Genomic DNA, 70273 nt, shown 5'->3' on the forward strand with positions numbered 1-70273 from the left:
AATAAGTGAAATTTTTGCCAAATACTGCTTTTGGCAAGTAATTTGAATTTAAAATGGAAGAAACATTTTATTTATTTATTTTACACTGCAAGAAAAAGACAAACAAAATATGATTTGTTCCGTTTTTAAATCCCGATCGAACCCTACCAAAGGTCCTTAACTTATGGAATGCTAGGGCCAAGACGGGAAAGAAAATGCAAAAGAAACAGGAGAAAAATTTACGGATATTCAAGTGGAAGTTTCGCGGTAATGCGCTGCATGTGCAGCTAGCTGTTGCTGCGAGGGACAGTTTGGGCGGCTGGGCTTCCGAGTTGTCACGGGGCCTGCGCGATCGCCGCCGCCCACCGGAACGCATCGCCGGGCGAGGCGAAGATAGCCAGATAGGTTGGCTGGTTAGTTCGGACACAAGTTTTTTTCTTCTTTTGCAAGTTGTTGCATCTTGCTTCATCGCCGGTGCCAACTCGTGACCGTGGGATAGCCACAATTACGCATCGTGGCGTTCGTGGAGTGTGCCCTGAATAACAACGATAATATATGTCTTTCGAGTTGCCGATGAATGATTGGTTTTTTTTAAGACGACAATGATCGCTTTTAGGACATGGTTGCGATGAATGATCGGTTTTTTTAAGACGACAATGATCGCTTTTAGGACATGGTTATGCTGATTCCGTCATCTTCATATAGGGGTAGGTCCAGAGTCCAAACTATGTTAACTCGTGCGGTTCACATCGACGCATGGTCATCTGACGTGGAAACAGCTCCATGCGTGCTAAAATGGGCGCACGCGCCGTTGGCATACAACAACACAAAATGATAGGCCGGGGATAACGAATGTCCGGGAGCTTCTTCTAAACAAATGGCCGATGCATTTGCTTTCCTTGCTGAAATTGGATTAACGAAATGTCACGTGCTACTTAAAAAAACACCAATTTGCGAATCTTTATCATGGTTAGTTCTTTAAAAACCGACAATAAGTAATATATCACTATTGATTAATGTCAAAAACTGATAATGATAATTTGTTGATGTAAAGAATAAAGGGGGTCTCCTGTCAAGAGAGCTCAGGCCGATAGGTGACAGCTAGCGGTTGATATTTCAAGACCATGGCTCCCCCTACGCAGTCAAACAGAGCTCACAAGACCAGTCCTTTGATCGCAGATGGAAATTCTGTGACTAATGAGGGCTGGACGCGAGGCAGGTACTCACATAATCAATCTAATCGTATTTAATTACACTCACTCATACATTTTCCTTCCCCAGTCACCCTTTCAACGAGCGCAGCCGTGGGCTGGTGAAGAGACAGTGTGACCCATCCTGTGGTATTTAATTCTACGAAATGACCTGACAGGCAGGTGTGCCAAGCGCGTAGCAGGTATTACGGTGGTTGGCGGATGGGATAGGACATGAAGAACGACCAGGCCAGGCCAGACGTGCCCACCACTCATATTGACAACCTAGGAGTAGTTGTCTTTATTAGGTATAGGGTAGCCACCGTGTTTTAGCAGTCTGCTTGTATGTGCACTTTGCCTTCTACTATATAAAAGAGGAGGATTGGGCCTATAAAAAAAGAGAAAGTTTATCATCCAACTCATAAAAAAATACACAAGACATAGAGTTATTATCCTGAGAAAGATCTAAACCTGAATAAATCTTGGTTCTTTAAAAACCGACAGTGGTAGCATATCATTATTGGTTCATGTCAAGAACTGACAATGATAATTGATAAAAAATAATCGATAGTGAAAAACCATTACTATTATCAATTCATATCAAGAACTGATATTGATACTATCATTGTCGATTCATGACATGAACCGATGATGATGATAATTTGTAGCTTATCTTCAAAAATTCATAACTTTTCTATACGGAGTTCAATGGAGATAAATTTTATATAAAAATTGTAGCTCTCGACGAGATCTACAAATTTAGAGTTGACACCTTTTTTATTGAAAGCCATCTAAATATCCAAGTATGGTCCAAAACTATTTCGCATTCATAACCTACGAGCTCGACTCTTTTTGTCATGGTTCATTCATGGGAATACCTAGCATTTCTAAACTAGATGGAAAAAAATAAAACTAGTAATAACATAGTGAAATTATAATATATGCAAGGCTTAACCACTAAAGTTGGATGAAATATAAAATAATATAAAAATATAACTTAGACAAACTACTATCTCTAGGATAGTAATTATATGGTGAAATAATAATATATACAATGCTTATATTAGTTTATGTTGAAGCAAGCGGAAAAAAAGCGTTGGTTTGCATGTTTTTAGTGAGATTTGAAAATTCATAAAATTTTCGTATGAAGTTGGATGAAAAAGTATTTATACAAAAATTGTAGCTATTGATAAGTTCTACAACTTTGTAATTGATAAACTTTTCATTTGAAGTCATTTTAATACCTAAATAGTTATAAAAAAAAATTAGACAACAATGATTCAAAAGAAAAATATCATGTTCCTCTTAGCAAGTAGTGATAGGTGAGATGGTAATAAGGTTTCGCGCGAGATGAGAGGTTACAAGTTTGATTGCCACAAACCGATATTTGCGCATCTTGTAAAAAAAATCGTGTGACATGTAATTTGCATACAGGAGTGGTGTGGGTAGGATTTTCTTTATTTTTCAGTGCCAAAAATATAGGATTTGAAGACCAATTATCATTATCGGTTCATGGTAGAAATCGGTAATGGTAATCATTGACTATTACTGCTGATTGTTTAGTGTTGGTTTAAAAACCGGTAATGATGTCAGTTATGAACCGGCAAAAATCATATTTTCTGTAGCAGTAACAGCTAGTGTAATGTGAAAATTACCATGCATTTGGTACTTACATGGGCGAGAAAGTTACAAGCAAACATATGCTCCAACTGATTGTCGAACTTGGAGTCCTAGTCCAGTCTTCGGTTATCGTGGAAGTGTGGCCGAATGTCGAGATTTAATCTCTGATAATGATTTCGGTGTGTATCGATCGATGAACGCATAAACGCTTACGGTGTGCGTGTATTTGTGATGAACTCAAGAACACATGGATTATCCAAGTTTAAGCCTCTCTAAAGATAACAATCCTACATCTTATGTATTTTGTTATCAGTGCTTATGAATTGGTTACAGATGAGTTTTCATGGCTCCTGCCTCTCTCCCTTTACAAACCGGGTCATCATCTCTTTATAGACTAGAAAGAATAAGAACTTACAAGTGAGTCCTATTTAGCAGACCCATATCTGACTATATATTCTACTCTTAAATCATTATCATGGAAAACCGGCTGAATCCAACTTGTCCTAAGAGCTCTGCATACCTGTCCCATCCATGGAACGCCGCCGCACCTGCCTCCCTCAGTCGCCTGGCCTGTCCCATCGTCGTGCGCTGCAGGTTCGTATGTCAAGCCATCTCGTCCCTGTGCTCTGTTAGTCTACCTACAAAATCATCCACTTGTTTGATCGTTCTGCAGATCCTATCCTATCTGTCGTGTGGCGCAAGTCGGTCCGCAACGTTCCACTCCGTAGCAATTAATGTTACGGGATAGGGCGCTACCCACCTACACCGATTACGACTTTATTCGCTGGAGGAGATGCTTTGAAAAGAAAAATACTTTGATAGATACTAATAAATACGATTAAATAGGTTAAATATAGAAGTCAGAAGGATGATCATATGAGCCTGCACCGGTCGCTGGATGAACTAAGGTTCAGAAAAATTCCCGCCAGTCCCCACATCTCGTAAGTCACGTTACGTAGAAAACCGCTTATTCAATACTCCGATACCGAATCACATGATGGTACGGGCAGAGAGGCCATGATTTTATTTTTTGACGAATGAAAGAGGGCAAGGAGCCCACCCAAACGTTTCCATTAGAAGTCACTTCTTGCGAACCAAGGGAGGCAAGCGTCTGTTTGCCAGACAAGCACGACGCTCGGTACAGAGGGAGGAGACTAAGGTCCTGTTTGTTTCAGCTTCGGATTGTGGAATCCGAAGCTGAAACAAACAGACAACTTTTGGTTATAGCTTTTTAAAATCTGCTGGTTGGATTGTGGGAATCTGAGAAGCTGGTTTTTCTCAGCTTTTGATAGATTGTGAAAGTCCATTTTACTAAACTGTCCATAATTTTTTTTAATCTACAACCTAAAAACTTTTTATAATCCAGTTTTTTACAGTCTAGCTTTTATAAGCTGCTTTTCAGAATCTCTAGCTGAAACAAACAGGTCCTAAGACGGCTGCTAATTTACATGCGAAAAGGGTGTCACGCCAAGTCAACAATCGACTGGGAGTCATGCAGCAAGGCGCGGGTGTCGAGCTGGACATGATCGAAGACCATGCGGTTGCCGTTGTCGGCGATTATTAAAATCGATTAGGTAAATAAATATGGATATATGTTTATCAATTATACATATAAAAAAGAGTATAATAATCTTATATCCTATCTTGGTTAATCTTAAGGACAAGATAATCAGAATGTGATATGTCTATATCTATTTATGAATCACGATAATTTCTCTAATATTTTAAATCTTAAAGCTCTTGTCGTTTGAATTTACTGTAAATTTTAATGGGTTGTTTCTGGTTTTATCCGATCTCATAGTGTTTCTGTTTAGCTCCGTATCGCTTATTCCACCCTCTCTTTAGTACTCTCTTCTCTTTTTATAAAATTGGATCGGGGAGACATAATATATTTAGAGTTTTAAGCGAAACATTTTTAGATTATGTTATCTAAATAATTCTTTCTCGATACGAGGATAATTTTCATGTAAAATAAGATGGATCATTAAAAAACCAGCATATGCTAACCTACTGTATAAGGTAACCTATACTTTTACCATGGTATTGGTTGACGACCGAAATTAATATATTGTGAAGAATTTCGGTTATAAAAATTTCTAGTTGACCGGTAAACAGTACCTATAATAAGTATGTAGAACTCCACCAGTGTGCAGTACTCCGACTAGATGAACAGTACCCTCCAACTAGTAAACAATGATTTCAGCCCAGTGAATAGTGATTTTAGAGTAGTGAACACGATCAATGGTCATGACCAATGATCAGGCGACCAGTGATCATTGTTTGTTCATGCAGTTGGTCTCCGGACAGATAGAAGAGTTAATCAAATCTAAGAAAGTCGAACTACATTAAAGCGTATTTGAGTAGATATATGGGAGTTTTATATGTTTAAATAGGAAATATATGTTTGTTATAGAAAGTTTGGAGATCAGGTAGGCATAGCCAACTTATATCTGTAAGTCTTGTTCGGTTTGAATTAGGAGTTCTGATCTCTTACGACTATGACCTGTTGCCCTTTAAATATGGGAGGATCATAGTCGATTGAGAAAATCAATCGATCGATCAAACACAATTTACAATATCTTTCGTCTTTTGCCTAGCTCTCGTAGTCCCGTTCTTTTTTTCCATCTATATTGCTTCCTATTCTTGATCTCGACGATCAAGGACAAGCCACTGATCACCCGCACTCTGACAGGGTTCCTTCCGAGCGTGGGTGATGACGAAGGTCTGATAACGGAGCTCCACGACCAGAGCATCCTAGGTGCTGCTCGTCAGATATTACACACGAGGTGCTCGGTGTGTTTGGAGTGACAACTTTTCGCGTCAACACACTTTTTGATCTCGACGACCCTTTTTTATCTCGATGAGCAGCTCCTATAGTCCTGTTCCTTCTCCTGCTGCTACTCGTTCTTGATCTCGACGACCAAGGACAAGCCGCTGGCTAACCGTACTCTGACGGGGTCCCTCTCAGGTGCGATTTGCTGATGAAGATCTGTCGCCGTAGTATCAAACTAGACTTCCTACATGCTGCTCGTTGGGTTAGTTATCTTTTACCGATTTACTCGTAAATCAGCCGCTCGTTACCGCGAAAACACAATAGTTACCCGCTGTTGTATGCTCTACGTGTGCTGCTGCAGATTGCACACGAGATGCTTGTGTGTTGATACGAGGATCCATATTTTTATACTAACAATACTCCATCATCATCAGGATATACCGACAACAGCCGGTGCGTAGGCCTCCAAACCGATGCAGGAAGGAGCGGGTCCTGTCTTCTCGTAGCGGAGCACCTAGAAGAAGACATTCTTCGTGGGCGCCAAGCTACGGCCATCAGCGGCTCACCGACTAGCGCCATGAGCTTGGTGTAGACGAAGCCGACCTTGAACGCCTCAGACCGCGACCCGGCGAGGGAGCGGATGTCTGGGCCAGCCGGCCAGGGACTATACTGACTGAGGGGAGGACTTCGCCGAGGAGAAGCAGCTCAGCGCCGACAGCCGCGAGAGGCGGGGACGCCAACTGATGCCATGTGCCCCGGCTGGCAGGGCCTCGCGGGCGAAGGCATGGTTTAGGCTTGTTGACACCTGGCAGATGCTCTCTCATCCTCTAAACTTGAGCACGAGCGTCCTATATAAAAGGATTGCTGTGTGAAACGACTCCTTAAAGGTTCATCTTTCTTAACATGATTCACGAAACTGTTACTGGAAAGTATGGTTTTGGGATAAATTTGATAAAGTTGGCGTAGTTTATGGAATGCGCTCCAAATTTAGGATGCTATTGCACCACCCCGAGCACCGCAAGTCCGCCCAATGTGTACGCATGGAAAAGACCAGGGATTAACTTGGATGAAATTTTGTAATTTCCGAGAATTTTAAAGAAAAACAAAATATTTAATTTTGAAGTTTTCTTTCGCTAACCTATGGAACCCACATAGGATAAGAATTTCATCGATCGAAAAAAAATTATAAAACTAAATTGAAATGTCTGGAAAAGACCATTCCCTTCAATCTGCCACGCCATCAATCCTTGTCGATCCGTCCGTTCTTCTCGAGTCCTCACGAGATGCCTATATAAGCAGGGTCCGATTAGCCAAACCGCTGTCCCTCGAATCCTCCTCCTTCCCACGGCAGATTTCTGGCCACCTCCTATACATAGCCCAGCTAGCCTCCCACCCTTACCCGTTCCCCGACCCAGCCCAGAGCCGCGCGCGGAGGCGTTCGCACACCTCGCCGCGCTATATCTCCGGGCGCGCCCGTCCTCTCGCCGCGCGTCCTTCGCTCCCCGCACCACCACCCCTTCCGTTGCGCTCGTCAACGGTCACGGAGGCTGCACGCTCCGGGGAGAGAAGGAGAGAAGGGAGAGGACAGGACAGGACAGGATGCTGGGGTTCAGGCAGCATATGCCGTGGTCGTCGGCGGCGCCGGCGGAGCCGCTGTGCGACAAGGCGGCGGCCGTCGTGGCGGCGCGGCGCGGGATGGAGAGGCCGCTGACGGCGGTGGCGGAGGCGTTCGAGGAGCTGGCGCGGGGGATGGAGGCCGACGGCGGGGAGCTCCGCCTCGCGCCCTTCGGCGACACCTGCGCCCTCGTCTCCGTGCTCTTCAGCTCCCTCGGCATGGCGTTCAAGTTCGCCGAGATCGAGTACGTCACCAAGGTGAGCGCCCGGCGACCCGTCCCACGATCCGCTTCGCGGTTGCTCTGGGCAATTCGTTGTTGTTGTTTTTTTGCTTGGTTCGTGAGGTTCTTTCGATCTCTGGGACAAAGATCCAAGATTCGACACGGCGACGAGATGAAATCGGGCGAGCGACGCGTGGATTCGATTGCCATTTTTCTCTCTGACTTTCATCAGATCTTTCAGCGTCCACCGCCCTTGCTCTGAATTGGATTATTCTATCTTTTCCTTTCTTTTACAAAAAGAAAAGTAACCCCCCGCGCCCCCAAAAAAATTGGAATTTTGCATTCTTTTCCTTCAAGAAAGCACGAGAAAGAACATTGCCGCGCTGGTTTGACCTGTAGCCGGTCGCGTGCAGACTCTTTTCGAGATTCAATGGCTCACGTTACGTGCTCTTGGTTTCCCATTGTCAATAGTCGCGTCAAGAAATGTAACCGCGCTTTACCGTGTGAATACTCAATCATCCATTCGTCCAGGTGAACGACCTCATCGGTGCGGGCAAGTCGTACGGCACGCTGAACGACATCCTCGACAAGGACTTAGAGAACGACTCCGTGAAGAAGCAGGGCAGCCACTCCCGGAACCTGCGCAGGGTCCGCCTCGGCCTCGGCCTCATCAAGGTCCTCTTCGAGCAGTTCCTCGCCACCGAGTACGTCTCCTCGTTTCTTTCACCCAAGCATAACATCTCGTTACCAAAGTGTGAAACATTTCAGGCCAGCTAGCCGCTTGTCTGAATCTTTACGCGTCAGTTTGTCCTGTACTATGTGATGACAAACGCTTTGATCCAGAAACGGTTGCTTTACTCATAAGCTATTGTGTAGTATAATTATCGAGTGCTACGATTGACAGGTAGTTCTTCCGCTTAAAAAAGATGATTTTTTTTTTTTTGCGAGGAGCTTAAAAAAGATGATTGATAGGTAGTTCTGTTCTCTTGCACTTGGTTTTTCAGGGGTTCATTGTATGATGCTGCCACCACTGCATACGGGCAGGTCTGCGCGCCGTTTCATAGCTGGGCAATCAGAAAAGCTGTTGGTGCTGGGATGTACACTCTCCCAAGCAGGGAGCAGTTGATAGTGAGGCTGAACGAAACTGGTAAGCAAACAAGAACGCCCATCGTAATTTGAAGAGCAAGAGAGCTTCCCAATCTGAGTACCTTGAGTTTCGGGTTCGCGAAAAGAAAGTACCTTGAATTTTCAGGGATCGATCAACGTTTTTGCAGATGATAGTGAAGAGCAATAGCTGGACTGTTTCAGATTCTAGATTTTCTTCCTCTTAACATGCCCTCTATTGTTTCTTCAGATTGCTCCGTGCAGAAGGAGATGAGGAGATACATTGACGCTTCTAGTCCTATTATAGAATACATCGATAACCTTTTCCTCTCGAGGAACATTAACCTAGATTGGTGAACTGAACCGAAGATCATGTTTGTAGCTTGTTCTCAAGCTGTTCTTGATGCCATTGATACAACTGCATGATAATTCTAGTACGACCATGGATACACTTTTCTTCTCCCAGATATGCATATTGAATTGTATGGACAATGCGATGGAAGCTATTCGGATCGCCAACCAATAATTCTGTTCTAAATCGACTAGAACTCAATTTTGATTTGTTTGGAAAGTAGGAATTTCACATAAAACAGTTTAATTACCATAGAATTCTAGAAAAATTCTAGCACTCGAAACAGGGCCTAAAAATCTGATATTTAAATAGTGGAATCTTCTCTTTTTATGTTTTTTGGTAGAATCTTTTTTATTTTTTGAAAGACCCAGAACCCGGCATTATTGTATTAATAGAAGTTAATAGAAGAGCAGTTTACAAAGAGGGTGTGCCAGAAACAATCCATAGGACAAAATATATGAATCCCTATAAAACTTGTCAAAAATCAGCTCTCGATAATATGTCTGAAATAGCGATGTGGTTAAGATCTATTACAATAGAGAATATTAGATCTAAACTAATCTAGAGTTGAAGTCACGGAGTCTCTCCGATTGTTTGTTCTGTTATCGCTTGTCTCGAGTTATGTATGCCCTGTAACTTTTTTTTAGGGATTTAGGTCCCTGCCTTATATATAGGTCATATCGCTGTCTCGATAGGAAGTCATTTGTCTTATCGACTAAGATAAGACAACCGAATTCAACTTAGATATTAGTCGTACTCGAGTCGGTTAACTTGATTGAGACCTTTTGAGTATAGTCTTTCGATGTCATCGAGTATACCTGTCGGTGATATGGGAACCAGGGGTCCCCGAGTTCCGAGGTCAAGACAGCAAAATACCACGTGGCGCTTTCCCTCGGGGATTACCTCCCTGAGGTCCAAGAAGACCTAGTTCCGGGAGAAGGCAGTTCCGGGAGAGGGTGTTCGGGGCCATGAACAGTGGTCCCCGAGTATCCGAGTCCCCCGAGGATCCGAGAAGGCAGTTTCGGGAGAGGGCGCTCGGGGCCATGAACAGTGGTCCCCGAGTACCCGAGTCCCCCGAGGACCCGAGAAGGCAGTTCCGGGAGAGGGCGCTGGGGGCTATGAACAGTGGTCCCCGAGTACCCGAGTCCCCCGGGGACCCGAGAAGGCAGTTCCGGGAGAGGGCGCTCGGGGCCATGAACAGTGGTTCCCGAGTACCCGATTTCCCCGAGGACAAGAAGAGACATATCAGGGAGAGTGCGCTCGGGGCTATGAACAGTAGTCCCCGAGCGCCCAGAGTTCCCTGAGAACTTAAGAAGCCCCTTGCCGGTGGACCCCACAAGGGCTCAGCGGTGATGTGTCAATTGGTGAGAGGTCTGATACTGCATTTAAGAGGGAACGCGGCCTGTCACTTTCAACTACTCCCCCATGCCTGTTGTCAGTCCCTGCCAGCTCCCGTCAGGGAGGCGTGGGGGTATTTAATGCGACGGGTCCCATCGCACGTCATCCCGCGTGGCTCGGAGATATCATCGCTGGGCTCGAGGCTTATCGCCTGCCCCCCCTGCTGTGTTAGGCCCGCTCTAACCGAGCGGGCATGCGGGGTGGTTCAGCTGCTGCCCGGTGGGCCCCTCCTCCTGGGAACGGCCAGAACCATGCGTAATGGGCGACAAGATCGGACGGGGACGTATTTTCAACCCCCATAATGTCAAGCTGCAATCCATGATGGTTGCTTTCTATTTATGGCGCCTTGGGACTCACGTCCTCCTTTCTGGGCACGTCAGGTCGCCCCGACGGGATATAAGAAGGGGTGGACACCCCAAAGAAGAACATGTTCAAGTGAAGTGGTAGAAGATAAGGACAAGTTAAAGAAGTTCAACCGACGACAGATAAGCTAACGAAGTCAGAACACACAAAGATCGAAACTCTAGATTTAGACAGAAATCCTTGTAACACAAGAGATCCAGATAAAGATATTCTCAAAGCATTTATAGCATACACACAGGAGTAGGATGTTACGCTCGTGCGGGCCGAACCTGTCTAAATCCCTCGAGCATTTATTCGCTCTAGCATCCGATCATCCGTCCCGCCTGCATCTCCTATATACTCTCATTTAATTCACGTACAAGGTTGATTCAGAACTATCCTCCTGGCCGAATTTCAAAAGGGTCCTTCCGGATCCCCGCTTGAAGAGTTCATCTTTCAACAATACCGGATTTCGCAGATTTGAGTCCACAATATCCGAAGTTATTAAAGATGTGTATAATATATTTTATCTGTATATAGTATATTCCTTATATATATATTTCTTATGATGTTTGACAAAACTAAAACAGAGGACATGGCCATTGGCAGTAGGCCGCCAATGTGCTTTATCCTAGATTTTTGAAACAATCTAATCGATCTATTTTTATTTAGGATGATTTATTTGATTAATTCAAATATTTAAGGCTCATCTTGACCTTGCACCAAATATGGCTTTAAGTAACTTTGTCATAGGGAAAAATAAATTCTATTCTATATAATCAGATCCTACCAAAGATCTTTTTTTTTACGATAATATATGTCTTTTTTCTCTCTTTTCTTTTCAGTCTAGCTATTGAATAAAAGATGTGTGACTAAATCATTATCTCACAAAGATAAAAATATCTAATAAAATTTGCGTCTAGAAGCTACTCCATTGGTCTGACTCTGGACTCGAAGTTCTAACAAGAAGAGATATCCTTGTTAAGTACTAAAATCAAAATTAGTTTTTTTAACCTTTTACAGGCAGAAAAAATAAAAATAGAAATGGTTTATATGCAAATGCAAGCAAAATCCGAAACTAGAAAGAAAGAAAAAGAAAAATCTTATCCCTTCTCCCACCCGGCCCTCGCAGCTCCAGAGAAGCGTCGACAGCAGGAGCTCCACGCCGCGCTCCAGCCTCTCCACGTGACCTCGCACACTCACAGTCTCACGCTGCCCCCGCCCGGCGCGCTCCAGCCTCATGTCTCTCCTCACCTCCCCCACGCCGTTCGGCACGGCAGCCGTCCGCCGCCGCGCCGTCCCTGCCGTGGCCCCGCTCCTCCCTCCTGCAGGCGGCCGCGCCGCGCTGCACGTGGCACTCGCGCGCCGGGGCGGCGTCTCGTCCCGCACTCAGCGGCGCCTCGAGGAGCGCGGCGGCAAGAAGCGCCGCGGCGGCGGCGTCGCGGCGCCCGACGTGGACGAGGACGCCTCCGCGGCTGCGGGGGAGGCGGCGGCGGAGTGGGAAGGGGAGCCGCTCGGGTTCGAGGTGTCGACGGAACCCATGCCGGAGCTGCCGGAGCCTGAGACGCCCGATTTCTGGGAGGGACCCCAGTGGGAGGCCCTCGGCTTCTTCGTGCAGTACATGTGGGCGTTCGGCGTCGTCTTCGGCGTGAGTACCTCCTCCTCCTCCATTGGTGGTTCTCGTTGTGCACTTGCTGTGTTCTTGGTGCAGTGTTGTTCCTGCCCATTAGTCAAATGCTCCAATCTAACCTTTTGTTAACAAGATATCCACGCTAATTGAAATCTCCGTGGCTCCATGCTGAATTGCTCTGCATATAAAAAGTCAGCAAGAAACAATACCTGTGTAAACGTTTTGCGCACTAGTTTTAAACTGCAGTATGATTACATTTGATATTGTGAATTTGACTCCAGCTTGATATGCCAAATTTCACGCCGTTTTTTATTGATTGTATGTCGTATCTGGACTGAAAGAGGCTCGTTCCAGTGGCTAATAGGTGAAAAATAACGTGTTGCTGAAAACATACATGAAGTTGTTTCTTCGCTTACTGCTTAACATGATCTAATCTAGTGTTTTTGTGTTGAATTACATCACTGAATGAAACATTCTTGATCGTTATTAATTGGCAATTGGCGTACATCCATATTGAATTTGATTGCCTTGGAAGATTTTCACTCACAAATCACAGTTCCTCCATTATACATGTTAACTCTCCAGCAATAGAGAAGGGACAGTAATTTGTGGGTTCTCACTTGCAAATCACCGTTGCCTACTTGTGCAGCTGGTTGCTTGTGGTGTTGCCGTGGCTACCTACAACGAGGGGGCAACAGATTTCAGAGACACTCCTGCTTACAAGGAATCGATCCAATCACAGGAGTTCCCTGAGGAGTCAGAATCATCAAGCGCCGACGTGTTTGAAGGTAATCCGACTGAGGTAGCACCAGCTCTTGAGTAGGACCATCAGAGGAGACATGGCAGAGAAAAGATGATGGCTCTCTATCTGAGCTGTTGCCTGTAGGGCTTTGCCTTGTGGTACCCGGTAAGACATGTATGGTTCGGTTGAAATCATAATGCTAAGAAAATTGCCTGGTCAGTATTGTGTACTGAATTTTCCCTTGGAAGAAAATATAATGGCTAGTGGTGATGAAGTTGAACTGTATTCTTTTATAAAAAGGTAGTGAAAAAGAAAGTGAGCAAGCAATCAAGCATTGCCTTCTTTCATGTATCCTGCATTCATCGTACCCTTCCTGTGATAGGATGGTTTTTCACGCATATAGCCCAAGGGAAATGTATAGTTCAAATCAATTTCAGGAATTACATTCTGTACCAACCCAGTTCATAATTTTTCTAAATAATTTTGCACTAGTATTGCAAATTTCCTACTGTAACATGTGGAATTATCAGATGGTTTGAATCATTTTTAACTGCATATGCTTTTTGCTCACCCACCCAACCATCGTTTTCAGATTGCTTTTGTGCTTTGTTGCACCTCATTTTCGCATATTAACTGCTACTAAACACCCGAGTTACCCTCAAGGGGAGGAGCTGCTGTACAGGGCTGCAAATGGCTTGGCTCAACCGCTGAAGTCCCAACCAACCAATACCCATTACCCACAGGCCACGGGACGTGCACCGGAGGACACAAAGCTCCATAACCTGATTGTAATCTGGCATTCCCAGACAGACAGGGAACCATCCATAAAGTGGGCGATATGCGCATGGCACATTGGCACGCTGCTGTTCTTGAGTCATGGCATAACTCTTCGTGATACCAGACAAAAGAGGACGAGGCGTGTTATTTCACGTGCGTGTGTTGGTACAGTGACTCATAAATTTTCTTTTTTGGAAAAAATTTCTCTCTATAATTTTCTTTTTTTGAAAGGTTTCAAAAAGAGTTATCAAGACAAATTATTTAGATAAATTTTCTAAATAAGTTTTTTGAAGAAAATTAACTAGAAAAGTTTTGAGAAAAAGTTAACCAAAAAAGTTGGTTAAGAAAAGTTATTCGGATTTTTTAAAAAAAAATCTAAAAATAAAAAGTGAGCCTGTTAGGGGGCGGTGTGAGCAAGGCAGCGCGTGAAAAAGAATTTCTGTTGACATTGAGATGTGAATCATACATTGACAGTCCGAACGAATAAATGTCAATACGTCCTGTTCGTCATCTCGTGTACGGGATCAATATTATGGATCCCAGATTGTTGAAAGTTTCTGGCGTAGTTGCAAGTGTTATTCCAGTTTACCACATGAGCAGAGAATTATCGTAGCGCAAGACTCCCATTTGATCGATGTACCACCAGATAACGAACCTAGGAAATCAGAGCTGTCCATAAATTAAATACTCCGTTTTTTAATAACTGACAATTTTGATTTTTGATTTCATACTTTGACCATTGATTTCTAGCAAATACATATGCAAATAGCTCTAAGCATATAATATCCGTAAAGTACTTCTGATGGCAAATCTAACGATACCCTATCCATTTTACTTCTGTAAATATTTTATAACCAATTGTTAGTCAAAGTATGAACACAAGATTTAAAATTGTCAGTTACTAAAAAAACAGAGGGAGTAAAGGCTATTTGGTAGAGTTTTCACTGATTCAAATTCTCTGCAGAGAGTGATTCTCGAAGTGAAGTGATTCTCTAGAATAAATTATAGAGAGAAAGCGATTCTGTACGGAAAGTGATTCAGGGGAAGCTGTTTTTTTCAGCTCCCCAGTTTCTATTTTATTTCAGAGAATCACTCCTCACTCAGGGTGCTAAAAGCTGAAAAAAATTGTTTGACAGAGCTTCCCTTGATTTTAGCTGAGAAACTGCTCTGGGAGCTCTGCCAAATAGACCTAAATCCGTTAAGAATATCTGGTGATAGCTCCTATTACCGATAATAGTAATCATATTAGTAGGGCATCACAACTATTAATCTATTAGCCAATATAGGGGAAAAACAGAAACAAAATCTACAAAGATATCATAAGAACTAAGCCTTTTTTATAAGTATAAACTTCAGGATATATTTTATTTCTTTGTATGAAAAAATATGCATGTTCGTCTCCTCCTCCTCCCCGAGCGCCTCTTCTGCCTTCCTGCTACTCTCTGTCTCTAGCATCATCGGCCCCCTCCCTCCGAAGCACTACCGCAGCCGTCGTTCGTCTCCCTCCTCCGAAGGACCGGAGCCCCATGGAGAACGAAGAAAGGTCACTGGAGTCTCCCTGAGTCGGTTCTCACGTGAATCCACAATTTCCCCCGGCCATATCTTGTTACGCACGTCATTCTTCTTCAACTCCGGCACCACCGGCTTCACTATCTAATTCATCGCTGCGGGCCTCCATCCTAGGATTTGAGCCTTATATGAGCCTCCCCACTCCTTCTGAAGCTTGAGCGCGCACTATTTTTGCTTGGGCCTGCGGCCAGCGCGGCCGTCCGTGAGAGCTACCCACCGTCATATCCCTGCGCTCGTCGTCGGCCTGGTTCTGACCGGGCCCACCGGCTAATAGGCACACAGTAGAGTTCGCACGCATACTTAGATGCTTTAGGTGCCCTCGGCCCGCTGAGCGGTGCCGCTGTCCACTGGTGACAGGTGCACCCGTGCACCAGTGAGGTACATGCCATGGCCGTCTCTGAGCTTGCCCGCCGACCGTGCTCTAGTCACTGCTGACGGCTGCGAGTGCCTCAAATAGAACCTCGGCTACACGCTGACACTTTTTCTGGCTGGCCGAGCTGCGCCGTCGTTTGCCACCGGCCAGGCACGCTAGAGCTCCTGTATAACCTTCTATGCGCCTGTTCTGTTGAAGCTCGTACATATTTGACCGTGGTCAAGTACTGACCAAGTCAACATGTGTCTTGGCCCACTCCCATGTGAAGAGCTAACTCGATCCGGGTGAAAATAGGATTTAGAGGTTAAATTAGTTAGGAAATCCAGGAAAAGACAAATATATGTAATTTTACATCTTCTGTAACCATTTAACATGTTGTAAAGGAGCTAAAGCAGTTGCTAGCACTTCTACCAGTATATCTATTTGCCTAGGTATGAAAAGAAATACTAACATATCAAAGGTTCTGCATAATCTAGCAAAGAGAAAAGGTACTACATAATCATTTAACTCGTTTCCTAGACTTTGAACACTACCATCATTAGAACAACTGTAAATTCATTCTGGTATTCCTAGGATGACGTAGAAATACTCCATGCTAGGCAGAACTCTTTGGCAAAGAGCATTGTGGCAAATGTGGCCTCATCTGGCTGCTCCCCAGATTATAGCAGACCACTGGATTAATGTAGCTTTGAGCATAACCTTGGTTTTGGTAGTACTATTACTTCATGGCTAATGCAATTTTGTCACAACTCATTAGTTATTTTGCCTAATATTATTTTAGAATTCAGTATGACATTTTCAAAACATCTGAAATCAATCTCACATGAAAGATATTGAACATATTTTGCTGGTTTGTAAGTTGTAACAACCTATGTTTGAGACATAAATATGTGGAACCATTGACGACCGTGGTCGGCAATCCTCAAATAGAGGAAAGAATTTGGTGTAGATTCTGTCCTGAAAGTAAGTTTTGTTTTCTAAAATCCAAATAATAGCTTGATGATGTGAAATAGACATATTAGTGATGTACTCGAAAGATTCAATGGAAGGAAAAGGCCCAAACATTTTTAAAAATGATCTATAAAGTGTGAAAGGTGTAATTATACCTCAAACAAGTTCATACTACTAAATGTTTTCTCATATAGGTTTGTCATCTACAGCATATCATAACAATGTATGTCACAATCATTTTGCGAGGAATAAGTTAAAGGGCATTGAAGAGTGCAATGTGTATACAGAAAATTTAGTTTAGAATTCCAGTTCTCAGTCAGATGGACCATTCTAATTTGAATAAGACACCAATATTACATGTAATTCTTCACCCATGGTTAACATGACTGATATAGTTTTTACTCAAGTTCTTGCAACATTATTGATAAACAGTGAATTTAATCGAAAGAGCTCTTCTCACAACATTGTTTGCTCTTCTTTTGATCAATTTTTACATACTCTTATTCGTTTTGGAAATTCTACTCTTATTCTATGATCTTATCGTCCAACTATGATAAATACCTACAGCAAACAATGTTCTATTCAAATACTGCAGCATTCTGTGGGTTATTTCAATTGTCCCTTAACCTGCACATATTCCTATATCAACTAAAAGAAAAGAGGCAATATTTCTAACACCTACCATTTATTCATTTGTTACATTGAAAGATTTGATGTTTTATAACTTTGTTGTTAGGTTGCACTGCAGCTTTTGCGTGTAAGTTACTGAACTGTCTGGCTAAGATTTGAGTAACTGTGTCCTAAATTTCTTATTTGAGAATTTTCCTTGCTTCATTCTCAGCTTCCTATTAGTGACTAAGATTGATAATGCAGAACTTGATTCAAATACAGGTAAAAAGATATAGATTACTATTAACGGTGACAGGAGCTATCAGACCTTGCCTTTTCTAGTAAGCCACTAGAAAAGGCAAGGCCTTATTTACACGAAAATTTCATTTACATCATGATTCCTCCAGAACACCTAGAAAACTCGACACAGAGCAGCTCGTGAATCGTGATCACTCTACAGCTCGTTCACGTCGTCCTCGTCTCCGGCGCCAGCCGATCCGCCCGCGCCGCCTCCGCTCTTCTCGTACACCTGCTTGATGATCGGGCCGCACACCTCCTCCACCTCCTTCAGCTTCTCCTCGTACTCCTCCTTCTCGGCCGTCCGGCCGCCATCTTGCTCCTCCAGCCACTCCAGCGCCTCCTCCAGGGCCGCCTCCACCCTCTCCCTGTCCTCCTCGCCGATCTTGCCGCCCATGCCGCCGTCCCTCACCGTGGCCCGCAGGCGGTACACGTAGTTCTCGAGCCGGTTCCGCGCGTCGACGCGCTCCCGGACGAGGCGGTCCTCCTCCGCGAACTCCTCGGCCTCGCGCACCATCCGATCGATCTCCTCCTGGCTGAGCCGGCCCTTGTCGTTGGTGATCGTGATCGACTTCGACTGCCCCGCCGCCTTGTCCACCGCGGTCACGTGGAGGATGCCGTTCTCGTCGACCTCGAAGGTCACCTCGATCTGCGGCACGCCGCGCGGCGCCGGCGCGATGCCGGTCAGGTCGAACCGGCCCAGCTCGCGGCAATCCTTGGTCAGGCTCCGCTCGCCCTCGAACACCTTGATCAAGACCGTGGTCTGGTGATCCTCGTAGGTCGTGAACACCTGCGACTTCTTCACCGGGATCCTCGTGTTCCGCGGGATCAGCTTGGTCATGACGCCGCCGGCCGTCTCGATGCCGAGCGTCAGAGGCGTCACGTCGAGCAGCAAGATGTCTGGCCATCAAGAACATCGCAGAGCACGTCAGATTCTAAGTATTACGATACCATCAGTGACAATCAAGTCAAAGCATTAGTGACATTACCTTTCGTCTCCGCGCCGCCCTCGCCGCTTATGATGCTGCCCTGGACGGCGGCGCCGTACGCGACGGCCTCGTCGGGGTTGATCCCCTTGTTGGGTTCCTTCCCGTGGAACATCTCCGTGAGGAGCTCCTGCACCTTGGGGATCCTGGTGCTGCCGCCGACGAGCACGATCTCGTCGATGTCAGACTTCTTGAGCTTCGCGTCCGCGATGGCCTTCCTGACGGGTCCCAGCGTCTTCTTGAACAGGTCCATGTTGAGCTCCTCAAACTTGGCCCGCGTCAGCTGCTCGGAGAAGTCGACGCCGTCGAACAGGGCCTCGATCTCGACGCGCACTTGGTGCTGGCTGCTGAGCGCGCGCTTGGCGCGCTCGCACTCGCGGCGGAGCTTGCCGAGCGCGCGGCCGTCCTTGCTGATGTCTTTCCCGTGCTTCCGCTTAATGAGGCGGATGAAGTGGTCCATGACGCGCTGGTCGAAGTCCTCGCCACCGAGGTGCGTGTCGCCGCTGGTGGCGAGCACCTCGAAGACGCCGTGGTCCAGGCTGAGCACGCTGACGTCGAAGGTGCCGCCGCCGAGGTCGTACACCAGCACGTTCATCTCCGCGCCCTTCTTGTCCAGCCCGTACGCGATCGCCGCCGCCGTGGGCTCGTTGAGGATCCGCGGCACGTTGAGCCCCGCGATCGTGCCGGCGTCCTTGGTCGCCTGCCTCTGCGCGTCGTTGAAGTACGCCGGCACGGTGACGACTGCGTCGGTGACCCGCTGGCCGAGGTAGGACTCGGCCGTGTCCCTCATCCTGGAGAGGATCATGGCGCTGATCTCCTCGGGGCTGAACACCTTCCTCTCGCCGCCCTTCATGGGCACCTCCACGTACGGCTTCCCGCCCTTGTTCACCACCTTGTACGGCAGGTACTTCACGTCCCTCTGCACCTCCTCGTCGTCAAACTTGCGTCCGATGAGGCGCTTTATGTCGAAGATGGTGCGCTGCGGGTTGAGCGGCGCCTGGTTCTTGGCGGCCTCGCCGACGAGGCGCTCGTCGTCGGTGAATGCCACCCACGACGGCGTGATCCGGTTGCCCTGATCGTTGGTGATGATGTCCACGCGCCCGTTCTGGTACACCCCGACGCACGAGTATGTCGTGCCGAGGTCGATGCCGACCACTGGCCCCGACGCCGCCTTCCCCTTCCGCGCCTCCGCGCCATCGGCCAACCCGCACAGGTACCCTGAGCAAAGGAGAGAGAGCAGAACGAGAGCTAGAACAGAGTGCTTCGTCATCATCGCCTGAGGATTCTCTGCTCTTTGTTAGATCGAACGAAAGTTCACTTGTTGTCACTTGGGAGATGTGTGTCTTGGTTTGTGGATTTGGAACATGCGTGATCCTGCAACTGCAGGCTCAGGGATTATATGGTTCTGGCGGGCGATGAGCGTGGTAGTCGCCAGAGTGTTCTGGCCCGTGCACGACCTCCACCTCAAAAGGTGTCGTAACGACGGCCCACGTGAGGAGGCCATTCGTGCGTCGCCACGTACCCAGGGTGGTCTCGGTGGTCGGTGCGGCCAGGTCCGTTCGGGTTGCAAGTCCGACAGCTGTGGAGCCGAGCCCAGCGTGAAGTTGGCGGTCCGTCGCAGAAACACAGGCCTCTTCTAGCAGGCTGTAGAAAAGATCAAGCCACCGTTGCGCAACTTGGGCTGTACTTGATGCTCTGCCAAGTTGGGCTAATATACTTCGGATACTTAGGCCACGGTGAACCCAGACTTACAATTTACTTACTCTTTTTAGGTACAAGTCGCGCGTGCATGCGCACATACCCATATAGCTGCTTGTGCCGGTGTACTCTTAGCACACGTGTAAATAAGATTAGAGATATAATCTCATGTAGTATAGGTATATGTTTGGCCAATTAATGCAGTTAGGGTTGACAATAGGTCGGGTCGGATCCGAGACGGAGCAAAACTATGCTCAACTCGAAACCCGACATACTCAACCCGACCTGAACCCGAAATGTCATACGGGTGAAAAATAAAACCTGAATTCGAACCCATCGAGCGCACGTCAGGTCTGACTTTCCCTCCTCTACTGCTCGCCATCTCCCTCCTTAAGTCCTCCCCGCCGCCGCTCCCTACCAGATCCTCTCCATCTGCTGGGCCGTCGCGCTCTCCCGGACACCCACATAAACCGTGTTGCCCTGTCTTTCACCGCATTGGACCCCCTCAGCGATATCACCTCCACCGTCCTCACCTCCACCACGCTCCCCACACTATCACGCTCTTCAGCTAGGCCAGCCTCCTCCTCGACGCCATCTCCACCTTCTAGTCCTCGCCCTCCACCCGTTGCCTCAACGCTCTCCTCTTCACATGCATCATCTCCAGCAACCACACTAAGGCCACCCGCATCTTCCAGACCTTCCTGGACGCACATGGCGCCTAGATATACCACAACCAAGAAGGAGGCGCAGCTCCCGGCGGCGGGCATTCCTCCCTGACCTTGCACGACGCTCCCTGCAGTGGCCTATCTTCTTCAACCTCCCGTTTGAGGCTTGGGGCAGATTCGGCAACACACAGAGCCTTGGGTGCAGCACCAATATGGACGCATCAAGCGTGATAATGGTGGTCGGGCGAAGGAAACAACGGGCGACGACGATGGAGCGGATCTGGTCCGTTGGCACGGGGTCAGAGGGTGGACCGGTGGAGGTGTCGTCGGGCGATGTGAGGCTGCCAGGCGTGAGCTGGTGGGGGAGGAGGCGATGCGATGCAGCAGTGATTGGTGGAAACAGGGCGGCAACAACCAGGAGTGGGCGGTGGCCGAGAGTGAGTGGGTGACCGTGTGAGTTGTGACTGTATGGCATAGGCACTGAGCTAGGGTTCTCACTTCTATTGTATCGGCCGAGAGTGGGCTGGGCTGAATACATTGCATCTATTGTATTAGACAACCCGTGGGCACCAGCGGGCGAAATGCAAAACCCGAGCCCGGACCTATTTGGGTACCCGACCTGCTAAACCCATGGACAAAAATTTAGACTCAAACTCGGACTCGTCGAATGCAGAACCCACGGGTATCAGAACCCACAGATCCAATTACAAGCCCTAAACACACTCACTTGTGTATGTATTATTCCTCTTGAGATTTAATCCCCAAATATACGAGTATATGTGCCGAGTCTATAACTCGAATTCGAGTGAGCAAGTTTCACCATAAGAATCCTAACCAACTGAGCTTGCTCAATAAGCTATAATTTATTTACTCTTAAGAAAAAGGGGGAAAGAAAGCAGATTGGCGATTTTGGCCGCGTCAAAGCCAAAATTTTAGTACGGCACATCCCATGTTCGGTAAGACCTTTTTTTGGTTTGATGAAATAGTTTTGGCTTACCAACATTTCACCATTACGTGGTTTGGCAACCAAACTTTGTGTCTGCGTGGCAACAATTTGGTTTAACGAATGATCCAATCACCATTTGGTTGGACGTCAATATATTGGTAGGGATAATTGCTCAGTTGCCACTCTAAAGAAGTGGCAATTGCTGCTGAGGATGATATGCAGGTCGTCGTGAGTCTATGCATATGGGACAGGGTGGCAAATGAGCAATTGTCAGGTCCTCAGAGTGGCAAAAAAGCGAATGCCCCATCTTGGTATGTTGGCCAAAACTTGAAGTACCTAAATTGACTACACAGTTTTCAACTTTTCATATGCCAAGTTTCTTTGGTTTTCATGTGTTTCATTTGTGCATGAACTAAACATACCCTTTACCACGTACTGGTATCTTCACGCTTCGATCAGAGATGTAACGCAGGTGTACGGTGCAACTGTGTTGCTTGCCCCGTTCAATTTAATGGAAAGGCCACTCTCTTCAGAACCAGAACACGGTGTCGCTGCCTTGCCACTCCCCTATCTGAACCAGAACACGAAGGGTCTATTTAGTCTGTGCATAAGTTTGTCATGCTTAAGATTAGTCATGTTATAGATTTTTAAGTAACTATTTTGTTAACTACCATAACTGTGACAAAATAAGTGGAATTTGATTTGCATGAGTGTGTTTATGCATGATTTTACTTATGACTAACCATTGTTGGAAAGTACAATAGAGTTGGTGTGAGTCTAGGGAAAAATACCTCATTGGATCATCCAGTGCTTGAGATTTTGCACTCACCGGATTGTCCGGTATTAAGGTGAAGTGAGCACCGAGTATTTTAACGCAGAAAGAAAAGTGGGAGTAGTGCACTAGATGGTCCGGTAAGGGCAAGCGACGTCAGCAGACTAATTCTCGTAGAGAAGGTGTAGAAGTGAGTCATGTGGAGATGAAGGCACTGGATGGTCCGGTGCTTATGCCTTGTGCACACCGAACTATTCATCAGACAAATTATTACAAAGAGATTGCAAATGAATGTATGGTGCACTCTTTGAGTAATGAAGTTTATGTTTTTGCATATGTTTGAATTCCCCTCCTTGTAGTTTCTCTATTGGGTTCCCTTGCAAGTTTGCAAGTTTTTCTTTTTTGGTTGTGATTTTTGTTTTCTTTTTGAGCTGCAGTTTTTCCACCTTTGTGAAGTAATTCTTCTTGTTACTAGAGGCATAATGTTCAAATGATTATGTATTTGAGAGTATCTTGAATCCACTTGCCTCTAGATTATCAACTTGGAGAGTTGCTTCTTTCGGTGACTGTCCTTTTGCTTTGTTCTTCATCCAAATTTTATGTTTTTATGCACAAAGACAAATCAAAAGATCTTGAATAGAACATATAGTTCATATTCCATCTGTGGAGTCATGTTGCATTAGAACTTTCTTTCTTGCTTTGTCTTTCTAAAGTTTGTGCTTTTGTTGTGTGTTTTTGAGGAGCGTTAGGTGAACAAGGAGTATGTCATCTATTTCGCAAGAAAGCTGTAAAGCGTCTATTCACCCCTCCTTTAGTCGCTTATCTTGGTCATACAATTGGTATTAGAGCTGATTTGATCACTTATTGATTTTAACCGGCTTTGTGATCTATAGGCAACAATGGAGAGAAGTGAGAAAATTTCATTCTTCGATGGTCGAGATTTTTCGTATAGGAAGGTGTGTATAGAGGCTTATCTCCTAAGTCAAGAAAGTGCAATATAAGAGATTATGAACTCCAACTATGTGATTCCTGTTACTCATTCTTCTCCAACCCAGATTGAATAATATGAGACCAACAATAAGGCTCGCAATATATTATTCACTAGCCTGAGTCGTAATGAGTTTGATAGAGTTCAGCAACTCTGTACTGCTCGCAGGATCTGGTTCACTCTTAGTGTCTTTCACGAGGGCACTAACTAGATCAGGGCCAGACGCCAGAGCATATACAACTAGGAATACCAGATGTTCGTATAGAATCCTAGAGAGTCTTTGGATGCTATGTTTGCTCATTTTGATGGAATTGTTAGCAACCTTAAATCCACTGGTGTTTTTCCCTATTCTGACTACAAGATAGCGATCAAGTTTCTTTATGCTCTTGACCGTAGCATATGGGAAGTTAAGATCTCGAACATTGAAGAGTCACAATGTTACGACACATTAAAATTGTGATGAACTCTACAGTAAGCTCAAGTCCATCAAGATAGCAAAGGCGGCTCGGATCGATCTCGAAAATCCCCTGTCTCAGAACACGATATTGGTTTCCGGACCTAGTGATGGTAATTAGGCTAAAGCTAGTTTTTCTTGTACTAACACTTCACAAAGAAGATTTATTTTGTCTTCCTTGGTTTCTATCATAGAGGAGCAGGTGGACGCACTGAATGATAAAGACTTTACGCTCATTGTGAAGAAGTTCACTAGCTTCTACAATAACAGAAGAGATTGGATGAGAGGGGGTTCTCATGCTTGTTTTGAGTGTGGTGGAACCACTCACTTCAAGACAGAGTGCCCCAAGCTCAAGAAGAAGGAGGACAACGACTATGACTATAACAAGCAAAAGAAGAAGAACAAAAAACCCTTCTTCAAGAAGAACCATAACAAGATGGCCAAGAAGGCTGCCAGGCTCTCAACGACATCGACACCTCTTTAAGCAAGGAGGAGAGCTTGAAGGAGGAGGAATCGCAAGTGAAGGGCAAGAAGAAAGCCAAGGACTTCATCGGCCTTTGCTTCATGGCGGATAACAACGACAACGACAACAACCTCGAGCCTAATCCTTCCGAGGTATTACCTTCTTATGTTCAGCTTTCTATCCAAGTCGATACCTTGAATGATGCTCTTGTTAGCTAAGATAGGTTATTTAAGAAAGCTGTGCGTGAGTTGAAGGATCTTAGGCCTAAGTATGAGTCTGTGTCTACTGAACTTATATTTCTTAGGTCTAGACTTGATAATGAGGAGTGTGAGAGTTGTTTAATTGCCATGGCTGAACTTATTGAGCTTTGAAATGAGCATGCTCAAGTAGCCAGTCAGCTTGAGAGTGTCGAGAAGAAGCTCCTTGAGGAGCAGTCTACGTCTACTCTCTTAAGTGCTTTTAAGAATTGCCCTTTGCTTACAAAGGATGTTGAACTGAAAGACAAGTACCTTAAGGAGCTACAATCTAGATTGGAGAGTGTTGGGTGTTCAAAGGATGTGCAGTCGAACTGTTCCACCTGTATAGTCTTTCATGACAAGCTCAGCTGGGTTAAAGGGTAAGTTCAAAATCTTTTGACAAAGAATGAATACCTCCTTTCTCTAGTGGAGAAGTTCTTAGAGGGAAATAAAAAAATAATTTTGATCTTGGCCAAGACTAAGATATGTGCTGATAATCATGCATCATAAACATCATATTTAATTTTTGAGCAATTTTGTTTTAAGTACTAGAACACCTCATTTTGAGTCAATCGGGCAAGAAAATGAAAATTCAGGAGAGAAAGAATTGAATTTGCACCTTCTTTCTCTAGCATATGGGGCCCACCTAGCTGGTCGGCCCCACCACCTCACCGCCCTCTCTCCACAGCAGCAGCCCCCTCCCCCACATGTGCTCTCTCTCCCTCACTTACCCACCAACTTCCTCTCTCTCTCTCTCTCTCTCTCTCTCTCTCTCTCTCTCATTCTCACTCTCTCCCTCTCCCTCTCCCACCTGCTCTCTCCCTCCCCAACCGAGCCAAGAGAAGAAGGAGAAGCAAGGGGAGGCTATGGAGGAGGTCCCCAATAAGCTCTCCCACCGCAGCCCGCCGAAGCTTGTCCTCCTTGTCAAGCTCAAGCACCTCGGCCACCTCTTCTTTCTCCTCAAGCCATCCACCACCCTCCCAAATATCATCTCAAGCTCTGATCCTTCCCCAACTCTTACGACCGAGCCACAATCTTGCTAGGACCTGTTGAGCACCCCAACCCCATCCTATTTCATTCCCATGGCCGGATCTACCGGCATCGAGCTCAACAATGGCCGCCGCCACCATTGGAGACAATAGTCAAGTTTTGGTTGTTTTTGGCTTATACATGTTATTCTACGTGGTAGAGGAGGTCAAGATTATGCTCTAGGTACAAAATCCCTACCCCAAAAACCGCTGGAATCAATGCCGGAGAGATCCACGGTGAAAATCAACATTTCTAATCTCACCCGGAGGTTCCGGGTGATCTTAGCCAAAAATACTCGAGGGCCCTCACCCGGAGGTTCTCCCAGAAGTTTCGAAACCTAGAGATTCCAACTTGAACCCGGAACATCCGGATTATACTGTTCATCAGGCATTTTTCTTTTTTTATTTTCTTTGCTAAAATTTGTACAATTCATAATAAATTCTCTATAGCTCCAAAAATTATGAAATCAATTTTTTGGTTTCATAATAACCTCCTCTGCCAATTAAAAATATCCTCAGATATGAAATAGTTAATTAACTTTCTAAGATAAATTAATTAGGTTAAGGCTTTATTAATTCACCGCTAATTCTTTACAAGTCCAAAATTGGTGAAATCAATTTTGTTAGTCTTCCTATGACTTTTTCTAACTAGAAAAATGTATCCATGCATTATAAATCATATTTTGTAGCATTTTATCGTATGCTTATTGCGATGCATTCTTTTCTTCAGTGATCGTCGAACCAGAGTGTAACGGGTTTTCATGAAGGGGTTTGACTTTTGATCCCGATTTGAAGAAAAGAAACAAGGCAAGCATCTAAGCATATTTCACCCTTTGATTCAAACCGAATGAAGTCTAAACTGCTTATGTATGGTTGCATATTCAGTGAGTCAACGTCGGGCTTATATGGGTAGAACCTATGTTTGATTACATTACCTCTACCTTGAGTTGTTGTTTATCCATATACTTATAGCCTTGATAATATTGTTGGTGTCTAATTACTAGTCTGTTCGATATGCTTAGCAATGCATAGGTAATCGGTAGAAGTCAAGCAATGGTCCAACCATTGTTCGCGAGCTTAGGAATTACTTATTGTTCACAATTACAATGATGATATTGAGATGTAGGAGATGTGAGGATAAGATAAGATGTGGGCGGTGCTAGAGGTAGTTCAGGAGAGGAGCCTGGATGCTGTAGACTGTTTGCATCGGTTAAGCACCGTTCGTCGGTGTTGTTGGTTTTAGCACTTTTCCGTACCTACCACATACCCAGATATGGGACAGGTAAACCAAGTACCGTAAGTCACCTCATTCATTTGACCTATACGTCAAGATGTGAGTGGGAATGCTGTTAGGGGTGCCTGAGATTATGCCAGTAAGTCATAGTACGCACGTGATCTAGGTAGCCTCCACATTACTTGAGTTAGGAACAAAGGTTTGGGGTGGGTACGTAAACGGTTGATACGAATCATCACTTGTAACTGACGGGTTGTATGGGCGGTGATCTCGTTTCGTGTAGGTACAGGATACTCCCCTGCAGGGTGTAAAATCAATTCAAATTGTTGCGTCTCGGTTATGAGCATGCTTCCATCCATCAGCATCTATCGTAGAGTCACGAATGAGGGGTGATGGTTTGGTATGTTGGGTTGCGGTTGAGATGGTTCTGTTTTCATATATATGTTTATTATGTTTTCAATTACATTTATGCTTCAGTTGGTGTTTACTGAAAAAGAAAGTGGTTATTTGGTTAAGTATAGGTGCTCACACATAGGTCTTAAGATTGCAACCACATATGAAATTACTTAACCTTATGCCTATTCTTGCTAAATATCTAAATGCATAATCTTTGGAGTCGGGTTATTATATGTACCCTATATAGATTAAGTCTTACAAGTACATTCGTACTCACACTGCTATTTCAAGTTGTAGATGAGGAAAGGTTAGCTTCTGGCCACTTCATATCTGCCGATGTCGGTGGCAGGCAAGAGTAGTGTCGTCTACTTGTGTGGTGAGGTATTGGGTGGAGCCTAATGGCATATGGCTCCACCGATCTTTTTGTTGTTGTTAGATTTTAATTCTTCCGTTGCGTAGTTTATCTCTTTTGATGTAAATTGTTATAAATTGTTGAATGCTTAAGAATTTGTAATATAATGGTAATTACTCTCTCTTTCTTAAGCTTTGTTGTGATGTTATATATTAGAAAGACATGTGTTCCGATCTTAGGCACAAAATACGTGCCGGGACTACCGGGATGGTATTCTGATTAATTATTATAGTCATGATTATGTAAATAATAGACTTAATGATTAATTAGAATACTATTTGGATGGTTGTTCACAACACATGTTGACATCAGAGCACCTGCTTGAGGCAAAACAAGCGGCGGCTAGTCACGCTTTGAAAAGCGTACTACAGTTTCGCGGTTTGGCCATAAAACCATGGGGGGACTGGTGAGTCATGTGGTATCATCGCAAAGCTTGCGCCGAGACGAAGCTAAGTCGTGAAGAAGTCATGACCGTTCGATGGACGGAGCGAAAAATAGACCAAAATGCTCCGGTGGTAGGTAGAAGTGTATTACCGATGAGGGGTATATTATGAACAAGGAAATTTAAGGGTCAAGACACCTCTCTAGGCCTAGAAATAGAGGGGTAGTGCTGTAGAGAGAGGTAGATCCAGCTATTTGAGAGCCTAGTGATAGGTTTTGGAGGAGATAAGAGGATAGACTTAGTCTTTGTAATAGACTAGAGCTTTTCTGAGAGAAACAACTTGTAATCCTGAAAGTGCATCTAGACCCCCTATGTGTATTTTGGCTTATTAATGACAAACGATTAAGGGGCTAATGGGTTTGCTGAAGTTATGAACAGGTTTTAAGTCCCATTAGTTAAGTTAAGAGATGTTGGCGTCCCTCAAAAAGAAAAGAGAAGCGACGTGTAGTTACTCAATATGCTTTAATTCATTTCATTTTGAAGTTAAGTTAAGGATAGCCGTACTATCAAGAGGGATGCATGTTGATAGTCTTGAAGGTGTCTCAGTGCTCAAAATATCATTTTAGAACCAAAAGTTGAGAGACACAATCACCCATGAATACAGTGAAAAAGGTTTAGTTGTCTGAGCCCAGACTCTCCGGGTGAACCCGGATACTATGGACTCTGACCAGTTGGTCGGAGCCTTCGAGTGAGACTCCGGCAGAGAGTCTCGGTTTGAGTTTGAGAAGCTCAACTCGGAGTCTTCGAGTTAGCCCGGATACTCCGGTGTCTGGTATGTGGTCGGAGCCTCCGAGTGAGACTCCGGCAGAGAGTCTTGGTTTGAGTTTAAGAAGTTTAACCCAGAGTCTCCAGGTTAGCCTGGATACTTCGGAATTCTGTTTGTGACCGGAGTCTCCGAGTGAGACTCCGCCATAGAGTCTCGGTGTGAGCGTAAGAGCTCAACGCGGAGTCTCCGGGTTAGCCCAGATACTCCAGAGTTCTATTTGTAGCCGAAGTCTCCGAGTGAGACTCCGCTAGAGAGTGTCGGGTAAGCCTTAAGTGCTTAACCTAGAATCTCCAGGTTGGCCTCGATACTTCAGGTTATGGTGTCTCCGAACCCTCCGGAGAGGTTCCAGACAATATTTTTGCCTGGGTTCCCCTGTGTTATCGGGAGTCTCTGGGTGAGCCCGAATACTCCGGGTCAGTTCAAAATACACTGTAACAGCTAGTTTTTTGAAGTGACCTATAAATACCCCACACCCCTCTCTTGAGTAACTGTTGAACCAACTCATGGACAAACACATCCAAAGCCATTCAATAGCCCTCCTAACTCCTCTAGAGCTTTAATTTGTGTAAGATTTGGAGATTAGGTTTTGGAAAGTGATATTGAGTGCTAGAAAGAAAAATCTACTCTTGAGCACTTGAGGTCATCGCTAAGCTTTCGATTCGTATTCTTTTCTCTTTGAGCTTTGAGCTCCTAGACAGCAAGGTATCACTCGGAGAGCACCCAAGTTTGTGGAGTGCCCCGGGAAGTTTATATTACTCTATTTGATTTGAATAAGAACCCTAACTTGATCTTTGTGGTCGCTTGGGAGAGGAAATGGTTGAAAAAGACCGGCTCTTTGTGAGCTCCTCAACGGAGACGTAGGCACCTCTTTGTGAAGTGATCGAACTTCGGGTACAAATCCTTGTTTCCTTTACTTTGTTGCATATTTACTTGTTTTAGTTATTCTTTAGGGGTTTTCCTGATCTACTTGTTTGTGTGCGTGTGACTGCAGGTTCTTGGTGATAAGGTATTTAGACTTCTCTTAGAACCTGTGGTAATTTATAAAATCATTTAGATTTACTCGAAAGTTCAGAAGTCTCAATTTCCTGTATAATCAGGATTATCCGGATAAGATCGGAGTATCCAGGTTCTGTATAACCCGGAGTCTTCGGATTAACCCGGGGTATCCGGATTGAGTAATCTGCTGCAAAGTTTTAAATTTTAAGAAACGCCTATTCACCCCCCCCCCCCTCTAGGCGACATCTCATACATTTCAAATCCGCCTAAAATAGAGCTGACCTATTTGAGTAATGAAGTTTATATTTTTTACATATACATGAATTTCCCTCCTTCTAGTCTCTCTCTTTTGGTTCCCTTATAAGTTTGCAAGTTTTCTTTTTTCGGTTATGATTTTCGTTTTCCTTTTGAGCTATAATTTTTTTACTTTTGTTAAGTAATTTTTCTTATTGTTAGAGGCATAAATATTCATATGCTCATGTATTTGAGATGGTCTTAAATCTCTTTGTCTCTAGATCAATAACTTAGAGAATTGCTTCTTTTGGTGACCGACTTTTTACTTTGTTCTTTATCTAAGTTTTAAGCTTTCGTGCATAGAGATATATAGAAAGATCTTGAATAAAACATATGGTTTATATTCCATTCGTGGAGTCATATTATTTTAGAACTTTTCTTCTCGCTTTGTCTATATAAAATTTATGTTTCTATTGCTTAGCACAACAAGCGTAGCTATCATCATCCTCACCACCGCTACAGCCACCGTCATGGGGACAGGGACGATCTAGCGGCAAGCAGGGTCAAGGACGGCGGTGGGATACTGGACGAGGCGCTGACACCGTGGATGCGGGGAAGAGGTCGAGCGCTGATCCCGATGAGGCAGGGCCGGCCTCCGACGCTCTCGCGCCTACTCCGGTCTGTTGCTATCTCCCGTGCCTTTTGTTGCCGTTGAGTATAGCTGTATAGGTTATTTTCGTTACCCTTTCCTCTTGCTTCAGAAAGTTTCAAGTTAACGTGAATTTTGGTGTAGTTTTTACTATCATTTTTAAGTTTAGCTCACAAGTTGTGCATAAAAGCGTCGTTTCCTTAGGGGATATCATGTCGTTGATTGGGCTAGTTTTGATTAAAGGAACGGGCTAACAATCTGGGTTGGAGACTCATAGGTCAACAAAATCGAATTTAGTTTAGACTGTTATCAGTGAAACTGTGGACATGGCATGGATTTATTTAGGCGTCACCCTTAAGAATATTATTAGGAAAATGCTTTGCTGTTAACAAAAATAGCTCAAAGTATCATATTTTTTATTCATTTGTAACCATTTTCTATCCAAACCTAAACGTACAATGCAATCCTTTTGAAACTTTCCTTTTGTTAACCATAATCTTAAAATTGAAAAGATTATGAGCATGCTACCGAAAATGTCAGCAATTTATGCTGTTGGCATATAGTGAGAAAAAAAATATGATTGATTCTGTTACAATCTCACTGCAGTCTATTCTCTTCTTCATTTGCCAAATTGATGCAACTTATTTTTATTTCGTAGCGCTAGCTGTAAGGTTCGGTAGCGCTAGCTGACAGCAAATTCTTACTAGAAAATTGTAACAAGTTTGACCCAGCTTCCTGACAGAGCTGCAAATGCTTAGTCCAAATTTTAAAAATTGTGGTGACTTTTCAAATGCGTTTATTATTTATATATGTCGATTTTGAAAAATGATATGATCTTATATGTCTGTCGCCCGTTCAGTGGACGCTTAGATAAACAGGAGGCAGCTTTAACATAAAATTACGGCATTCCAATAATCTCAAAATTTAAAATAATATCTAAATAGTCTTCAAAAATTCTAAAAATAAATTATGGTGTAGAGGATGCTATCATCTAACTCACTAAAAACTTCCAAATAAAAACAAGACATGTATGATGAGAAAAAAAGAAGAAGACAAATTTGGGATGCTGAAACTTTTTTTTTTGTTTCCCATTTTATAAGTAATTGTTTGAGTTAAAATTCTTTTGGAGTGCTAGATAATAGCATCCTCTACACCATAATTTTTTTAGAATTTTTATTACTATTTCAATAGTATTTGGAATTTGAGAGCATTGGAATGTAATATTTTTTATTTTTAAATTTATCGCCTGAAGGATGGGTTATAAGTTTATAAATGCTCTCAAAATTCTAAAAACTATTGAGATAGTTATAAAAAATTCTGAAAAAAATTATATTGTAAACAGTGTTATAATCTAGCTCTCCAGAAAAATTCAACACCATAATTTCAGGTATGAAATTTGTCTCTTTTGTTACATGTCATATTTTTGTTTGAAATTTTGTGAAGAGCTAGATGATACTCCACACCATAATTTTTTTAGGATTTTTTATTTCAATAGTGTTTTGAATTTTGAGAGTAGTGATTTGTGTTTTTTTTTACGTTTTTAATCTTGTCGCTTGTTCCACGATATATGAATATATAAGTAGGCGTACAGATCTGCCATTTTCAAAAGGCGTATTTCATATTTTCAGAAATAAAATATAAATAAATAAATAAATCCGGGATTCCTACGTCCTGTCACACACAGCCACGCCACGCGCATCGGTGTTTTGGGCGGGAAACCCCCATGTCACAAGCATTGGGGTCTTGCAGTGGCAGTGACCAACAGAACCGCAACAAAGGGGAGGAGAGACCAAGAAAATGTTGATAAAAAAAATGGTATGACTAGACTTTTTTAAACACCGGATAGTCCAGTGATTAAGGTCATGTCATCACCGGACTACCAGATGAGTAGAAAGAGACTACATGTAGAAAACATGTTCTATGTACAAATTGATCCGGTGAGTGCTCCGGTAAAAACGCCAGACAATTTGGTGCTCATAGCTTAATCCTCGTTGAAAACATGCTCTCTGCAATAATTAGTCCGGTGAGGCACGTAGTGAACGCCGGATTATCCGGTAAGCATATGGACGATTTCTCAGAGAGAATTGCTCTCTGGAAAAATCAGTCTAGTACATGTTCCATTAAATACACCTGAATATCTGGTGAGTTCAAAGGTGGTTTGTGCGGGAAGTTTTGCTCTCTGGAAGAAATCGTCCGGTGAAAGCATTCGTGAAGCGTCGGATTATCCAGTGAATGTAAAAATAATTTTGTGCAGAGAACTTTGCTCTTTGGAAAAATTAGTTCAGTGTGTTATCCGGGGTAGTGCCAGATTATCCGTGCATGCAAATGGGATTTTTTGTCGAAAATTGACTCTCTGGAAAATCATCCAGTGAAGCCTCCGGTGAGTTCATTTCGGCAATTAGAACATCCCATGTATGTTAAGATGTAGTTTAGGGTTCCGGTCGAATCAAACTCACCGGAAGGTCCAGTGTTCAGAAATTTGGTCTTGCCGAAATATACGGTGTTCAGACCAAATCCAAGTCAGTTTGGATTCGAAGATCTATTTGAGTTTCTTTCGCATTTTTGGTCAAACAGGGCGTGTTTAGGGTTAGAATAGAGTTGTACTTTGATTCCCTAGGACCCAAATCATGTCCCCATTATAAATAGTTGAGGGTGGTAGCCGATTGCAAGAATCAATCGCAACTATTGCATCCACTTTCCGTTCTACTTTACTTTTCTGCACTTTTAGGTAGTTTTAGAGTAGTTCCTCACTATTATTTTGAATCCCTACGATTTAGGTGGTAGTTCTTTGTTGATTTGCTCATAAATCATTCGGACGACAATCCCCAAGGTTGCCGGTAGAAATCCTTTGCTTGTTTGCTTGTAAACAAGTCATGTGTCACTGAGAAAAAGCGATAGTTATCCAGGATGGATTCGTGTTGCGTGGGATTGCCAAATCCTGTGCCCAACAAATTGGCGACTCCGTTGGGGAACGACGGCTCTATATCAACACCTTCACCTTGGGTTTCAACGCCTACTTCATCTCCGAGCTACTGCCATGCCATGTCTAAAGAAGAAGAAGCCAAAATCAGCCCCAACAACACCATCTCGCTTACGCTTGGTGAGTTTCCCGAGGAGGATCACCAAGCTATTGAAGCTCAAAAGTGAGAGGTGGAGAAGATGATGCTTTCATGCTATTAGAAAACACGTCAAGGCAAATCAAGAAGGGTGATCCGATGTCTATCGTTCGTGCCAAGCATGAGGTAAAGACCAATGTAAGTGATTCCACTCATGGTTTACAAGAGCACATTACACATATGGTTGATCAATCTTTGAAACATTTGTCAAAAGTCTAGATCATATGATATCTAGTCGTGTTAGGGCTTTCTTTATTGAATTGCAAGATGAAAAAGCTAAAAAAACATCCCCAATTGCATGATTCTAGCACTTATAAGTCAAACAATGATAGCAAATTTCAGCAAGTCCCTTCAGATCCATCAGCACAATTTATGTCACCTTTGCCTATACAACAAGGTATGTCGATGCAACAAACTTATAGCTGAACTAATATGGGTTCAGCCAATATGGAGACACCTTCTTTTAATACATTGAACACTAGCAAACCGGAGGTTTCCTCATTCATTTTTATAGTACCAAGCACTACATCTAGCATAATTAGTTCGCTTCTAGCTAATAGTCGAGCTAATGAAATTTTAGCAAGCATGCCATTAATTCCTTACAATACCGTGGCACATAGTACGCATCCCATGCCTCCATAAGGCACCGACATACCTTATGGTACACTGCCGGATACTTATTTTAATGGACCTTCACAAAATACTCCACATATGCAGCCTATAGTTTCGCACTTTCATGATATGTAGCAACCACAACCTTTTAAGCCGCAACCATATGCTAATGTGCCATCCAATCGGCCCATGGCCGAAACATTTTTGGGGCCTGAAAGCATCAAAGAGCAAATGCCTAATATTTTGAGGACACATTTTGAGGTAGCACATAAAGGTAAATCATGTATTTATCAAAAATCATACCCTGATTATTATGATACGATTCTATATCCCTATGAGTTTAAAGTTTCTGGTTTTGTTAAATTCAATGGGGGGATGGTAGAACCACAATGAAACACATAGGATAATTTCTTGCGCAATGTCGTGAAGCCGGTGGTAGTGATGCTTTAAGATTACACTTATTTTCTTGTCAGTTTTCGGCAATGCATTTACTTAGTTTACTTCGTTTACGCTCAATTCTACTCATACATGGGCACAACTTAAGCAAAAATTTCATGAATATTTCTATACCGGAGACACAAAGTTGAGGTTAATTCACTTGACATCGGTTACACAAATGTATAATGAGTCTATTTTTTAATACATTATGATGTTTAGAGATACTGAGAACCAATGTTTTAATGTAACTCTCTCCGATAGGGATCTAGCTGAATTAGCTTTTGCCGGTTTATATGCACACATCAAAGAAAGTTAGAAGGTAAAACAAAATTAGTTGTGAACCAAGTATTGCAGCGGGCTCTAGCTCAAGAAAACCGTGGCAAAGAGCATAGAAAAGTTTAAAAATTTAGTGAAAAACATAAAGTGGATCATTCGAGTGTTAATGTAGTTGTACGACGATTCATCATATGATGATAGTGTAGACATGTGTGTAGTAGAGTGACCATGAAAGTCTAAGTCTAAGCCATTTGTATGCTTCGCTTCAAAGCCAACTCCACAAAAGAATCAACAAGAAGAGATGAAGTTTACATTTGATGTCACTAAGTATGATAGAATATTTGATCTCTTACTACAAGAAAAACAAATTAGCTTGTCTCCTAATCATGTCATTCCACCACTTGAGGAGATTAAGAAGCGTTTGTATTGTAAATGGTATAATTCATATTCTCATGCTACTAATTATTGCAATGCCTTTCGTCGATAAGTTCAATCGGCCATTAATGAATGACGATTGAAGTTTGCTAAAAATTCTAAGATGAAGCTTGATATTGATCCATTCTATGTCAACATGATGAACTTTGAGAGTGTAGGGAAAATGGCCCTATTATGTCATGTTTGTGATTTTGGTGATTAATAACAACATAGTCAATGAGTCTAACATGTTTGTCAAGAATATATGTTAGTAGGTCTCATGGATGCAATATATGTAGAAGCTACCGAAGCAGGGACAAAGTTTGGTTGAATTATCACTCACATATCTAGAGAAGAGAATATGAGGGCAAATGATTTAGTGAAGTAAGCATCCGGTTATAGAATAAGTAGAGGGATGTTCTTTGTGTTAGAAAGACCGTTGTTGGCTTATGCTAGTGTTTATTTGGCTTAACAGCAAGAAAGGAGTTCGGTTTTGCCTCGAAAATCATATTTGCCTACACTTAGTTATTGGAGAAAGCTGATAATTGAGTATTTAGAAAATCCTAGTTCATCAGTAGATAGAAAGATAATGTGACAAGCTTTAAATATGTGAGGTTGGATAGTAAATTATATCGCCGAACCATAGATTGGTTGCTTTTAGAGTGTTTGGGTTCGAAGCAAAGTAAAATTGCTATGGGTGATGTATATGAAGGTATTTGTGGTACGCATCAGTCGGCTCACAAAATGATTTGATTGTTAAGGAGAGCTGGTTTTTATTGGCTGATGATGTTTGATGATTGCTCTAGATATTACAAAGGATGTGAGCATATCAAGATTTTGGTTATATACAATTAGCTCCTGCTTCTATGTTACATCCTATTATCAAACCATAGCCGTTTCTGGATGGCCTTCAGATTTCATTGGCCAATTTTTCCTTCGTCTTTCAAAGGTCATCGCTTTGTATTGGTTGCTATGGATTATTTTACAAAGTGGATTGATATCCTTCCATTGAAGAATGTGACATATAAGGAGGTAATCAAGTTTATTTTCGAGCATATTATTTATAGATTTGGTATCCCGTAAACTTTAACTACCGATCAAGGTTCTTCTTTTATTTCTCATCAAGTGTGAGAATTTGTCGAATCATTTAGAATTAAGCTTTTTCAATTCCTCACCATATTATGCTCAGGCCAATGGACAAGCCAAGTCAAGCAATAAAACTTTGATTAAGATCATAAAAAATAAGATAGAAAAACATCTGAAAAGATAGCATGAGATTTTTTGTGAAGTATTGTGGGCTCATCGCATATCTAGGTATAGTGCTACCAAAGTTACTCCTTATAAGTTAGTGTATGGGTAAGAGGCTGTTTTGCTCGTTGAGATAAATCTTGACGCATTGAGACTGATATGATAAAATGACTTGTCGGTCGTGGATTATTATAAAGCTATGATAGATATAATAGATGGTCTCAATGATGAAAGGCTTAGAGCTTCGAGAGAAATTGAGAAAGATAAATTGAAAGTAGCTAAAGCCTATAATAAGAAAGTGAAAGGCAAAATCGTTTCAAGTAGGAGATTTGATTTGAAAGACGATTTTACCTATTAAATCCAAAGATAATAAATTCGAGAAGTGGTATCTTAATTGGGAAGATCCTTTTAGAGTTGTAGGAATTGTACCTGGAAATCCATATATGTTGCAATATTTACAAGCAGACAAGTTGCCTAGAGCTCTCAATAAGAAGTACTTGAAAAATTATTATTTGAATGTTTGATAAAATGCTTGAAGAGATAAGTATACATGGCTAATGTAATTACTATCATCCTAAGAAATATAGTTATGCATGGCCAATATACTCATCATCGTCCTAAGAACATATGTACATGACCGATATATTATTTGTATTGCCCTAAGTCATAGCCTAAAGTAGATAATAAGTTACTCATGATTGTAGCGTATAAGAGTGTTTTTTGGTGTGCAAGCTTTACCAAAAAACAGGGGGCATGTGTTAATAGCAAAAAATGACATGATTAGGCTTTTTGTATATATCGGATAGTCCGGTGATTAAAGTCATGTCATGACCAGACTATCCGGTGAGTAGAAAGAGACTTCGTGCATAAAACATATTATCTGTACAAATTTATTCGGCGAGTGCTCCGGTGCAAACGTCGGACTATTCGGTGCTCCTAGTATAATCCTCGTTGAAAATATGCTCTCTGCAAGAATTAGTCCAGTGAGGCATGTAGTGAATGCCAGATTATTCGATGAGCATATGGACAAATTCTCAGAGAGAATCGCTCTCTCAAAAAAATTAGTTCGGTGCATGTTCCGTTAAATACATCGGAATATCCAGTGAGTTCAAATGTGGTTTATGCGGGAAGTTTTGCTCTCTAGAAGAAATCATCCGGTGAAAGCATCTATGAAGCACTGGATTTCGGTGAATGTAAAGACAACTTTTATGCAGAGAAGTTTGCTCTTTAAAAAAATTAGTCTGGTGTGTTATCCGGGTAGCGCCAGATTATCTGGTGCGTGCAAATTGGATTTTTTTTGTCGAAAATTGACTTATGAAAAATCATCCGGTGAAGTCTCCGGTGAGTTCATTTCGGCCATTGGAACGTTCCGTGTACGTTAATATGCAGTTTAGGGTTCCAGCCGAATTAAACTCACCGAAAGGTCCGGTGTTCAGAAATTTGGTCTCACCGGAACATCCGGTGTTCAGACAAATTCGAGTCAGTTTGTATTCGAAGATCTGTTCGGATTTCTTTCGCATTTTTAGCCGAACAAGACATATTTATGGTTTAAATAGAGTCTTATTTTTATTTCCTATGACTAAGACCACGTCCCCTTATAACAGTTGAGGGTGATGGTTGATTGCAAGAAACAACTCAGTCAATCATAACTATTACATCTAATTTTTGCTCTAATTTATTTTTCTACCATTTAAGATAATTTTAGAGTAGTTCCTGGTTGCTATTTTGAATCATTATAATTCCGTGGTAGTCACTACCTCATCAGGAAAAATAGTGCACTATAAATCTTGTTAAACAACTAATTATCTCTATCATCGATTTGCTCATAATTCGTTCGCAATCTCTAAGATTACTAGTCGAAATATTTCGCTTGTTGCTGGTAAACAAGTCACATGTTACAGCAAAAAACGATGGTTATTTCGAATGAATCTGTGTCGTGTGAGATTGCCAAATTCCCGCCCCTTTCACTTCCCGAATCCTCCATCTCTGCCCCGCTCTCCTCCTCCTTTTCCCCTTCGTCTCGCTCAAATCGCCGAGCAGCGGCAAACAAGCCGACGGCGGCGAGCGGACGGGCGGGTGAGGAGGCAATGCCGCCTAAATCTAATAGTGTTGAAGGTATTCAACCCATCCCATCCCTAAGACCATCCCCAACCATATTCCCTTCATTTCGTTCCCTTCTCGATTCTTTTCCCCGTTCTCAATCCTTTTTATTTTCTCTCATCTCCAACAGCTTCTCTTCAAGGGGAATCGCGAAGGGAAATGAGAGATAATCCCGTCCTGAAGGGAATGATCTTGAGAATCCTGTCGTGAAGGGAACCGTGAAGGAAAACAGTTGGAGCGTTAAAGGGAACGAGAATCCCTTCGCGACGAGAATCTCGCCCGCGAAGGAACTCGGCGTGGCCTAACTCCCCTCCCGACCGAAGAAATGGTTTTTGGCTCACAACCTCGACGATTTAAACCATCTCCACCTAATCCATGTTTCTGATGATCTTTACGGCGCTGTTTCTCCTTTTGTTTTTTTCCTTTGTTTTCTTTTTTTGCAGGAATCGTCCTGGGTTTCGTCAATGAGGTGCGGTCTCTCCCCTAAAACCCTAAACCCTTGCATCTGCTTTTGTTTCCGCGATTAGGATTCGATTCTCCCTCCTAAATTCTCGAGTTGTAATCTTGTAGCGCGTCTGCGTTGGGATTGCATGGATGTGACTAGCTGAGCATTGATTGCGCGGTAGTTCATGATAGCAGTATGCTGCTTATCATCCATACTTTCTTCCTGAAGATTCAGGTTGAATGGTTTTGAATCATGTTAAAACACCTGGTCATCATCCTGATTAATCGATGTGTGTCTTTTGCTACTGGCATAACTTTGTTTCTTACAGGCTTTAACATTATTCCGAACGATCATAATTGCCGTTGTTCTCCGATTAAGCAGCTACCTGCTGTCATGTACTGAAATGTAGCTGGCTAGAAAATTGACTCCTCAGCGTGGCTTACACTGTTTTTGGTTTGCCCTTTGCGTTAGATAATTCATCAGGTCTCTTTCCTCCCAGCTTAGCTGCATCGTTTTGGGATTTACCGGAAAACTGCCCCTTGAGTTTGCGACTGCAAAGTAGCTTAGAAATGCTTGCAAATGGAAACAGAAAAATGACGCTTTTGCAGATCAGTTTTAGTCTTACTCTTCACTGTAGGCAGTTTTTTTCCTGTCGGAGATAGTTATTCACTGTAGTCCCTCCCCCCCCCCCCCCCCCCTTTCAGGGATAGTTGTATGTTTCCCTATAGTTGTAGTATGTTTCTAGAGCATTAATTATCATGTGATGGCATTAGTTCTCCTTGGTTACATTGTTCATTTCCCAGTTAACTAGGTGTAGCATCCTTCTGAATTCAAATAAGATGGAGAGGAAATATGCTGTCTTTTCCCTTCAGATACTGTTCTTACCTTGATTTAGCTAAAAATCAACTCAGTTATATTGATGTGCCTAAATAGTGTATAATGACTTTCCATGTGAAACTTCAAATTCATGCAAGCTGTCAAAAAAAAAATAACTACCACACTATTTGGTCAGAGTATTTCAAATTCTCATTTTTATAGTTGATACCATAGCTCTGACACCTTAGCAGCACATTTTCTTCTTATAAGCTCTGGGTATTGTTGAGTTGACTATTATCATGGCTCTGCAGCAAAACAGGCCGTTGAATTCACAGAATGTAGCTGATGCGCTACAGAAGTTTAATCTTAAGAAGACTGCAGTACAAAAGGCACTGGATGCATTGGCTGGCAGTGGACAGATTTCCTTCAAGGAGTATGGCAAGCAGAAAATTTACATTGCTCGGCAAGATCAATTCGACATTCCAAATGGGGAAGAACTCGAGGAGATGAAGAAAGCAAATAACAGGTCGCAAGAAGAACTTGTGGAACAAAAGAAAGCAGTTAGTGAGGTTGAATCTGGTAAGTTCCACTTCCAATTGGTGCCATGGTCTTGTTAATGGTCTATTGAATGCAGTATACAATGATCATAGTTCAGAGATATCTAAACTAAAATCTTGTGGCAGATGTACGAGGTCTGCAGTCAAACTTGACTTTGGCAGAGATTAAGTCGAAGGAGGCTAAATTACAAAGTGAAGTATGTGCATATAAAAATGTTCCTTTTGCACATAACTATGTTCCTTTGTACCTGTTTTAATTACAGACCTCGTATTTGTTCAGGTCCAGGAAATGGAAGAAAAATAAATAAAAAATAAATTGCGGAGTGGTATCATCTTGTGAAACCTGAGGACAAGAAGATAATTGAAGATTCCTTTTCTGAGAAAGTTAACCAATGGAGAAAGCGAATGAGGATGTTCAAGGAGCTTTGGGATAATATTACTGAGAATACCCCAAAAGATCAGAAGGAATTTAACGTTTTTGCTGCATTTCCCTCCGATTCTCTTACCTTTTGACTGCACTTAAGACCTATATGCTTTGATTAAGCATTAAGCACATCAATGACAGATTGTAATTGCTACTAGTTCTTTTAGTTATCACCTATTGTTGGCATTTACACTTTCTATTGCTGCCATCCAACTATCCATGATGCCGATGATCATTATGTCTCTGTGCAGGAAGAACTTGGTCTCGAGTACGATGAAGATGTCGGTGTGAACCTGAAGTCTTACACTGACATGCTGGCGAGTCTCAATAAAAGGCGAAAAATTACCTGATGATGTAGTATGAGAGTATCTCAAGTGGAAAGTAGGTTATGGCAGTTTTACCAGCAACACAGTTCATGGACTCGCGGTTCTACTAATTTTTATGGTTTCTGTAGCTGAGCGTTTCCAGATAAATGATGCCGTCCTCTGCTAATATCAGCCTTTGAATATTCTAGTGGGTAGCTTCAGGCCTTAGCGAATTAGTTTATCCTGCCAGTAATGAGGCTAACAGGTTAATATGACTTTGAACCGGTTGAGTTATGTTCCATCCTCTTTAATGTATCTACAATCATTCAAGTAACGCATCTATCAGCAATATACGCCGATGATTTTGCTCTGATTACATACATGGCTAATTGGCAACGAATCAAATATATCTCTTTTTTGTTCTTTTTTCCCCTTTACTTTACATGCATGGCATAAGTGTACCATAGGATCTAACTACAGGCACATCGCGAAATTTCAACTACTAATATAGTGAGATCAAGAAACATCTCTGCTCTGTTGCTGCCATGTTGCAGCTAAAATCCTCGCTTTGTCCTGACCGATGCCGGCCTGCTCCTGGCTGGATCGCGCTGTTCATGGTGTTTCAGTTCGTTCACCGCAATGTTGCCATGATTTGCCTCGTCCTCCGGCAAAACCTCTATCTCTGAACTGTAATTCCGGGCATGTCCAATCTTCTCAAATTTCTTTCCATCAGGCATCTCTTCTCCTTTGTTGGTCTCATGATCCATCTGCGTCCTTCCTGGCTTCGTCCTGTCGCCGGGCCCCCTGGGCTCCCCCCGCGAGAGCTCCATGGCGGCCTTCGCGGCGGCTGCAGCCGAAGCCGCCGACTCGAACGCGGCCTGAGCTGCCGCTTCAACGTCCTTGTACCTCTGCGCTGAGTCGCCGGAAATGTCTTCCTCCAGGTCATCAACTGGTGGCATCCTGATCCTCTCGTCGTCCTGCTTCGTCTTCCTCTGGTTATAACGTCCCGAGTCCTCACAGGGAGGCTCGTAAACGCGCACGGAGATCCCTTTCTCGGCGGCGATCTCCTGGAGCACCAACTGCCGGCTCTCGAGGCTCGGCTGCTTGGTCGACAGCTTCTGCACGATCTGTTCCGACAAGGCAATGATTCAGGATTAGTTAGGATTGTTGCAGAGAAATTTCGACGGTTCAATCAGAAGCTCGCGCAGCCAGAGTGCGGGGCTCGTCGGCGGTCCTGACCTTAGCGTTTACGCCGCAGCCGCTGCGGAGGTCGGACGCCGCGGAGGCGAACTCCCTGCCAAACTTGGCCGCGAGCAGGCGCCGGACCTCCTGCAGCTCCGGCAGGTCCCCGCACCTCGCCGCCGCGTACACCAGCCCCGCCGCAGCCTCCCGCAGCTCCTCCGGACACTCCCTGCGCGACAACCGAAAAACACAGATCAGCACGACGGAAATCGGGAAACTGGTGCATACGACATGGACGAGCGTTTGAGACGGGCGCTCTGCTCACCTGTGCGCGTCGATGAGCGCGGCCCTCTCGGTGATGAGGTTGCAGTAGGTCTCGAGCTCAAGGAGGACGTCGAGCGCGTTCTGCTCGCGGATGACCTGCTCGGCGCGGAGCAGCGCGCGGTCGGGATGGCCGAGCCGGAGCAGCTGCTCGACGTCCCCGCTCGCCTGCGCGCACCGCACCTGCCGGTGCCCCCGCAGCACCCCCAGCCGCGTCACCGACAGCCCCAGCAGCGTCTTGAGCCGCGCCGTCTGCTTCGACGTCCGCCCCAGCAGCACGTCCAGCCTCCTCCCCATCGCCTCACGCCGAGCTAGCAACCGCCCCTGGCTGCCGATCAAGCCCTGCGCTGGTGTCTAGTGTGTGAAGACCAGGCGGTTTCGCCCTGGTTTTATATACCCCCCCCCCCCCCCAAAGGCGCGGCGCGGTGTGAAACCGTGAAACGGCAGCAGCCAGCAATTAAAGCGAAGGATCCGAGGTGGTGGTACGCCTCCTTGTGGACCTGGTTTGCTTTGTGGCGAAGGCGAGGGAGGGTAACGACGGGCTCTAAACGCCCGAGTAGACGCGTGCGGACCGTGCCGCCGCTTAGCTGTCGCGTGGCTCGTTCGGCAGTTCCGCCGCGCAAAGGGACCGTGGCAGCGAGCGTGCACGGACCCAGCCCCGCGGCCCCGGTTTCGGGACGGTCTTTCGCGCGCGCGCGTCGCACGGGTTTTGTCCATGCGACCGAGCAGGGTTAGGATCCGGGACCGGGAGGTGGGTAGGCCTGGCAACGGGAGGGGCAGCTGGGCAAGTTGGTACCGAGTGCAACAAAAATACATTCGATCAGAAACCTGAATTAAAAAAAATCAACTTCAAATCTGAACCACTTAATGGGGTAATAATACCTCTAGCTTTAAATTCGATAGAGACTTGAAGTCGAATGGAGACCCGTGGTGGCAAGGTATCGGGAGACAGGGCATCACGGTAGTCAGGCCATCTCCAGCGGGAGAGGCTTTTCCGGCCGTATCACTGTACGAACGAATTATTTTGTACTTTGCCGATCGGGAGCAAATGGTATGCGTCTCCAACCGACTTGGCTTCGAGTCTAACAGTGAAGCCGACTACAGGAGAAGGCCAACAAATCTGCGGCCGGATAGAGTGCCTATATCACTGTTTATAGCGTATGCACGTAGATCTGGAGAGGAGAAGAATAATGGAAGGAAGGAAATAGGGTAGCTGCTGGAGATAAAAAAAAATAGAAGACGCTGTAATAGTGTTAGGGGATACTATAATAGTGTTATAAGAGATGAATTTTTAAAATATCTGTTGGAGATGATCTCATGATCCCTAGACAGCGGTCAAGAGCTGGGGTGGCAAGTGTGGGCAGGTGACGGCTGTAGATCTAGATGGAGTGGAACAGGACGGGTTATGTCTCCACCCGTATGTCCTTCATCCCGTCCCATCTCATCCAATTTCGAATCAAGTGAAATCTTTTCTCATCCCATCCTATGAAGCTCCGATTTTGACCTATCTTGTTTCGATTAAAACTGTTAAAAAATTTAGATCAAATTTAATTAGAAGATAATAACTAGCACAATATATAAATCAATAAAAAACTACATCTAAAATTCACAAGACCTAACATAAAATGATAGTAGTTACATACATAAAATAATAGTAGTTACATACATACATTATTTTACTAAAAATTACATTATAAAAGAATAATAATTTTTTTAATAAATCTGTTAGACGTGCATATAATATATACTCAGACAGAGAAAAACAGAACTTAATACACTACATCGTGACTGATGCTCTGTCCTGTCTAACCTCAACCGTGGTCAGGATGGATGAAAACCCAACAAGTTATATAGGACCTTAGAGACGAGATAGGCTACGAGTGGCGCCGAGGTGATCGGTGGGCTAAGCTAGGGTGCTAGCCAATGGGCCCTTTTAGACGCCCGTGGACACTCACGAGCAAAATCCTGCACCCGTACTGACCCGACCACTAATCGAGTTCTTGAAAATTGCACCCGTCCCAACCCCATTGGATATACCCCGCACCGATCCATTACCAACCCTAGAGGTGGGCGTGCGGGCCGTTACGGCATCCGAAGTGCCAACCGCCACGTCTGCTCGGGGAGTTTTTCTTCGTGCTCGATTCGTTTGACCGGGAAAGCTCGGGAGCTTCACGAGGACACTAGCGAGATGGAGCGGTGCAAGGGTGGAAAACGACGGCGCAGCGGCTGCGGTTGAAAACTTGCGCCGGGGTCGGGGCTCTCCGAGAATAGTCGCGCCAAATATCTCTGCTCCCCCGTGGTTCGTGTGCGGTTGGGAACAGTGGATACGGATCACCTGCGAAGGGAGCACTCAAGTCTGCAGCGGAACTGGATCAGTATAGCCTCCATTTTCGTACGGCTTGGCCTGTATGATCGTGACTCGTCCTGTCACAATCGACGCAGTCATGATAGAGTAATGAATAGTTCGTCCTACGGCGAACGCGCTCATTTTCTCAACGACATTTTTGTCACTTTCTATTGTCGATCGATTGCTTGGTATCAGATACTTCATACTACATATTGTTACTTTTCAATTTTGCAAGAAAATGAGTGATTTGTTTAGTTAAAACAGGTAGCATTATAATCCTTATCGACTCTCTTAAAAAAAAAAGAACACAGCCACAGCCAACTTATGTGCCACCCTATTCCGGTTCATTTTCGACCTGAGAATCCTCACCGAGTCTGTATCATTCATCGGGTGTTTTTGAATAATGGAAGAGATTACAGCAATCGCGCAACATCGAAGCAGTCTGTTTCTAGCTAAGATTAACATACGAATCCGTTGCAGCCTCTTGTGTTGTGCTTGCGTTGAAAGTTCCTAGCAGTTGAAATCGGGAAAGTCTGATTGTTCGTGGACACGTACGTACAATTACAGATAAAAACTGCTACTACAAATGTCATGTCTTCTAGTAAAAGTGCTGGCTGAAGCAGCATTCACCTTTCACAGAAAGAAAAACGAACCACCTTAGTTAATGCTAGCGACCGATTGGTGCGTGAGACGACGAGCCTATCGAAGGCAGGCGATACGGATCCGTGCACTACGGGATTTTCCGGCCTCCGGGTCCATCCTAGGAAGCTTCGGTCCAGGCGGCACGACCTTGAAAAACGGCGCTCCACGCGTGAACACAACAATTTTGCATTGTCCAAGTCATCTCATCCCGTGCCCTTACCCGGACGATGCCGACTTGCCGACTGGCGACCTCGCACAAGGCTGCTGAATTCGGCCATTTGCCACACTTCCATTTCACCTGACCAGCTGACCTTCTCGTCGGGCCGGGGTCGAGGCTCCTGATCTGGTCCAACCACGAATCCAAAGTGAACGAAAACCACCGGTCACAGGTCACGAGTCGTGTGCGTTTTCTTTTCTGCACGAACGTAAAATTTTCACCTCTTGCGGTTCAGAGTCAGCAGAAGATTTATCACCGGGATTGTGCTCGCAAAGGCCTGCGATTCACCCACCATCCAGGACGTGCACCTCGCCTCTTCCACAAAGCCACGCTTGCGCTGCACGGTAAACCGCTGATAGCAGCAGTCAGAGATCGATGTAGCGTGGCCGTGTGCCCGTGTTTTGAGCCTTGACGCTGCCAGCTAAATGATCGCTGTTTGGCCGCATTACTCCGTGTGCTTTCAGTTAAGGGAAAACTACATATCTCCCTTAAACTTTGACTTAGATCTTTAAATTTCATATTGGATTATAAAACTAGAAATATTTTATTTTAAACTTTATAATAAATTTTACATTGAACTATAAAATCAGATATATTTCATCTTAAACTTTACAGTATCATTTAAAATTTCACACTAAATTATAAAACCAGATATATTTCACTATGAACTTTATAATACCACTCAAATAATACAGTAGCTGATTTAGATGGTGATTTTATCTATGTCGTGGGTATGTATGAATGTTTTTGCCACAAGGGCATGTTGACATAACTGATTGGTCCAGTTCCCCGTCCACCATATGGAGACATGACAGCATATACCTTGACGGTAGCCCCTGTTAGCTTAACTAGACGTCGAATAACGATGAAGTAACATAACTGAGTCAATACATGACAAAATCACTTGAAAAAAAAAGAATAAAAATAATATTAAGTGACATAAAATATATACCCTAGCGGCAACCCGTGTTAGCCAGCTAGACATCGAATGATGATGAAGGAACTTGATTGAGTCAATACATGGCAAAACTACTTGGAAAAAAGAAGAATAAAAACAAGATTAAGTGACATATAGCACAGACCCTAGCGGCAGCCCGTGTTTGCTCAGCTAGACGTCGAATGATGATGAAAGAATGTGACCGAGTCAATACATAGCAAAACCACTTAAAAAGAAGAAGAATAATAAAAACAAGATTAAGTAACATGTAACACAAATCCTGGCGACAACCCATGTTAGCTCAGCTAGACGTCGAATGATGATGCAAGAATATGATCGAGTCAATACATGGCAAAACCACTTGAAAAAAAAAAGAATAAAAACAAGATTGGATGACATATAGCACAAACCCTGGCGGCAACCCGTGTTAGCTCAGCTAGACGTCGAATGCTGATGAAACAATATGAACGAGTCAACATATGACAAAACCACATGAAAAAAGAAGAATAAAAACAAGATTAAGTGAGATATAGCACAGATCCTGACGACAACGCGTGTTAGCCCATCTAGACGTCGAATGATGATGAAGCAACATGATTGAGTCAATACATGGTAAAAACCACTTGAAAAAAAGAAGAATAAAAACAAGATTAAGTGACATGTCCTTGCATGGCTTAATCGCTGATGCAAATGTGCCACATAGGCAAAACCATCCTCTAAAACCGGATAAGGTGTTATTTGAGTGGTATTATAAAGTTTATGGTGAAATAGATCTGGTTTTATAGTTCATGGTGAAATTTAAGTGGTATTGTAAAGTTTAAAGTGAAATATATCTGATTTTATAGTTTAGGTGGTGAAATATATATGTTTTCAAACTTCAAGATAAAATTTGAAGATTGGCCCAAAGTTTAAGGAGTAATCTGTAGTTTTCCCTTCGGTTAAATATCTAATTGAGCTAGCATAAATAATACTATATCAATATACATGCGAATGAATATGAAACTCCCTTTTAAAGGGGTCCCTTAAAACTTAAAAGGAGAAGATTAAAAAATGTTGAAACTAGAAAGCTGATTATTTTCAAGAAAAAGGTAGTAGAAAGTGTTAAAATTATAGGGTCTATATAATTTTAATAAATTTCAAAGGTTAATCTTGTAGAGAGGCGACCTATCATGAGACTCTTTATCCATTAATACTATATTACTAATAAAGATGGATGTAAGAGATTTTCTTACTATATATATTTAAAACTCTCACCTCACAGAAGATAATAATATAGACTACGAATTAGATAACAATCCTTAATTTTAGAGCACTTTCATTACGTGAGTCTATATAAGAATTAGAGTTTTATCTTTTTCTCTCTTTGTTTCATTGCCGCTACAGTCTACTACATCCTAACGTCGGCGTGCACCGAAAACGGGAGTCCGAAACCCTTGCTCTTAATATTTTGCAAATAAAGTTTTTAGAAAACGCTCAGCGTGACTGCTCAAATTCTTTACCACAGCTCGTTTTCCTAGTCCCCTGGGCACCACCCGCTATCATCATCAACAAATCTAGCACGTCATCAACAGGATCGATCGTACCGTGAACACGATGCAACCTGCATCTTCGACAACCTCTACAATACAATACCAGTACATAAAAACCATATTACTCGTAATTTATTTATTACGTTACTAATTTTAAGTATAATATATCTAATCTATGTAGCTCTATCATATCCATATCTAGATTAAGTTTTCATAATATAAACATATTAGTTTATCAGTTTACGCTCATGAATAATTTATAGATTAAACTAAATCTAAAAGTGTTTGTATTTCTAACATAAAGTTCATAGGTTTTCTTATCAAAGTATAAGGTTCATAATCTGTAAAATAAATGAAAGGTTCATACATTGTTTATCGTGTCAATCATTTTGTTTCGGGAACGAAAGAGAGGGCTGTGGTTCGTGGTCAGACGAAAGGGCTGCTCCGGCGCGCAGCGGGCCTGTTGTCTTCTGGGCCGAATGAATTCAGGCCTGCTCAGGCGCTCAGAGGGCCTCAGTCCATCGCACTTTACAGCACATCGTAAGTTCGTGCAGAAGAAGGGGGATTCCTTGGGCTGCTCGTTGCTATCTATGATGGGCTAAAGTTACTTTGGCATGGGCCGAGCTAGCAGATTGCTGTCGGTCGTTCGCAGTTCAGAACTTCGTCTGGGCCATGTCTCATTCTCATCTAGTCATGAGTCATGACGTTGACTAGTAGAGTCCTCGAGGCCTCGGTTCACAGGTGATTGCATTTTTGGGCCGAGTCCTAGCCGCCGTGAGTAGTCACCAAAATCAACAACAGCCTGTTCTTGTTTGGCGCCGTCCTCTTTATCTGTGATGTGTTTTGCTGAACACTTGAATCGACTCACATGGAGCACGAAGTGGAGCGCATCCTTCTACTCTGTACGAGAGAGGAAGCTGAAATGCAGGTTTATTGTGGTCTCTGACGGTGAGATCTCATCCACTAGCAGCAGCGGTGAGTTCGCTGACGCGCTAGTCGCTTGGGTCCAGGTACCGGTACGTGAATGTATCAAGGAACGATCCACATCAAGAGCCACAGTACATATGTTATAGTAGGAAAATGACGCACAGTATTCTGCAGAACTGGTGCTACAGGAAATCGCTGATGTTAATGAAATCACTGTGCAAAACAGTGTCGCCCCTCTGCAGTACTGCAGAGGACCTGCGTCTGTCGAAGTGCGTATGGACAAGTACTCTGGAGATCGCGTGGGGTTCCATGAGGTTTTGTAACAGTTTAAATTGCAGCTCAACGTGTCCGCCGGCGCTGGCTGGCTAGTGTGGGACATCCATCAGGGCACGCCGGCGCTGGCTGTAAGGATGTGTTTAGTTATATGTATATGGTTTAGTTTGATTTATGGGATATAGATAATTGATGTTTAGTTGTTTGTATGTTATTTTAAATTTGATTTTTGGATGTAGATGTATGTACCCAATTTAGCTCTGCAGATACGGATTCAAATGTGTTTCTATAGAGTCAAGGTCATTAGATGTAGCTTGGTACCTAACTAATGATGTTTTTAGTGTGTGATTAATGTGTATTAAATGATATTAATATATTTTGAAGAATATTAAAATTTAATAAGATAAATTAATGATTATAACAGTACAATGACATAAAATAAATATCATAATAATATTTATTTGTATATTTTTCTCTCATACAATATGTCTTCGTATAAGCAACTAAACATTATCAATTCTCAATCAGACTGGACAGATGACAACCAAATAAATTATTACTACTTATCTATAAGAGTCTGTCTCGTAGATACCAGCCACACTTAAACATAAGACTAGTCCTAACAGCTTCCCTTTAGGGGTGATATTTTCGTTGTCAAAAGATTTTCGTTCCCTTCAACGTTCTAATAGTTTCCCTTCACGATGCGATTCTCAGGGTCATTCCCTTCAGGACGAAATTATCTCTCTTTCCCTTCGCGATTCCTCTCGAAGTAAAGCTGTTGGAGATAAGAGAAAATAAAGAAAATGAAAACGAAGAAAAAAATTAGGAAAAAAACGAAATGAAAAAAATATAGTTAAAGATGATCTAAAGCAACCAAACGTCCCCTTAAGCGTCTACGCCTCGAATTGCTGGATCTGCGATGGTAAGTGAAAGTCCATCGCATCACAGGCAGAGCAGAATGCATTAGCAGAGCCCACCAATTATGCCGAGCTCGAGTTTTGAGATTCTTAGTGATACAAGTTCGTGACATGGGCTCGAGGAATTGCAGATGATCTAGTACTTGATTTGGAGCGAAGTGTTCTTAGTATTCTTGTAGGTGTTGGGCAGGGTAGGTCCGCGAAATGGGAGGACTGCGTCACATTAGGAAACCAGTGTGGCGTCCCATATTGTATCTCTTAGCTTGTGGGTCAGATTAGACGGTTGCACTAAAATGGGAACTTTGATTGCACCCGTAAACAACGTAAAACACCATCTGGAATTCTAGCCATACATCTGGATAATGGGCATGCATATATAGCAGACATCTGTCTGCTGCTAGTCAGGAGTACCTAGCTTATATTAGCTACCTCATCATCCACATAATTCAGCATCAGCAGCATCATACAGATAGACAAGTGGCATGTCTTGCCTAAGGTTCACAAATGCCATTGGTGCTCGAAAACCGGCCGCCGGTGATTAACAAAAAAATCACGGTTATCATGAAAATCAAGTAAAATTCAGTGAGAATTCGGACAATATTTGGTCAAATTTGTAAAATTGGTGAGAGTTCGGACCGAATCGACGAATCGATAACCGGTCAGTTTACACCGGTTATCGGCATATTTTACGATTTATCAGTCGATTTTAACGACTACCGACTAATATAAATTCGAACGAAATGGTCGAAAATCGACCGCATTACAGCGGTAACAGACCGTATTATTTGAATTTCGATGAAGTTGAAGGAAAATCAAAAAAAATTATAAAAAATCACAAAACATAGAAAAATAGGGAAAAAATATGACATGAGATTTGCTATGTTTTGTTTAATCATAAAAAAAATTGGCATGAACTTCGCTATATTTTGAACATTTTCAAAGAAACAAATAGATACTAATAGTAATACGAGCATAACCATATAATTGTTGCATCGAATATATACATACATTACATAAGTAGCACCTCAAATTAATAAATATGTCGAATTATCCATACAAAGACTAGAAACACAATCACATGTCATCCATCAATATTTATCAAAGTGATGATCAATGCTTAAAATTTAGTTTGCATAGTATCCACACCACGTGCAACCTACAAGATGGAAAACATTAGTACAATACCATAGTATGCAAATAAAGTAATTGCAGAAAGTAAATTATCATCACCTTCAGTACCACCAGCTTCAAACGAGGGGAGGGGGATTAAATTCGGATGTATTGTACTTCTCGGTGGACATGAGCATTATTCGTCATGTAGATAGCAACACAGCCTTAAACTCTGCCCAAGTTTGCCCCGTCTATGCAGAAGTGGACCTATAGTAACTCATGTGGCAGTACGAACATCAGTCATCCTCTCGAATAACTCTTGGAGATCTTCGAACAAGTTTGGACCCATGCCATATGAGTAGTACGTGCGGGGATTCAATGCGACAGCTGCAAGTTGATGATCAAAGTATTAGTACCATAAGCATTAGTACTATAAGAATGCAAGTGGTAAGAGTGTATCAACGGCATTTATGTAGGTCTCATTCGTTAGATCATACATTCTGCAATTGATAATTGTCATATACTTTTCAAAGATATCCCTATCATTGTGATATAACGAATCATACTCCTGCTTGACAACGGTGTATCTCAGGAGCACCTTACTCAATGTCGACACCTTCTCTTGATCAGCAAATCTGAGAAAGGCATACAACGACTGAACTAATTCGACAACCATCTTAATGTGTCGTCCACCCTTCTACCAGGAATACCTGAAGTGTGAAAAAATTTAGACCATACCAAACAAATAGCTGCCTTTGCATTCTTTTCCTTCACACTCTATGACCCGGTGTCAATCCTTTGCTGCACATGAGCTTTTGAAATAGCAACATTGTAATCTCTGACACTTAGTGGTGTCTCTCTGGTTGAAGATTCTCTACTAAGCATCCTCTTTAAAATATTGCCTCCTTTGACACTTCCACTACCACCTCCATGCTCATAGGAATCACCTGCCCTCCTCCTGAACTCTTCTTCCAACCTAGATTGACCCATGGCACGTTGCACATGTTCCTCTTCCGTCTCCTCATTATCGCTTGTCAAATCTACCTAAACTCTTGCTGACTCTTGCCTCCGAAGCATCTCCTCAGACCTTCCCTTCCTCTTATCTTTTGTGCTATCAAGCTCACGTCTGAAGTAATCACGCATATCTAGAGGCTGAAATCAATGATATTGTCTAGAGGGAGTGAATAGTTATTTTTACAAAAATTTGTCATCTTTTATCATTGGTCTAAACTTGCAGCGAAAAAAACTAATGTTAATCCTAAATATATTAGGCTCAACTAGTGCATAATCACCCTAAATAAGTATAAAATTTACAATCCAAGAGTGACAATGATTATTCAAAACTAGCAAAAGATATGAAAAAAAAAACTCTAGTTGAAATCCTGAAAATATTGTTCACTAGATACTTTGGGTTGACCTGGATACTCCGAGTTTAGAGCTGATTGTATAGAATCCGGAGTATCCGGGTTCAATCTGGAATCTCCGGGTTCAACAAAGAATGAACTCGAAGTTGAAATTAAACAGCGTCTAAAGGGTTCTAGCTCAAACCAAGTAAAGTCATGTGTTCCAAGTGATGATTTCAAGTAGATCCACAAAGAACATATAATCGAATACACACGAACAAGTAGATCGAGCAAAATACATAAATATTGAGTGCTAAAATGTCTATTCATCATGATAATATTGTTACTTATTCTCATAGCAATGTATATATTTCCACTAGTACTTATAAGACTAACTTTTTGTATGAAATAGAAATCTATGAGAGACAAAGTCTAGGTGGAGAAGAATCCACCTCTGCAAGATGTTCATCTCCTTATTTCAACACCACCATGAGTCTTATGGCTAAAGGTAAAAGGAAATCAGTAAGTGAAGATGATAGTGATAGTTCCATTGATGGACTTGAGTTTGATCATTTGAGTAAAAAGAATATGTTTAAAATGATCAAGTTCATGGCCTACATGAAAGGCTTAGAGGATAGCCTTGAGAGGCAAGAGTATTTTTCATTGGAAAATTTGAGGAACTTAAAGCTTTAAATGTGAAATATGAAGAACTTAAAGAATCCTATAGTTCTTTATCTAATCTTTATGAGGATCTTAAAGTTAAGCATATTTCTTTGCTTGATAAGTTAGACGATATACCTCTAGTGGATTTATAAAAATCATATCCTAATTACAATGTTTTATATAATGATAAATTCACTATTTCTCATATTGATAATACTTGTGTTACTAACTCTATTTCTCATGTAGCATCCTTGCAGAAGTAAAATGTTGAGCTAAGGGCTAAAATTGAAAAGCTAACTAGCAAGTATGTGGAACTACAAGAAAATCATGATGAACTTTTGTGCACCCCTCAACGCCAGGGTGGCAGCGAGATTAGAGAAATGCTCCGCAAGGAGCCAGAGAGCATAGGCCCAGGCTTGGGCGGTACAGCCATCCTTCGGCTCGATCACCCCCAGCGCGAGGCCACTCAGCAGATCCACCAGCGCTCTGAAGGCTTCCCGGAGGATTGTGAGGGTAGTGCGCTCTTCATCCTTGAGCTGGGAGCGCTCGGCGACCAGCACAGCCTTCTCTTGGGAGAGCTCTCCGCACCTCCTCCGCATCTCAGCCAGCTGCTTCTCTAGCTCGACGCATCTGTTGGTCGCCATCTCCTTCTGTTCGACCACCTTGCAGACGGCGACCGGGGGAAACGGCCGACGCACGAGAGCATGTTAGGGGGTCGAATCAGACTCCTCGACCAAGCCCGTGGGGCCTGGAGCCGCCGTCAACACGTCAAGGGGCAAAGCCAACGCTGGTAGGGGCGTCGGGGCATCAGGCCGGGGCACCGTGGGGGGGGGGGGGTCGCTGAAGGCCTACGACAAACCAACAAAGTTCGCTGAATCAAGAAGAAAAGAGCTAATCAAAGTATCTGCAACTGCCCAGAAAAACCTACCTCTGTGACAGAGAACGAAGCACCAGCTTGGATCTCACAAACCCTCCAGATCGGCCGGTCGAAGAGGACAACCCCGTAAATGGGCCGCTGGTGCTTGGGGTCTCGCAGAGACGTTTCGACGCCCCCGCATCCAACGACCCTTCCGCCGCCCTCTTCTCGCGCCGTGCAGATGCTAGATCCCCGACGCCAGGGTCAGACTACGCTTGGCCAAGGCGGATCTGGTTGCGGGGAGCCGAGTTGGTCCCGGACAGGTCGCCAGGTGTCGGGTCGGCTCTTGACTGGTCGTGGGGCACCGGGTTAGACCCGGACCGGTCGCGGGGTGCCGGGTCGGTCCTGGACTGGCCGCGGGGTGCCAGGTCAGTCCCGGTCGGGCTGCAGGACACCGCGTCGGTCCTGGACCACTCGCGGGACGCCTAGTCAGCCTCCTGCTGACCGGCACCACTCACAGCACCGCCACCCTCGACCACCACCGGACCCTACGGAGGATGGCCGCCCCCCGGCTCAGTTGGGTGCGAAGCGCAACCAGGGCAAGGGACGTCCGGGGCAGGGACAGAAGCTTCCCGGTCGATCTTCCGAAGGGCCTCATCAACCTCGTCGATTATTGGCCTCAGGGCATCGACCTCGGGAAGATGCTGAGGATAGCGCAAGAGATAAACTCTGGCCAAGGAAAAAACTTGGAGTAGAGAATTCGGGGAAAATATCAAACATACCAGCCTAACCCACGCCCTTTCACCCGGAGGGAGCTCGCATAGAGGGATGCATGGAGGGCCTCCTTTCCTGGTGGCCGCCGCCATCAGCGATCTGACCCGCATATCGATGACCTCGTCGGAAAGATCTGAAAACAATAATGGTAAAACACCGCTCGATCGGGCCTCCTGAGGCAAGGAGACGGTTGAAGCATTACCTACGGAACTCTCCTGGGTATCATCATCACACCCGATGTACAGGTAGGCCGGGTGCGCCCTTTGCTGTAAGGGGCAAAGTCGGAGCTTGATGAAGTCGCGCACAACATCCGACCCTGACAGACCGGCTTTCGCTAGCCCCCTAACCCGGTCGGCGAGGGATAGTAGCTCGGCAGTCGGCATGAGAGAGCTCGCCCAACTCTCTGCAAGACGTGTCGTCGTTTCGGGCACGCGAAGGTTGTCAAGGGAGTCTTCGGTCATAAGGTAGAACCACTCCTCCCTCCAGCCCGACCACAATGATTTTAGGTTCATGTCCAAGTAGAAGCTGGCGACACCGTCTCGGAGACGGAAACCGCAGCTCCCGATGGCCAGCCCTGGCAGGAGCCGGGCCACATAGAAGAATCTGAACAGATCGGGACATGGCTCAACCCCTATGAAGTTCTCGCACATATGAGCAAAGATGCTCAGTATGATGATGGAGTTAGGGTTTAGATAAAGGTGGCAGATACGTAGAAGGAGATGACGGTGCAGAAGAACTCAGAGAAAGAGGGGACAAGACCGGCCAAGAAAAATGAAGCAAAGATTATGATCTCCCCCTGGCGGGGAGCAGGAACATCTCCCCCAGGGCGGTACCCGGAAGACAAACGGCGCGGAAACAGACGATTCTCGTACATCTGCTTCAGCTTCACAGCAGTGCATTTCAACTTGGGGAAATCGGCCTCCTTTTCGGTGCGTGGCGCCATGAGGGTGCAGTGGTGATTTTTTGAAAGACTCCAGTGGGGGCTAGAGAGATTTATGGGGCTTTCCGTCCTCCCATTTATAGGATCGGCTCGGTTCCGCCGCCTCGGCTCCCAAGAATCCGTCTGGGGAACCAAAATTCCCTCATAATTCAGCGTCCATTAAAGTTTTCTCTCTCCCACGATTCTCTCCCTTCCACACGCTTCTCTCCTACAATCCTTTTTCTATGGACGATTAACCTCCCCTTGGTATGCGGTTTTTCGGGCTAGACCACGAAAGTGGATCGCATCGCTGACCACTCCCCGGGTGAGCTCATGTTCTCGTAAGGGTATAAGTGGTTCGACAGAGTCCAGTCATGACCATCTGACAAACTACTCAGTCTACCGCATCCGTAAAGGAGCTTTGTGGCTACTGTCGGTGCAAAGAATAGTGGGGTCCCTCACGGGCGGACCTACACCGGCAAGATATTAGCAGGTATCGTATGTCACGTTTTATCCGGAATCATGGTTCTCCCACACAACCAGTCAGCAACCGCGCGACCAGCCAACAACCATGCAACCAGGCTCTCCGACCAAGCTCCGCGACCAGTCCCCAGGTCACTGGAGCAAACCCCGCGACCCGTCCCCTCTGGTCGCGGGGCAAGTATGTGTCCAAACATTCTAAATCACAATAAATGTCTTTTCACTCGAGTATTTCCCTTCCCCGGGTCCTCTTTCGAGTCGTCCAAAGTATGGCCGACGCAGAGCTGCTGTGTCCCGTTCCGTAGCATTAAAAGCTACGGGACGGCCTGACGGGCGTGGCAGGAGGTCTTTTTGTAGGTGTGCAGGCGACGTGTGGGACGGGATAGGGCAGTCCAGGTGACCGGGATGACGTAGGTGGTGGAACAATGGGACAGATTCTGTAGTGCCGTAGCAAGTGAATACGTCTGCTCTTAGTAATGATGGGTCTAGGTGAGAAGCTCTAGCTAGGCCTGAGTCTATATCTTGACTCACGTGTAAATCCTCTCTCCCTGAGGAGGGCCTGAACCTAGATAAATCCTGGTGTTCTTGAGTCACACACACAGCCTGATCCAACATACGAATCCCGAACAAAGATCACGCACCCATCATCCGATACACTCCAGAATTATTGTCAGGGATTTACCCTCGACAGTCTAGTTGTGCATATATTTTTTCTCATCATATGTATGCACACATATAGGGGGAGTTTAGACTATATTATGTGAGTTTCATAAATTATGATCCATGTGCTTTCATAGCCTACAATTGGTATCATTCTTTTGTAGTGATATCCATACAATTGGTATCCTTTTATTAGATCATGATTTGTGACATGTGTTTATATCCCTTTTTGGGAGATTATTGATAAATGGGGAGAAGTTTGACGACCAAAGCAAGATGAACAATGCGAGGAGATTGTAGCATCAAGCAAGACATCTAGGAATACCAAAATTGATAAAGGGGGAGAAGAAAAGACGCTAGACGCCTAGATTGACAAAAGAGAAGCTCTTGCATAGGTCGTTCAAGGGAGATAGTGGCAATGGAGAAAAAAGAGAGCCATAACAAAGGGAGACTAAGTGGTAAGAATATGCATCCAAGCAATGTGGTAAGACTTTGTGCTCGCCTATGATCTTTATATTTGGTATTATTTATTATTTGTCACTTATTTTCATTGTGTTGTCATCAATCATCAAAAATGGGGAGATCCTAGCGAAAATGGCACTGATTTTAGTGACTAATGACAATATAATCTATAGGACTAACATGTTTGTTAATAATATATGTTAGTAGGTCTCATGGATGCAATACATGAAGAAGTCACCGCAGTCAGGACAAAGCTGGATTGAATCGGAGAAGTCCAAAGAAGATTTGCCTCACCAGATAGTCCGGTGCTCTGGGTGTTTGAACTCACCGAAGTATATTTATCAAATGAGAGAGAGGCCTAAAGACCTCACCAAAGGTCCGATGTTTGAGCAGTGTGCTCACCAGAGCAATTCTTTCAAAGAAGGTGATGTGTTGAAGAATGAAGGTTAAACCTCACCAAATAGTTCAGTGATCAGTGGGAGTTGCACCGGATCATTTTCAAAGAAAAAAGAAGAAAAGAATCCACCGGATGGTCTGGTGTTGAGAAGGATGAATGCACCAGAGCATTATTACCATAGAAGGATGCTGCCACTGAAGATCGAATGTTCAACCCATCGGACGGTCCGGTGTGAATGTAATAAACACTGGATAATACACCGGATAATAAACAGTGCAAAGAAGCATAATGAAGTTTAACTCAACGGATGGTCCGGTGATGAAGACTGTGTAACACCGAAGCATTATTTCCAGAGAGGATTGTATTGGCTCGGTTGGCTAAAGATAACTCACCGGATAGTCCGGTGATGAAGTGATGTGCACCGGATGTATACACCGGAGCAATTTACACAGAGAAGAAAGAAAGGCTCGGATGGCTCAGGATAACTCACCAGATAGTCCGTTGATGAAGATAAACTATACACCGGAGTGTCCGGTGTTCACAGAGGCTTAGTAGGGTTCCAACGGATAGTTAGTGAGAGTGTACTCACTGGATGACCTGGTGTTAGTACTATTATTCTCAACGGATCATCCGGTGTTAATAGCTTTTCAGAGCCATTGGGTTAACAGCTAGTGCGCGAGTTTGAGGCTATAAATACTCGCCCACTCAGACATTTGAAGGTGCTACAGTCTAGAGAAGTTCATGTACACCTTAGAAGACATCTAAGCCATCAAAGTGCTTAAAGTAATTATCCAAGGCCATTAAGCACAATATTAGATGGTGTTTAGTGCTTATAGGTATAGAGAGAGTATGGCTAGGTGATTGCTGCCTACAGAGTGGATCAAAGAGTGATCCATCCTTGTACTAAGTGGTACGCTGGCACCTTAGAGTCTTAGTGACTCGCCAGCAAACATGTTGACCCTCCAACTTTGTGTGGAGCGGCAGCAAGGCGATTGCGCTAGGACGTGGAGACACTTGCCTTGGTGGCTCAAACTCCGAAGTAATCATAGTGGCAAGGAACCAGAAGAGAGGCTAGTAGTAAGACCTTGGCTTGGTAGCTCATCCCAGTGGATGCCTTGTCTTTGTGACTTGGTAGCTTAAGAGCCGTGATCGGGTGCCGACCGCGAGTATATCCTTTGTGTATCTCCAACGTGGACTAGGGGTGACATTCATACCATCGATACCACGAGAAAAAAATCCTTGTATCGAGTTTGCTCTCTCTACCTAATTTACGTTTCCGCATTTACATTCTTGCAATTTATCTTCTTAGATAGGTTGCAAGTGGTTTGATCGATAGAGTAGACACACTAGATAAATCTAGAGCACATTTAGATATAAATTGATATAGGTTTATCTTGTGTTATTTTTGGAGCCGAAATAGTTCTAAATGTCCTAATTCACCCCCTCCACTCTTAGGACGTCACCGATCCCCTCAATCCACTAGTTGTGCTTAGAATATTTAGGATTTTTACTTGTAAAAAATTTATTAGTTTATTTTCCACTGCAAGTTTAGGCCAACGGTAAAAAGGGATGAATTTTTGTAAAAACACCAATTTACACCCTCTAGAAAACATCATTGTCCTTTCAATTGGTATCAAAGCTAAGTCTCTCTGTAAGCCTCTCTATTTAGGGCTTTACCATCTAAAGAGTAAAGATATCGACTAGTGGATTAGTGTATATAGAACCACTCATATTAGATAACTCTAAATATTTTGAGTGGAGTACTCGTATGCTATTAATCTTTAGGGTCATTGGTTCTTAAATGGAGCGAGCTATAGATGTGAGCATTTCTCCTCCTAATGAGAAACTCTTATCAGTGAAGAGAAAGAGAAATATATACATCTCAATACTCAATGCACTAATGCTTTATTTAAAACTTTGAGTATAGATATAGTTGAATCCATCATGCCGCTTGAGGACGCTCATCTCATTTGGACTACTCTCAAAGAAAGATATGGCAGTCTAAATGTGATGGAGAAGAACTTCTTTCGGATACGTTATTTGAGAAATACTCTACTTCATCATCACATCATAAAGAGCACCAAATGATTTTCTCCCTTATCTAAGAGAATATCACTTTGTCATCTACCTTACCAATTGACAAATTCGAGTAAGATAATGATGTGATGAGTGAGATTAGTAAGTGTTCAAACCTTCCTGTATTGTCAAAGTCTAAAGAAAGATTTAAATACTTAGACTATCCCCAACCATATTCCCTTCATTTCGTTCCCTTCCCGATTCCCTTCCCCGTTCCCATTCCCTTTATTTCCTCTCATCTCCAACAGCTTCCCTTCGAGGGGAATCGCGAAGGGAACGAAGAGAGAATCCCGTCCTGAAGGGAATGACCCTGGGAATCCCGTCGTGAAGGGAACCGTGAAGGGAAACCGTTGGGAGCGCTGAAGGGAACGGGAATCCCTTCACGACGGGAATCTGCCCGTGAAGGGATTCCCTTAGGCATGGTCTTACTAATCCCACAGCATCCATTAAGATGGGCCGAAACAGGTCAAATGTCCATTGCAAACGGTTAAACCAAAATTTGTGATGCAAATAATTTTTTTTAACATTGTTTCACATATAGTCATAGAACTGTCTCTAGTTTTTTATAGAATTTTTTATTTTTTTTAAATTTAATTTAAAATTTTTTATTTAAATTTGAAAATCGATATGTTTATACAGTCGTTGTGGCTCGATAAAGACGATAATCGTGGTTACCGATTATTACATTAAGCAGACTTACCGATGTGCACACATACATTTAGTCACTTTCCAATTTCCAAAACACATTGACAGAAAAGCTTTTAAATTCAGCTTGTGCAGTGCAATTGGAATGGACGCCTCTTATGCACTGGCCAAGCCAAAAATTCATAGGACCTTGACTAGTAGAGAACTTCCAACCGTACGTTTGTCTTCAATGTGATTTGGAAAATTGCACCCCAAGCTTGAACTTCTGGGCTCGAGTCGGGTTGACCTGCTTTCTTTGGCAGCTTCGCACTACACATTGTACAGGACAGGAGTACGTAGTGCGCAAAAGAACTTGGAAGGAAGTCAGTTGGGCAACGAGAACCAGAACTTCTAATTATATCATTTACTAGTTCCTTAACCATTGTTAGTTAATAGCAGCAGTTGCATTATTCTGGTGGTACTTGGATAACCAAGATTTTTTAATGAAGAATCAGCTTGCACTTAAAAGGCCCGGTTTGGTAGAATTCCACCTCCTAGCTTTATATCAAAATTTGATGTTATACGCTGAAATAAAATAATTTAAGTTTTTATTTAAAATTTAAAATAAAAATAATATAACTCACACAAACATCCCTATTGTACCTCTAACGTTATATCTACGAATTTTTAAAGTTAAAGATATCTAACTCTAAAAAATTTTAAACTAAAACTCTACCAAACAGATTTTAAATCCTTAACATGTCAACTGTCGCAATATGACGCACACAAGCATCCTAATGGACCTCTAACTCTATATTCACAATTTTTTTAGCTAAAGATGCATAACTCTAAAAATTCTTGAAACTAAAATTGGATCAAACAGACTCTAAACCCTAAACTCTAATCAACTATCACCAATATCCAAACACTCACGGTGCTGCCAACCTTTCTCCACAAGGCACCAACCCTCAAATTAAGAGTGATCTCCCGTAGTCCTATTACAACACAAATCAGCTCGATCCAGGTGGGAGCACGCTTTGGTTCGTGACTGACGAAAATGGAGACACATCGGACGGCCTCCGATAGACAGCGAAGCTGCCCGGCGACCTCTTGCCTCGTGACGAGCCAGAATCTCCATTTTTCCATCACGACGGTGTCCGCTTGTTGCTTCCCACACATCCGCTGACTCACTTTGCACGCTTCGATTTCCTCCCGACTCCCGATCTAAAGTTGTGGCCACTCCTTCCCCTGTGTCCTTAAAAAGTTAGGATACACTAATTTTCAATCGTCTAAAATCAACTTCCATTTCAGTCAACAATCGTTAGTCGTCCATCTATAAGCAAACGGTGCACAACTCATCTTCTTCGTCCCACTCATATGCTCTTATCTGTAAAACAACACAGCGTCATGCTCTCCCACCTCCTGCATGCATGCCTCCATCCCTGATGGCATCCTCGTCATTGGGTCCACCCCCATCACCTCCGCCGTGCTAAACCACCGACACATGTCTCGCCCACCGGCCGTCCCCCACCACCCATGACCGGCGGTGCCCCGCTCTGCCTCGTTGCTCCACCTGTTGATCGTCACCTCCGCTGGACTCGTCTGCCACCCCACAATCCCGATCTCTAAACCTCCTTCCCTAATCTCACCGGTGAACTGAGCGTCTACTAAAATCGTCCTCCATTTCAGTCGATTGAAGCAGAGGAAATAGAAAAAGTCAGGGGTGGTTGGCCTCCCTTATGGGTGGTTGGCCTCCTACCCCATTTCAACCAAAGTAATTTCTTCTTCAGTGAAAAGCACGAGTACTGTGCGACTACGAACTTTTTTTTCCCTAACTATGAGCAGGAGCATTGCTCTTTCGTTTAAGTAGAGAGAAACAAGCCAAGGATACATAAATTGTACTTATTACATAGGAAACTGAAAAACGCCTCAAATCTAAACATAAAAACTGCTGAACTAACTCCGGGCGACTACGAACTTCCACAGCTAGCTCGCAGCTCGGTGTGAACCTGTGGGGCGCCACTTCCCTTCCCTGGGCACCGCCCTGATCCTGTAAACCAGCTGCATTCACACAGCGGCGTAGACCATTATTGGTCCAGTAGACCGTGTTATAGTAATGTAAAATAGCCACAAGTTTGGTTTATGGCAGGTGTAGGGTTGGCTATAAAAGGAGGTCCCCGGTGCAATGAGCACTACAGCTCAACTCGCATTCACTCGTCTTCGCTCACTTAGCTGCAGCCAGCACTTCCATTCCTGACCTCGGTTAGAGTTTCCCTTAGAGTTTCCATTCCTGACAGTAGAGCACTAGAGCGATGGCTCAGGGAAGGGGCAGTGCTGCTCGTGGCAACAGCGCCGTCGTGCTGGCGCTGGTCCTCCTCTGCGTGCTCCTCCACGGGGAGTTCGCCGAGTCGGCGGTGTACTCAGTCGGCGACCGCGGCGGGTGGAGCTTCAACACCGCCGGATGGCCCAGGGGCAAGCGCTTCAGCGCCGGGGACGTGCTGGGTGAGTGCTCATGCCCCATATACACAAGTTCTTTCTTCGCTACACTTGCAAAAGAAAAAATTTAGTCCTTTCTTCGCTACGCTGTACGTAAGAACTAACAGCACCAGTGTAACCTCGATTTAATCTGTCGCCGGGATGGCATACGTACGTGCAGTGTTCAAGTACAGCCCGAGGGCGCACAACGTGGTGCCCGTGAGCGCGGCGGGGTACAACTCGTGCAGCACCCCGAGGGGCGCCAGGGTGCTCCAGACCGGCAACGACCGCGTCACGCTGAGGCGCGGCACCAACTACTTCATCTGCAGCTTCCCCGGGCACTGCCAGGCCGGCATGAAGATCGCCGTCACCGCGGCCTGATCGGATCGATCGATCAGCCGGCGGCGGCGCGCGGCTGGGCGGGCGGGCGGGCTGTCTAGATTTCCTCCGAAGTAAAGTAATTAATCAAACGGTGCCTGTTGCTCAATAATAATAATAATAACGTGTCATCGCGTACGTACGCGCGTGTTAGTCATGGTTAGATCTGGCAGATTTTGGTCCTGCTATGTGTGTGTTCCATCTTTTGGGGTTGATATGTAACACACCGACAGTCTATATCTGTTTGTGCGTAATTTGGTGATTCATTGCTTGTATCACCGCATGACGTATACTTTCGTTCTATCTGCAACTCAAGCAAAATTATTTTCCGACTCAACGACGCGGCCGCTTTGGCCAGAACCAGCCGATCGGCTGCCGAAACAAGGAGAGCGGCCTACAAAGCAGCTACGTGGTTGGGCCAGGAATCATCTAGCGGAGGCGATCCGTCGGCCGTCACCTCCGGCTTCTGGGTTCCCCGGCAAGCGGCGGCGGCGGCGGCTGGCAAGAGAGGACAGAACTGTCTAGGCTCAAAAGGCAAGCAGAGGTGAAGCAGCAGCCCAGCATCTTCTTCTTTGCGCGTATGATTAACTCAGTAACTGTACAAAAGGTTGAAGCGTGTTGATTTAATAATCGAGTACTACTAAAATGCAGGTTCATGACTGTTAAAAATCAGCTATTAGTGTAGCTGAAACTAGTTGCTAATCAGCCTACGCCTAGACTTGCCTTTTGAGCCTGAAGACCAATACTATGCGGAGGGACCATTAGACATGTACGAATTCTGTAAATACCCACCTATACGTAATAAAGTTGCATTTCTCATCTCACAAATTTAATCCTGCTACAAAATCGTCTCTTAGGGTTCTCACTTGAGGCCATGTTAATACATACTACCGTGATTTGATCTCTAGTGCTCCACATATGCTAATAGCATAGATATGAGGGTGATTGACGAGGGTTTAATTTGGTGTTATGGCTCATCAAATTTCTCGTTTGGTCTAATTTATGGAGAAAATTGCAATAACACATTTAAAGTTGACTTTAGTGCCCTGTTAGACCTTCCCTATCCCCACATTTATATGATGACAGGTAGGATTTTGAGGGGGATTTTGCAATTGGATTAGATTTGTATAGTGGTAAATACAATTATTTTACTTGTAGAGGGTATTTGTAATTTTAAGTGACTTGGGAGGATATTTGCAATTTTTTCAATAGCTTGTGATAGTAGATTTTGTTGTCTAGCACACAACGGGGAACACAGGAAAATATTTGGTGGAATCGTGAAACCCCTCCAAGAAACATATATATAAGTTCTTAAAAAAATATCCAAAAATGCATACATGTAGAGGAGATGGTCATGTTCAATCATACAAAAGTTTAGCCTTAAAATTTTATATGCTTGTACATGACCAGCTTGTCTACATGTATGATTTTTTAGAACTTCTAGATATGCTTTTTAAGGGATTTTTTACTATTCCACGGAGGTGATTGTCACCTAAAATTTTCCCGGGAAACTATCTTTCGTCTGGCCCGTCATGTGATCACGGACTCGTGTCCTATGCTGCATTGAAGCTCTACAGTCTCCTGCTGCGCCTCTGCTCGTGCCCTCTGCTGCTCTGCACAATATTGATTACATCGGACTTCGTGCTCCCTGGCCATCAGCCAGCTACACTTCCTTCCTGTTGTTCATCTACTCCTTCGGCAGCCATTCAGATTCAAGGTGTAGAAATCTCTCCCCTTCCGGTCAGGCGGCCACCCAACGGCACATCGACAAGCGAGATGGCTCGGGGAAGAGGCAGTGCAGCGGGTGCAGGGCGAGCCATTGCCATGGCCTTCGCCGTTGCCTGCTGCTGCATTCTTGCCGGCTGCGGCGTCGCCGATGCAGCAGCCACCTACTACGTCGGGGACGGCAACGGCTGGTCCCTCAGCAGCCCTAGCTGGCCCAACGGCAAGCATTTCCACGCCGGAGACACCCTTGGTAAATCTAACGTTGGCATTCTTGTGTGCTACTAGTCAGCAGGTTGGGTAGTGGGCACTGAGATGGCATACTTTTTTTTGCGTGTTTTGCTGCAGTGTTCAGATACATTCCCTGGGTGCACAACGTGGTGGCTGTCAACGAGGACGGGTACAACAGCTGCACCACGCCGCCGGGGTCGCGGACCTACACGTCCGGCGACGACCGCGTCAGGCTCGCCGAGGGGGACAACTTCTTCATCTGCACACGATTCGGCCACTGCAACCTCGGCATGAAGCTCGTGGTTTATGCCGCGTGAGTGCGGCCATGATTTGGTACGTTGTTTCATCTGCCTTCACCTATCTGCAGCTATGCACTAAGCACTTCGGTGTGGGCCGTGTGGCAGTTGGTTTCTCGGTTCTAGGCTAGGAGATTGCTCTCAGTGTGAGTGTGAATGCGTTTGTCCCGGAGTGAATTGTGTCATGCTTTGATTTTTCATGTAACCATTGTTGATGGCATATATATTGTGTCTGAATATTTGCTTTCCATGGAAAACCATTTCATGCGGCTGGTAACAGTTCTGCATTGTCTGATGGATTGTAAACGCTGAACTGGCCACGAGACGTACGAGTTGCCGAGCTGGTTCAGCATGCTGTTAGCTCCTCTCTATGCGCGATGCATCTGTTCAAGGTCTGAAGTCTGAACACGGAAATAAGCACCGAGTTGTTAGTCATATTTCTTCCATTATGATCTCCTAATTTCTTCCTTTGACGTTCTGGAGAACCACTCTGCAATTTTTGTTAGACTAGAAGGTAAGATTTTGGTCTGAGGAGCAGCCAACAGATGGCTGGTGGTAGGGAGGCTGTCCATTGTCTAACCGCATCGCCACTTGAATTCAGAGTCCTGGGATCAGCTCGGTTGTTTCTCTCTTTCTTTAGTGAATGATTATCCTCCTGGTCAATTTTGAAGACTAAATAAAGAAAAACTTCGGTACAAGCCCATGGTCTCTCCCAGTGACGAAGCTAGAGCTCGAAAGACGGTGGTGCACACTTTAACATACGCATGGCAGTAATGACAGAAATGCTTACAAAAATGAAGAATTCCATGGTATTTATTAAATTAACATAGTGAAGATATATAACGTCGAAATCACGAACAAAATATAACGAGCATCACTCATCAGCAAATAAATCATCCAACCTCCATGGCCTACAAAACAGGTAGACAAAATGACTTAACATCTTTGCACAAGAAACTGAATTGAAAAGATCAAATAATACATTACCTTCTAGAATTTACGTTCTTACAAGCCTTGAACCAACGAACCACAACATTATTTGTAACTTTCAACATTTTCTCTTTCTCCACATAGCGGATAAGGCTATTACTCCTGTACTCATCGTCAATACGATTGCGCAAATATGTTTTCATATTTTTATGGCCGAAAAGCACCTCTCAACTGTGACAGTGACGATAGTTAATACAAGTACTAGCTTCAAAAGCCGATAAACCAAATGATAGCAAAGATGTTTTCTTATCTCCACCATTTTTTGCGAAAGCTCGACAATAGTTTGTATGCTACAGAATCTATCATATTGCCTCACGTCAGCAATATAAAGGGACAATCGATGGCTAAGCTCCCTCAAATCACTAGATTCAAAATTATTGGGATATAATTTCGCTAGGCTTATTAAACTCTCAACATTGAAATCATGAAACTCATCTCTTGGATTAAAAGCCGCCGAATAAACAAGCAATTGAGAGGTAGTCTCGTTGAAGCAACTATTAAGCTCAAGAAGTAGCCAATGAAGATCACCGTTGAAGCAATCAACTTCAAAATGATGCTTGTTAGTAATTCCAGTTTTTCGTCTTGTATTCTTTGGGTTAATGTATTTCTCACCCATTTTCAACTTGATAATATCATGTTTGTCACAAAATGCATACACTTCTTTTAGGAGTTTCTCCCACCCATATCTTCTAAGCTCATTCAGATTGCTTCTAGTTACTTTCACACAATTGATAGCATTCACAATATCTTGATCTTTCCTTTGCAATACAACTGGCAAGGTATTTGTGGTCACTAAAATAGTCAATATGAGATGCAAATAGAAGGCAAATGCAAATGATTGGAAGTACACTAGAAGACCCCATGCTTGTTCTCTATGACTTCCATCCTTGTCATCTTTTTCTACAAATCGAAGCACTTTGATAATTGTTGGGAACAAGTCAATCAAACTTTGAAGAGACTTATGGTGAGAACTCCAACGAGTATCTCCATGTCTTTTAAGACATTTCTCTTGATTCAATCATGTCCTGTTTTTAAAGTAGCGCACAATCTAAGGCCTTCTGCACTTCTTCAAGATTGATATCACGAATCATGCCCTTTCTCTTTGAAGACCCACCCACCACATTCAACAAGGTGGAAATCCAACTAAATAAATTACTAATTGTATGTTTTCTAACAACAGTCACAACCACTAGTTGAAGCTGATGTGCAAAGCAATGCACATAATATGCTGAACTATTTTCTCTCATGATCAATGATTGCAAGTCGTTGAACTCACCTCGCATATTGCTAGCACCATCATATCCTTGGCCTCTTACTTGCCTCAAGCTCAGCTTCAGTTTTGCAAATAGAGAATCAATACATGACTTGAGGTTATAAGAAGTGGTGTCTTTCATATGAACCAAGCCCAACAAAGCTCTCTTTCACAAACCCACAATTATCAACATATCTCAACACTACTGTCATTTGTTCCTTGCAAGAGACATCTCTAGACTCACCAACTAGCAAGCAGAATACATCATGTCCAATATCTTCAAAGATAGAATGTAAAATCTCATGTACAAAACACTTAACAATGTCCTTTTGTATGTCATAAGACACCAAAAGACTATTGCTCGCAGCATCAATTGTGAATGCCTTGGCTAGAACTGGATCATGCTCTGCCGAACAAGCAAGAACTTCCATGTAGTTTCCTTTGTTGTAGGATGTCTTTAACTCATCATGGCCTCGAAAAGACAATCCTTGCCTCAATAACAATCTAGCAGTATCAATTGCACCATTAAGTCGAACAAAATACGCATTCTTAGAAAATTCACTCTATTTATGGAGAGCAATATCAATGTGTCGTTGTCTTTTCAAGAAAGTATCATAACTTTTCAATGCTTCATTGTGAGGACTCCCAACAGCACCTACGTGATCCTTTAGCCTAGATGGATTATTCCAAGTATTCCAACCTTGTACAACAAATGCTTCATACCCGGCCTCCTTATTAGAGCGCTCTCTCATCAAGAAACAAGGAAAACAGTATGTCTTATCTCTAGACTCGTTATACTCGAGCCAACTTCCAAATTTATCAAACCATTCAGGATTAAACCACTTATTTCTGCTCCTAATTTTAGTTCCCGAAAAATCAAGAGTGCGAGGTTGACAAGGACCATTTTCCAAGTACTTTTTCCTCACCACTTCCCTGAGACTAGGATGGTAACTATTTATTTCTTTCCTTTTGCCAGGATCAAATTCAATCTCTTGTTTCCAATTGATATCTTGTTGTCAGGAGTTACCAATATTGCTAGCACTATCTGGCGCCTTTCTTTTCAAGTACTTCTCCATAAGTTCCTTCTGAATTGCGATTTTCAATACCCCTATTTTCAAGCCCTAACCCTACATTATAATGTGGATCCGAAAGAAGATGATCAGTAACTGGTTGATGAAAAGACTAACTCGTTTCGCATCAAATAAATCGAATTAGATGCAAAATTGAGAGGCAATCATATGCATACTATCGGCAATCAAGTTGAGAAGTCGCAGCCAAGGAACAACAGGAGGGGAACTAGGGAACAGGGAAGAAACTCAGAGACCGTCGACGCAGGTGGCTCTTTTAGTTCACTGTGGTGGCCGGCGAGGGAGGCGGGCGAGCGAAGGAGCGAGGGAGGCGTCGCGAGGCTCGGGAACGGCGGCGGGCAGCGTCTCGCTGTCTGGGCGTCTCCTGTTTCCATGTGACCATGTCTGGCTTCGTTGGATACAGGCACAGGCGTGCATGCGTGCATGAGGCAATCGACGATGCAATGTTGGGCTTGGGCAGGTGGCTAGGCTTGGTGCACGTTTTTGGCCCAGGGAGGTGCACATGTGCCAAAACCTTGAGGTAACTGT

The 70273-nt window shown here is 43.8% G+C and overlaps 7 protein-coding genes across 7 annotated transcripts; 5 read left to right on the forward strand and 2 right to left on the reverse strand.

Annotated features, from left to right (window-relative positions):
* The first annotated feature begins 6872 nt into the window (after positions 1 to 6872).
* LOC133915610 (ACD11 homolog protein-like) lies at positions 6873 to 8993 on the forward strand. The gene is made up of 4 exons (XM_062358827.1): positions 6873 to 7434; positions 7929 to 8101; positions 8402 to 8544; positions 8752 to 8993. Exons 1-4 carry the CDS (start codon positions 7162 to 7164, stop codon positions 8856 to 8858), a joined length of 696 nt encoding a protein of 231 aa, XP_062214811.1. The 5' UTR covers positions 6873 to 7161; the 3' UTR covers positions 8859 to 8993.
* A 2670-nt stretch (positions 8994 to 11663) lies between these two features.
* On the forward strand, positions 11664 to 13239 carry LOC133915612 (uncharacterized). The gene is made up of 2 exons (XM_062358828.1): positions 11664 to 12241; positions 12873 to 13239. Exons 1-2 carry the CDS (start codon positions 11834 to 11836, stop codon positions 13044 to 13046), a joined length of 582 nt encoding a protein of 193 aa, XP_062214812.1. The 5' UTR covers positions 11664 to 11833; the 3' UTR covers positions 13047 to 13239.
* Positions 13240 to 17651: 4412 nt separating this feature from the next.
* On the reverse strand, positions 17652 to 19879 carry LOC133914168 (heat shock 70 kDa protein BIP2). Its single transcript, XM_062357307.1, has 2 exons — positions 18531 to 19879; positions 17652 to 18441 (listed from the first exon to the last, which is right to left on the reverse strand). The coding sequence occupies exons 1-2, from the start codon at positions 19798 to 19800 to the stop codon at positions 17699 to 17701; spliced, it is 2013 nt and encodes a 670-aa protein (XP_062213291.1). The 5' UTR covers positions 19801 to 19879; the 3' UTR covers positions 17652 to 17698.
* A 1384-nt stretch (positions 19880 to 21263) lies between these two features.
* LOC133914579 (homologous-pairing protein 2 homolog) lies at positions 21264 to 41538 on the forward strand. Its single transcript, XM_062357660.1, is given in 8 exon segments — positions 21264 to 21343; positions 24536 to 24665; positions 30019 to 30033; positions 30753 to 30935; positions 40683 to 40950; positions 41055 to 41125; positions 41209 to 41257; positions 41260 to 41538. Coding segments are annotated over 8 exon segments (978 nt in total). The 3' UTR covers positions 41442 to 41538.
* Positions 41539 to 42046: 508 nt separating this feature from the next.
* Positions 42047 to 43561, reverse strand: LOC133915613 (uncharacterized). The gene is made up of 3 exons (XM_062358829.1): positions 43165 to 43561; positions 42897 to 43068; positions 42047 to 42784 (listed from the first exon to the last, which is right to left on the reverse strand). Exons 1-3 carry the CDS (start codon positions 43455 to 43457, stop codon positions 42212 to 42214), a joined length of 1038 nt encoding a protein of 345 aa, XP_062214813.1. The 5' UTR covers positions 43458 to 43561; the 3' UTR covers positions 42047 to 42211.
* A 19959-nt stretch (positions 43562 to 63520) lies between these two features.
* Positions 63521 to 64487, forward strand: LOC133915614 (chemocyanin-like). The gene is made up of 2 exons (XM_062358830.1): positions 63521 to 63815; positions 63970 to 64487. Exons 1-2 carry the CDS (start codon positions 63626 to 63628, stop codon positions 64167 to 64169), a joined length of 390 nt encoding a protein of 129 aa, XP_062214814.1. The 5' UTR covers positions 63521 to 63625; the 3' UTR covers positions 64170 to 64487.
* A 1202-nt stretch (positions 64488 to 65689) lies between these two features.
* On the forward strand, positions 65690 to 66993 carry LOC133914169 (basic blue protein-like). Its single transcript, XM_062357308.1, has 2 exons — positions 65690 to 66141; positions 66237 to 66993. The coding sequence occupies exons 1-2, from the start codon at positions 65943 to 65945 to the stop codon at positions 66434 to 66436; spliced, it is 399 nt and encodes a 132-aa protein (XP_062213292.1). The 5' UTR covers positions 65690 to 65942; the 3' UTR covers positions 66437 to 66993.
* The last annotated feature ends 3280 nt before the right edge of the window (positions 66994 to 70273 follow it).

The sequence above is a fragment of the Phragmites australis genome, chromosome 4 (genome assembly GCF_958298935.1).
Source record: "Phragmites australis chromosome 4, lpPhrAust1.1, whole genome shotgun sequence".
NCBI classification, from domain to species: Eukaryota; Viridiplantae; Streptophyta; class Magnoliopsida; order Poales; family Poaceae; genus Phragmites; species Phragmites australis.

Coding starts and splice junctions, on each gene's coding strand:
- LOC133915610 (XM_062358827.1), top strand. CDS start 7,162: ATGCTGGGGTTCAGGCAGCATATGCCGTGGTCGTCGGCGGCGCCGGCG. Junction 8,102..8,401: donor GAGCAGTTCCTCGCCACCGA/GTACGTCTCCTC, acceptor TTGGTTTTTCAG/GGGTTCATTGTATGATGCTG. Junction 8,545..8,751: donor AGTGAGGCTGAACGAAACTG/GTAAGCAAACAA, acceptor TTGTTTCTTCAG/ATTGCTCCGTGCAGAAGGAG.
- LOC133915612 (XM_062358828.1), top strand. CDS start 11,834: ATGTCTCTCCTCACCTCCCCCACGCCGTTCGGCACGGCAGCCGTCCGC. Junction 12,242..12,872: donor CGTTCGGCGTCGTCTTCGGC/GTGAGTACCTCC, acceptor CTACTTGTGCAG/CTGGTTGCTTGTGGTGTTGC.
- LOC133914168 (XM_062357307.1), bottom strand. CDS start 19,800: ATGATGACGAAGCACTCTGTTCTAGCTCTCGTTCTGCTCTCTCTCCTT. Junction 18,442..18,530: donor GGGCGGCGCGGAGACGAAAG/GTAATGTCACTA, acceptor CTTGATGGCCAG/ACATCTTGCTGCTCGACGTG.
- LOC133915613 (XM_062358829.1), bottom strand. CDS start 43,457: ATGGGGAGGAGGCTGGACGTGCTGCTGGGGCGGACGTCGAAGCAGACG. Junction 43,069..43,164: donor GCGCTCATCGACGCGCACAG/GTGAGCAGAGCG, acceptor GTTGTCGCGCAG/GGAGTGTCCGGAGGAGCTGC. Junction 42,785..42,896: donor GCTGCGGCGTAAACGCTAAG/GTCAGGACCGCC, acceptor TTGTCGGAACAG/ATCGTGCAGAAGCTGTCGAC.
- LOC133915614 (XM_062358830.1), top strand. CDS start 63,626: ATGGCTCAGGGAAGGGGCAGTGCTGCTCGTGGCAACAGCGCCGTCGTG. Junction 63,816..63,969: donor CAGCGCCGGGGACGTGCTGG/GTGAGTGCTCAT, acceptor ACGTACGTGCAG/TGTTCAAGTACAGCCCGAGG.
- LOC133914169 (XM_062357308.1), top strand. CDS start 65,943: ATGGCTCGGGGAAGAGGCAGTGCAGCGGGTGCAGGGCGAGCCATTGCC. Junction 66,142..66,236: donor CCACGCCGGAGACACCCTTG/GTAAATCTAACG, acceptor GTTTTGCTGCAG/TGTTCAGATACATTCCCTGG.